At 41.3% G+C, this 71,686-nt stretch overlaps 2 protein-coding genes across 2 annotated transcripts; one reads left to right on the plus strand and one right to left on the minus strand.

Moving 5' to 3' along the window:
• The first annotated feature begins 3,412 nt into the window (after positions 1-3,412).
• GTF2A1L (general transcription factor IIA subunit 1 like) lies at positions 3,413-14,734 on the plus strand. Its single transcript, XM_051614055.1, has 7 exons — positions 3,413-3,594; positions 5,278-5,333; positions 6,528-6,621; positions 7,733-8,325; positions 9,825-10,112; positions 10,842-10,931; positions 12,737-14,734. The coding sequence occupies exons 1-7, from the start codon at positions 3,489-3,491 to the stop codon at positions 12,842-12,844; spliced, it is 1,335 nt and encodes a 444-aa protein (XP_051470015.1). The 5' UTR covers positions 3,413-3,488; the 3' UTR covers positions 12,845-14,734.
• Positions 14,735-20,024: 5,290 nt separating this feature from the next.
• LHCGR (luteinizing hormone/choriogonadotropin receptor) lies at positions 20,025-46,482 on the minus strand. The gene is made up of 11 exons (XM_051614163.1): positions 46,304-46,482; positions 38,806-38,877; positions 35,435-35,509; positions 33,145-33,219; positions 32,584-32,658; positions 32,407-32,484; positions 29,699-29,767; positions 28,987-29,061; positions 27,630-27,815; positions 24,756-24,836; positions 20,025-21,379 (listed from the first exon to the last, which is right to left on the minus strand). The coding sequence occupies exons 1-11, from the start codon at positions 46,456-46,458 to the stop codon at positions 20,134-20,136; spliced, it is 2,187 nt and encodes a 728-aa protein (XP_051470123.1). The 5' UTR covers positions 46,459-46,482; the 3' UTR covers positions 20,025-20,133.
• Positions 46,483-71,686: the final 25,204 nt, after the last annotated feature.

Here is a 71,686-nt window from a genome sequence, read left to right on the forward strand (position 1 = left end):
ATCTTCCTTGCTTTCACTGCTACCACGACAGGACCAACCAGACAGGAGAAAAATAATGATGCTTGCTGTATGCACTCTCTCAGGGAGTTTCAAATGACCGCTGTGCTTTAAAAAATGTTTTATTACTTAAATTATTCTACAAGCAAAGCAACATGGCTTGCCCTTTACTCACAATGATGTGGGGCATATGGAACAGCTCAATATGCAATTGCAGTTTAATTCAAGACCCAGTGTCAGTAACCATATTTTGTTGCAGAGCAATTATTTCAATAGCAAATTGCATTTCTCTCACTTGTGAAAACACAACTTACAATGTTATGATGGGTGTTGCTCTATTATTTTTTTTTTTTAGTCATAGGTGTTATTCTATAATTAAGGGTCTGTCAGTATTTTCATTAAAATTTTCTCATTCTTCAAGATGTGTAACTCAGCCTTAAAAATTAGAGCTTAATGGGCAAGTCTTCCCTTCACAAGTCTAATAGGGCTGTAACTACATAGCTACCTAAAAAATGGAAAAAGGAAGGAAAAAAGAAAGGAAAAAGGCAGTTTCTAGGGTCTCAGAATCATCAAGGTAACACAAGACACATTTACAGATTGAAGGGGTATAAAGACCAAAGTATGTAAACTGCTACCTATGTAAGATGAGATTAACGAACATTTTTTCAGAGGAGTAACTGCTAAATTGGTAAATCTCCGTATTAACACAGGAACAGGTTGCTGCAGAGGCAAGCGATCCTTTCAGCAGCTGCACCAAATTGCTGCTGCCTAACTGGCAGCTTCGGCGATCTCCCCGCTTATGAAGTAATGACGACTCCAGGGTTTACTAGAGCAAAAGAATACGCTTTTCTAGCTACAGCTTGGCACTGCGGAGGAAACGTGGTTCTCGTCCCTCCCCGCACACAGCTGGAGCTCAGGCTCCCAGCTGCGCTGCGGCCCCGCGGCTGCCTGGCGCTCGCTGCAGCGGCCTCGTTTCGCCCTCGGGGGCTGAGAGCGGCAGCAGGGATTTAGGAACCAGCGCCGCGTCACAGCAGCCCAGCAGGGGTGGGTGTTCCAGGGCCGGGGAGCTGCTCCGGGAGCCCCGGCGGCGCCTGAAGGCGGCAGGGCGGGCGGGGCGGGCGGCCGCCATGGCTCACGGCAGCCCCGTGGTGAGAGGCCGTGGTGGCGGCGCGGCTGGGCCTGCTCCCGCTGCCGGGCCGCCCGGCGGGCTCTGGCTGCCTCCCCGGGGGAAGGGGAAAGGGGAAGGGATGGGGCCGGGGCCGGGGCCGGGGCCGGGGAAGTTGCCGTCCTGGGAAGTCCCCGGGAAGGATCCCTGGGATCCGCCGGCCGTTCCCTGGCGCGGGAAGCGCGGGGGTGACTTGGAAAGCCGTTGTTTTGAGGGAAGGGTTGTTTAAAAAGCGTTTGGTGAGCAAAAGGGTCGTGGCAGGGACTGGTACGACCCGGGGTCCGGAGGGACGCGCTGAAGAGCTGGGGGTGCCCGGGAGAGAGGGCGGCCTGCGCTGCCCTCCTGCCTCATGCCCGGGGCTGCATCTGGTCCTCCAGAGGACACAGCAGTCCCGGGGAGGCCTTGGAGACGTCCCTTGAAGGCCTGGTTTCGGCTTCGCTGGCATGGAGTGCTGATAATTCTCTCCCTGCTGCCCCGCCGTATGCAAAGAAAAGTGGTGTTTGTTCTGGTTCTCAGCGTGGGTGGCCTGGTTCTGGCACTGGAGTGCCTGGGTGTAAAGGAATAAAGTGGGGTACAGCAATACCTGCTGCACTGCAACCATTTCTCCCGAATTTGGAAGCATGGAGTGGTTTAATTTTACAGTTGCTATGTGTAGTTGTGATACAGTATAATGAATATACTTAACTGTAGCTTGGCAGTCTTGGGGAGAGGAATAGGCCTGTTGAAAGACTGAAATTCACTTTCTTTTCTGGATTAACAGTGAAGGTAAAGCATTTGACGTACGGGCTAGACAACATCTTTTAGTGTAGGTGCACAAGAGGTTTGGTTTGGGGTTTTTTTCCTTCCCCCTAGTTGTCTTCATACTATCCTGAAATGTGCTGGGAGAATTCTTGGAGATAGGTAACCTCCCCTAATAAGTCATAAAAAATCATACACAAGTATGGTTATTGTAAAATAGTGTCATGTTGTGCTGATAGTTTTTTGCAAGTGTAACTTGTTAATAACTTGTAGGTTTTTAAAAAATAAATTGTTTATAGTGTATAACAACTTTAGAGCAGTAAAATATTGATTTGGTGTTAAGTTAGCAAATGTAAATTAATATCCCAGAATCTTAACTTATACGTTTTTCTAAAAATCTCAGCATCATCTCTCATTTTGTGGAGGCTATTCTGCTGATAATGATTTGTATCTGAATGGATGAATCCTGAAGCTCATGTGTGTCTGTTGTCCAGGTCGGACTGGAGGTTAGGATTTAATCGCTGCCATGGGCAAAAGAAGGAATAAAGTGTTGTGTCGGAGTACTACTGTATGAAGAATGATATTAATTGGTAACTGTGGTGTTAATATTTCCATAGTTAAGCCACCATACGTTATCTGACTTACCACAAAGGAAAAAAGAAAAAAAAGATAAAAAAACCTCTTGCAGTTACTTACACTGTGCTTGTGATAGAGTTGGCACATCTCATTTTTAGTAGCTTGTATTGTTGTTTGGCCTTTTAAGTAGGGCTGATGACATTAGAGTTATACTAAGCAGTAAATGTCGGTTTTAAACTGAAACTTTAGGCAGGCTTCTTTGAAAATGCAGCACAGCAATTGTTTTTGTAATGTTTCTAGGATTTTCTTAAGCATTTCTGTAGCCCACAGAAACCAGTAATTTGAGGCTCGAATCAATTTTTTTTCTAGGGATATGTGTTCCCAGGGATGTCAGATTTAGAAGAGTGGACTTGCAGATCTGGTGGACTTGCAGACCTCTGCACCTGACAGAGTATTGAGTTTGTTACACTAGTCTCTTCATGCTGTTCAGTTTGTAACAGTAGTTTGTGCAGCAAGATCAGATTTTGTGCTGTAATTTCAAATGACTTGATATTAATCTTAACATGAAAATACATGTTTTTTTAGCATAAACTGTACAAGTCCATTATTGAAGATGTGATTGAAAGTCTGTGTGAACTCTTTGCAGAAGAGGGTGTAGAGGAAAAGGTTCTGAAAGACTTGAAACAGGTTTGTTGGTTCCCCTGTGTTAATTAAAGTTGTGGGGATTTTTTTTTGGTTTTTTTTTTTTGGATTTTTAAAAGAGATGAGGTACATGTCTGTTTCTTTGCTCTCCAAAACATGTAAACTTTTGCCCAATTGAGAGTTACAAATATCCTGCAAATATTGGCTGCTGGAAATCAAAATTCAGTAGTGGTTGTTATTGACTGGAATCAGTTGAGTTTAATCTTGGAAAAACTAGGAATACCCGATTATCATTTTAGATGTGATTTGGTTTTAAATCTGGTATCTGTTGACCTCAATAATCTTTCTGCAGCTTTGGGAAACCAAGTTGATGCAGTCTAAAGCAACAGAAGGCTTCTTCAGACATAGCCACCATTGTCCACAGTTTACCTTGCAGTTGCCACCTAATTTTCATCGCATTCTGCAGGATTCATCAGGTCAGATGTTGTTGAACACAACGGATGCAATTTAATAATAGCTCAGTGATTCAAGGTTTTTTGAAGACTTGAAGGTGCTGTAGTAATCTTGCTTTGGTGATACTTAAGCATATGCCTAACATGATGGGGAACAGTAATTATTTGAAAGCAGAATTTGACCAACAGAGGACAAATTAAACTTTGATAAACTAATTAAATTATGTCCACATGCTCTTGATCTGCTGCTTATTTCAGTTAGCAAAATCTGAAGAGAATTTTAGCCTTCTCTGCAGTCCAGAAGCATAGGCCTTCAATTGCAAATTTACCATTAGGGTTAAGCTTTCACTTCCCTTTTTAGTGGGTAGCATGATGTGCACTGAGGATATATGACATGTTTTTGCCATGCAGCTCTGCTGTCATGCTAGGGTTTGATCTGGAGTTCTGCACTTGTTAAAATGTAATGCCATGCTCAAACAGAAGAGTGGGAATTTTGGAGGAGGTTTTTTTCATAGTCTTTCAGTTTGTTTTCTTAAAAGCAGTATTTTCATTGCAGAGAAGTACTTGACTTTCACACAGCCTCTGACATCAGGACCTATTCTTCTCAATTATGTCCAGCTGACCACTTGTAGTGTTATGGTAGAGCTTAATGCTCAGCTGAAGCTCGTGCCAATGTGAGAGGCCATTAGGACCTTACCTTACAAAGGGCAAAAAACATACAAGATGATGTAATGATAAATCTATGTTGTAGTGCACGTAAAGGTTGGGCAGGCAATATTCATGTGTTTTTTTTGGTGTGTGGGTTTGTTGTTTGTTTGTGTGGGCTTTTTTTTTGCTTTTTTTTTCCTTTTAGTCTTTTTAGTTGAATGGACTGATTTTGGAGACAAATCTTTTATTTATTCCGGGTGGTTAAAGGGAATATTCTTTTGGGTTTGTTTGTTATTGAAGGCTTTATATTTAATGAGCTGTACCTCATTACTCCTATTTCTTGGAAGGGCAGTAATAAGGCAAAAATCTGTTGAAGCCAGTAATTTTATTTTTTTAAATGGAATTTTAATTGTCCTATGACTAGAGATTTTCATAGTAGTTGGGGCTACCTAAACTGCTTCTTGAAGCCTGTGAAGGTTTTCCCTTTGGCTTATGTTCTCCAAATGAAGTCAGTGTTGAGAGCTTTTGAAAATCTTGCTGTACTGTTCTTACTGCTAGCACCATTGGATTTGCTGTGGTGCAGAAAAATACTTCCACATTTTCTTCAAGTTTGCAAGCCAGTACATTTTACATATATGCCTTTATTCGTGTTAAAGTGGTAGCATTGCATGTTTGTCCTTTATTACACCCTGTTTGATGTAATAAATATAAATGGTATGCTTAATTTTTACAGTGCAACTTTAACAGATCAAGTAGTTAAATAGAAATATTTTTAAAAGAAATAAAAAAATAAATCTCCAAGACCAGCTTTTAGCAAAGTGTAAGCTTTATAAATTCAGGGTATTACCTTTCCCCTGAGTACAGCATATGCTTGAAGTAACTTAAAGGGAAATAAATATATTCAAGAGCCTTACCTAGATGTACTCAGTTGTTCGTTGATCTGATGAGTATGAAATGAAGTTAGATTGCTTTAGTTTCAGCAGTGCTTGTTGTAAATTACTGAAGGATCAACTGTGTCTTAGATACTGTTTGTAAAGTGGCTTTTTTTTTTTTTAATAGCTTCTTTAGTCATCCCAGCTGGCAGAGGTTTACAGCATTTCATGACAGCAGACCTGGTATGTAGGTGCAATGACATTTTATTTCAGTTTTGATCTAAATAATAAACTTTGTCAGTTTTTAATACTCTTAATGGAAGCAAATATTACATACTTTCCGCATACAGATGCTTTAGGACAGCATTTAGCATTTTTCGTGACAGTTTTGTCTGTCCAGTATGATACAGTAGGCAAGGGAGCAGGAGTTCTGCTGAGAGGGAGTCAACAGGTGAAGAAACTCTGTTACTTTTTCTAGACCTTTTTTTTTTTTTAAAAAAAAAAATAAATTGGTGAAAACCATACAAGAGAGTCTGCAGAAGAAGAGCTATAGCTCTGCTGCTTCTGTTTGAGCAGTGAAGAATTTTGTAAGCAGTGCACCCAAAAGCATGTTGGAAGGTACAGCTGCACGTTATTTAGCCCACAGGATGGAAGTGCAGTGGAAATGCACCTCTACAGATCTTTCTTTCTTTTTTTTTTTCTTTTTTTTTCTTCTTATTACTGGATGTTAAAATAATGCATGATTGGGAAATGCTAGCACTAGTGAAGCTGGGAGCAGCATTATTTACATGGCATAGAAATAATCCCCAACAAAGCGTTCTTGGAGTTGACAAGTTCTGAACTCTGGGCATGGCAGAATTTATTTGGCAAGGGGAGGGAGTATGAATTTTCAGGGCTTGATGAACTTACTGAGTGCTTCCTGATCCTCAACCTAACTAGTTTACCAAGTTGAAACATTGGGAAGTTGTGTAATGTGTGAGTTTCGTGATACAAAATTTGGGTTTCCTTGGAGCGGCTTGTTTGAAAGGGAGCCTTGTATCCAACTCTTTGCTTTCCAGGAGAAAAAGAGAATTTGGAATGGGTTCATGGGCCTAGGCATGGGAGTCTGTGCTAGGTCAAGTTACACGTAAACTTAGGTAAATGTAGCTCTGAGTGGAAAAATACCTTTCTGGATGGTGTGTACAATTGAGGGGGTAGAGAAAGTGTTCTGTTAACAAAAACAGGATGTGATAACTGGAAATCTGGAAACATTTAGGGCAAGTCATTATTCTTCAGTACAGAATATTCTTTGTCTAAATCTCAAAAGTCTGAAGCAACTCTTCTTCAGTAAAGAGGATCACAAGAAGGCCCTTGTTTCATGTGGATATGTTATGTGTGACACAGAGCCCTAGGAGATAAAGCATGCATTGTTTCTTAATAAAGGTCTTGTGTACCTAGGGTACTTTGCAAGCGGGTGCAACTCTTGCCCTCCCGTCAAATATTGCTTATCCTGTACATGTACCAGCTGGAGTGACACTGCAGACAGCATCTGGTAAGCGGCAAGAGGAGATGTAAAATGTTACTGCGCATGGACTGATTGTCAATATTGAAAGATATTCCTGGGACCTACTGTCCCAAGAACAGTAGGTAAAATAAATATGAAAGTATAGGTGGGTAGAGCCAGTTAACCCCCTATTCCTTTGTAGTTTGTAATTGCTGCATGGGGGAAGTAATTACATTGATTAGTTAGTGTGTCAGTTGCGTACACTTGCAGTATCAGTTAACATGGGCTGTCAAGTGATGCCATTTTTTTTGTTTAACATCTCATTATAAATATATTCCATTGTCAGTCCAGACATAGGTATCTCCTCCTTTATGAGGGACAGTATTCTGTCTTTTAAAAGGTAAAAGACATTCTGGTGCGTCAGAATCAAATTGATTTTTTGTTAAAATAAGACCTAGCTATCCATTAACCTTTTACTTAGACTCTTTTGCTGATAAAACTGCCTATACCGCTTGTACAAAAATGTGCTTGTACTGCGTAGGGTGTGATGAGTGGAAGGGTTATTTCATAGATAACATCCTTCCTCAAAACAACTGTCATCTTTGATGGGAACTAATGTTGCTAGGTATCTATTTCAGGTATAGTTCCTAAGGTTTTGAGATGTATGGGTTGGTATGGGTTGGTGACTTTGAGGGTGTAAGCATGTGTGTGGAGAAAAGAATTATTAAATGAAATTGGGAACTTAGCTCTAGTATCTTGATTCTAACAGTCATAATAATAGCTATAAGGATTTAGTATTTGGAGTGGTTTTCATACAGTGAGAAGATAAACTAGGAATAGTTTACTGTTTTGATCTTGGCATTCCTTAGTTTTGAAATGAGATGGAAACAGATGTAAAACAGGATTTTCCTTTTTCTAATGCAAACCCAAAATATGTGTTAAACGTGATGGTCTGGATGAAGCTCTGACTCAAAAAGCTTATGAACATTTAATTTGCAAAGGCTGAAATTGTTCTTGGGGAAAGTACTGCTTTGTAAACATCCTGTTTTTTGTAGTTTGCCTCAGTGTTTGCTGTTGTTTTTTTGTGGTAACAGGACAGTGGCCTGGAGGAACCTGTAGTTTAACCTGCTGAAGCAATTTTTAACTCTTCTCTTTCTAGGGCACCTTTGTAAGGTCAATGTTCCTGTTGTGGTTACACAAGCCTCAGGAGATGCAAATGTTCTACATCAACCTGTTCAGCAGATATTTCAGTCTGTTAGGCAACCTTCAGTTCTACAAGCCAGTGTTGCCAGTGTTGCCCAGGTGAATGCATCTTCTGCCCAGGCAGCTGCTGAAGCATGGCAACCCCAGGAGACTGCTCTCCAACAGACTATGGAAAATCAACCAAATGTTATGGAAGAAAAACACCCAGAGAACTCCGCTAATACTGCATTGGTCCAGCAGGCTTCTGTGAGTCAGCAGCAACTTGCAGCTAATCAGCATGCAGATTCAACAGAAAAACCTCAGCAGGGCAATCTTTACACAGCTGTGTTTACTCCAGAATCCTCTGAAGGGTTTTCTTACTTTGAATCCTTGGCAAACAACTCGAGCAGTGTGCTGCTGGATGTGGAGGGTCAGTTAGACATTGAGACTCTTGAGTCAGTGCAACAGCAGCAGGTGTCTGATGATATCATTGACCTGATTATTATGGGCAAAAGTCTGGATGATAACACTGTCCTGAGAGATCAGGACAGTGTTGCCCCCTCTGACAAGGTAAGGCCTTTCATTTCTCAGCTGGCAAAAAAACCTCTGTTGGAGGTGGCTGGTTGAAGTATAAGAGATATGATCAAACACATCTGTAAGTAGCACCTCTAAATTATAATAATAAAAATTATAACAATTTTAAGTTAATTTTTGAGCTTGTTTTGAATAGCAGTAGTTGGCTGCATATTTTTACATTAAGAATTTGTTACAAATATTGCTGAAATACTGGAAGAGAATGTTAATTGAAAAAATGCTCACAGTTTAATGGATAGAATGTATTCTTAGACTGATGGACTATTTTGGGGTATAATAGTTTTCTTTTTTTGCAACTGAGCAGATGTGGATGACCCTTTGAGAACTTCCATGTCATTCTGATGCTGATTCTGCATGTGGGTACCGGCCAGTTGTGAGCAAATGGCTTTTCCAGTGTCTGCTAGGATTAGTTTTAACTTGAAACTTGTGAAGAGCATTTAATTTGTGTTGAGAATGCATATCGAGTATGAAAAGTCAGACCTGATAAGTGAAAATCTGCTAGAAGAAAATGTATTTTCTTGGGAAAAACTCAAATTCAGAGCTGTGTGGAAAACTTGAATGATTTTAATTAACAAGCCACTTTTCTGACCTCATCTAATTTTTGCTCCAGAAATTATTTGCAGATGTCTTAAGTTCAGGCTGACTTGCTGACTTTGAGTTGTAGCGCTTATATGTGATCGAGGCAAATCTATTAAATGCAAATTTAATGACAGTAATGACAAATTACTGTAAATAGAAAGCATGTTATATTGCTTATCTGAACTTTGGTGGCAGGATGGTGAAGACTGTCCGTTATAAGAACGGAAGGTTAAGACAAAGTGTTATTTTCTTGAATTAGAAAGTGCATGTGGATGTGAATTAAATGCTACAATAAAGATTTAATGAGAAACTGAAGGTGACTGAAAGCTTAAAGGTCTTTTATGCTCCTATGAACTCTCAGTTTAGGAATTCTAGAGCTCTTACAAACAGTAAGTACTGGAATATGTAGTGTCTCTCTTTTTTATATCTTATTTAAATAACATAATTTGATTGAATTGAGGAAGAGGGATGAGTTAATCATGACTTAAAAAATGAAAAATGCTATTTTTGGGGCTGGGGGAATAGCTTGTTTCCTTTGTATTGTTTTTGGCTTTGTTTTGTTTCTGGAGTTTTCTTTGCAATATAACTTCTAAAGGCCAACTCAATAATCTTTTTATTGAGAAATTCTTTGAGTACACTAGCGTTTAAAGAAGAGTCTCAGAGAATGTCTTTCTGTATTGCTGAGGAATAGTTGGCATGGATTCCATTTAAGGTTAGGTGTAAGAACAAGATTTGCAAACATACTCAGGGTTTATAAGTAGGTCAGGACTTGAAACTCATTTTAGTGCCCCAGTCTTCTTGTTTTATTAAACAAAAATCTCAGGCATTGTTCTCAACAGTGAAAGTTATGTGGCATTAATTCACAAGCTGTCACAGGTTTCTTTTACTCCTGTCAGATGGAACCTACTGAGCAGATGGAATCTAATTTACAATCAGAGAAGGATATCTGCAGTCATATTGAAGGCATAATTCAGCTAGATGGAACTGGTGATGTTTCTCCAAAGGAGGAAACACCACATGCAGAAGACAGGGAAGAGAATGAATTTATTGGCATTATTGAATCAGAGGATCTAAAACTTCTGGAGGATGAGGAAGATGATGAAGAACGTGACAGTATTTCAAACACGGAGTCTAGCAGCAGTGGTGGTGATAATGAAGAGCCCCAAATAGATCTAGTTGAGGAGGTAATTGACTTTTAAGCTTTGTGAAGCATGTTACAGTAGTTATAATCTGTCTTGACTGTTGAATTGTTGGACCCAGAACAATTCCAGGTAAGTTTAATGCAGAGAATGTGCAGTTAAGTATGCCTTGAGATAGGAGATGCTACTGAGAAGTTACTGAAGCGTGCATTATGAGGAGTGTGGACAAATGAAAGATGTTGAGAAGCCACTTTATTATAGAAAACATTTTATTACCAGAATTAAAGTTCTGTAGTAGAACCCTGGCCTCACTGGAGTTCTGCTTTTTATTTGAGTAAGATTGAGATACAACTCTAGATTCTTTTCCTCTGAAGGACCACAGGGAAAAGAGTCAGAGCAGAGAACCATGTGATACAAGTACTTGACTTCCCTAGGCTTTTCTTAAAGATGTGCAATTTTGTATCTTAGAGATTCAAGACAGAATCAACTTCTAGCACCTGGACTTAAAAAAAATAAATAAAATAGCAGTTGATTAGTATTCCAGCAACTGGGGTCAGCTTTGTCAGTTTGCAGTCTTGTGTTTTTGTTAAGGCTGTTCTTGTTTTTCAGAATGTAAACGTGTAGGGAGGCTTATAAAAGAACTTTGTGCAACATGGTCTTCATAACTTCTAGGTCTTGATTTTTGCACTGATAGCATTTATTCTTCTAGGTGTGTTTAATGTGAAGTATATTCAATGCGATTCTGAAAAAATAAAACACAATTTTTATCTCTAGGACCCCTTAAATTCTGATGATGATGTCAGTGAACAGGACATTCCAGACTTGTTTGACACCGACAATGTGATAGTTTGTCAGTATGACAAGGTACAGTGTATAGTTTTATCTTTGTTCCTTAATAATTCTAAACAATATCTTCAGCAAATCCCTGTCTGGTCTGCTGTCAGTGCCTTTTAAAGAAAATCTAATGCTGTAATAATCCAGTGTTTAAATTACATTTTTAGCTGACAATAGTCTGAAGATGTACCTGCTGCTTTCTAAAATAAGGATAATCAATGGGTTCAGAGTGGCCTATTAAATGAAAAGGAAAGGTGACCAAATCTAAAACTAACATGTGAAAAACTGCTAAAGCCTATGCGTTTCCTTAATTTTTTTTAGTAACGTCAACAACTTCATGGATGTATGTATGCATTTTCAGCCATGAAGTAAGACTTTTGAAATCAGTAACAGAGGATTATGTTGTACTTTCTTTTATATTTGTTGTCTTTGAACTACTTCCAGAATTCTGTTGTGCTTTGAAAGGAAAACCATTGTTAAGGGCCATTTTGTCCTCCTTCAATTTAATGTTTAAGAAACAGCCTGATTTTGAACTCTTAAGAGATCAAATTAGGTACTTCTAACTCTGGTAAGGTATTGGACGCTTGTATGTGAGTAGTTTAAAAGCTGACAAATCAAAATGTGCATCTTGGCTTGAAACAAATAGGGACAAATACGTCTGTAGGTTGCTTAAGAATGTGCCTTGGCTTTTATTCCTTCAAAAGGTGTGTGTGTGGGGTGTGTGCATGTTCAACTGGGCCTGCCTTAATGGTTTCTGTATTTTAGGAAACAGCTGCTAAGAAGATGGTTTTTAGTAAAGTGTAACAGATTGAGTGTTCCTGAAACTAGTCATTTTTGAAAATGTAGTTACAGGGATGCGTGTAGAAAGTGCATCTGAAGTTGAGCCAGGGTGCCTGTATTGCATTGAAAAGGTACACAAAGTTTTGAAGCTTCGTAACAGCTTAATGTTACAGATGACATAGGTAGCATTGTTATGTAGAGCAAGTTTTGTCTGTAATAAGCTGAAAAACTAGTTGAAAAGTTTTTAAAACTGCTGGGAAGTTCAGCATTGGACATGTCTATAGGAAATTTAAGGTCAGATGTTATTAGAAATTACCAGTTACAGAAGTTTGTGGAAGATGTTGGTAACTTCCCTGCTTGGTTTACTAAAACATATATACCTAGTAGAGGGTACATGGAAACAGTTATCTATGAAATTACCCTGTTACCTATAAAAAATGCAATCTGTAAAAAGCCTGTGCAGTTTCTTTTGATCTCTAGCCCCGCCCCCCCCCCCCCCCTCCCTTTTTTTTTTTCTTTTTGGACTTGAAAAGAGACTGCTGCTTAAAATCCAAGAATTTTTAAAGAAATGTTTACAATTTCTTCTTTTAGTATGAAAAAAACAAACAACTTTCTGCAGTGTAGATCGCTTTGCAGGCCTTTAAAAATAAACAGCATACAAATTCTTATTTTGTATGGCAGTATTTGCTTTGAGCAATGTTTTCATGCTTTTAGCCCTGTTCTGATGTCCTCATGCGTGCAATACTGCTTTGCAATGTGTATGAGAGAAGGAAACAGTTGCTTTTCAGTGGTTTGCATACTTGTTTGCAAGGTGCAGGATATTTCGGAACTGATACACTAATGAAATTGCTCTGATACTGTCTTGTTTTCCTGCCAGCACTTTAGCTTTCACACAGTTAAGTTTGTCTACTGCCTCTATTGATTATTTGTGCTTTGTTCATGGAAGTGTTTCACATGTTTTGGGCTATCACCATTTTAAAATAAAAGTTTTGTAAACAAAGTATTTGCTGGTCTAATATGTATGGGTGGGACATTTGATTTCTCTCTTTTATCAGATACATCGAAGTAAGAACAAATGGAAGTTTTACTTAAAAGATGGAGTGATGTCCTTCGAGGGTAAAGACCATGTGTTTGCAAAAGCCTTTGGAGATGCAGAGTGGTGAAACCTCACTAAAGTACGTACTGTAAGACTGTTGTGTTATTCCTTTATGAACTTCCTGTGAAACTACTAGACTTTGTATACCATTACATAAAAAACCACAAACCAAACAAAACCCCCAAAACCCAACAACAAAGCTGTGATAAAAATATGAAAAATGTGTTGTTCATAAATGCAAACTAAAATTGTGTTGTTAGCTTCTCAGCTGTCTTTGCTGTTCTTTGCTGATTATTTCATTACTTTCCTACCCAATAAACATAATTGGGATTAATACCTTTAGAGACTGAAATGTTGAATCTGTTAGTAATTAAGAAAGTCATGGACTCCTAAGTGACTATATTTAAGTAAACTTCAGTTCTGTTGGTTTTCTTTCCAGTTTTTTTAAAGAAGTGCTAAAGTGTGACTTGAAATATAAAATGTATTTTCAAAGGCTGTTGAGTTTAAAAGAAAAAAAAGAGCAACATCTGTGTGATATGTGCAAGTGTGAAACCTATGGCTGTTTCAGCTGTGTGCATCTTTCTCCCTTTCCTCCCTTGCTTTTTTGTTGTTGCTTTGTGGGTTTTTGACTTCAGCTTAAAGGCAGACACTTTAGATATACATCAGAAAATGTGGGTGGAAGACCCTTGAGCTCTAAGTATATAATTATTATTCATTCTATACCCTCTGTGTCTACTGAGATGCAGTGTATAGTGTGATATAACATTAAAATGTGATTTATTTTCACTGTCAATGCTGAGTCCTTCAGCTTTGCTTTTGTACACATCCACTACATTCTAAGACTACAGACCAGTAAGCTGTGAATGATACAAATTGTGCATAATAATAAAATGTCATCTCATACACATTTCTAGCAGAGAGTTGTGTGTTCCCTAAATACAAACTTTGCTTAGAAAAATGTGTACAAATGATGCGTGTGACAGTAGCTCACCCTGCCATGACAACTGCATTGCCAGCATCCTCAACATCAGCTTTTTGTTTTTTTTTTCCCTAGAAATAGGGGTAAAAATGTTCTGCACCCATAGGTCCGGGCCATAGTGCTGCAGAGCTGCAGCTTCCCCCTGGTACCTCCTGTTTCTTGTAGTGCAATATTGGAAACTAAACGGTAAAGCCTGAGTCAGGCTGACTTGGAACAGGATAATCCTGCTAGAAGGGCAGTGCTATGTGCAAGGGTATGGCACCCCACCCTCCTGACCGCTCACGTCTTTCCCTGAAGGAAGACATTTTGAGACATTTTGTCTCCTCCTGGGAGGAGACAAGGCTTGAGAAGGAAAACAAAGGGCAGAGTGGGAGAGAAGGAATTGTGGCGGATGGCATGTGTTAAGCTTGGTCTCGAACAATTTGGGGGACTTGAGAGGATCCTGCCTGGGAGGGTGTGTCTACCAGGTCTGTACAAGTGCTGTAGAGAGAAAGCTTTCCTCTGCCGTGCATATGGGTCAGACTCGAAGAGACTTCTAGGGGGTTCCCCCTGGAAATCCCTGTCTGGACAACAAGCCCACCAAGAAAATGTGGCACTCAACAGAACTATACGATTGGCTAACCAGTGTGGTGCAGTGAGAATGCCCAATGATTGGTCGACAGCTGTGGCACAGCAAGAAATTCACATTATAAAATAAGGAGGGATGCTGGCACAGACAGTCTCTCACAGGATTGGACTATGCTCCTTATTGGACTACCTCCCTTTCAGACTATTGGACTACTTCCATTTCAGTTTATTGGACTACCACATTCTCTGCTCCTGGATGCTGGTCCCTGCCTCCTCCTAGGAATGACCCACCACCCCTCTGATGTCCTCCTAATTGAGGTTAAGGACCCTTCTAAGATTTACCTCAGGCTATACTTTCCTTGCTCACCAAAGTTTAATGCCATGTTTCTTTAATAAAGTTATGTTGTTACACCTGAAGCTTTGTTCTCTGTACTTTGTCCTTTTGGGTTCTGTAAAGAACTGTTATGTTTCCAGCCTTCTGGAATGAGACAGGAATATATAGAAGAAATGGGGGTTAAAAACCCATCCTTTGTTCATAAAGGTACAAACTCTTGTACTGATGGCATAAACAACAGAGATACTTCCCTCAGGAGGTAGGTTTTTAATAACTGTAGAGTTTCTTGCATGCATTTTTTTGACATACGTGCTGCTGTCCAATACCTAAGGCGGGTCACTGAACCAGAAGGCCTGAGCTGAGTGTGACATTTTTTCTTTTATAGTGAAGAATTATGTATTCAGAGACAGTTACAATAGTACAGGGTATGATTTGTTTTTCCTCTTGCAGCTGCACTGATGCTACACTTCAGACCCATCTATGCACAGGCAATGCAGCTCTTGCCACGTAATGGATGCTTATAGATTTCAGTGCTCTGTTGCAGGCTCTGAGGTGTTCACATTCCATAAATGTGTACTTAGAAGCTGTGGGATCATCTTCAACTTGGGTAGCGTAGTATTGCTTCAGGAAAGACTGGAAGCAGTGGTGTGGCAGAGGAATCCATGGGATGTGACTGGCTATGCACCATTCACTAAGCACCACACAGTCCCAGAATGGTGCTTCTGAAAATAGGATCTGTTATCTCTAGTCACTGTAAAATGAAGTGGCTAAGGAGTACCTAGTTTTTAGCTAGTTTTGAAAGTGGGCAGCTTTATCCTATTTGCTGTGTCTTTCTGCTTGTGGTGTTAAAGACTCCCTCTGTATGAAAGTGAGGAGTCAGAGCTCTGAGCATCCTTATGACTATACATCTGCTGTCTCCCTGTTCCTTTCAGACCTTATTTCTCTGTGAATGGGTGCTGTGTGGGATCAAAGTACTAGAGTAGGAATTTGGCCCACCCATCTATTGCAAGCTTTACGAGTTTATCCCTATTAAATGCCTTCTGACTATTTGCCTTACCTACCAGTTTATTCCATTCTTAAAGCAGTTCTAATGCTTTGATATATTGCAAGTTAATTTTCATGACTGCTTGCTGTGACCTGCTGGTTTGGTTCTGGCATGGTTTTCGTAGCAGGGGAGGGGCCCAGGGGTGGCTCCTGTAAGAAGCTACAAAAACCTCCCCCAGCTCGGGTGGCCAAGGCCAGAGCCATTAGAAAGACATGCACGTCTGCAATTAACATAGGAAAGACCTGATACAAGACCTGAAAGAAGAGCTGAGCTGGAGAGCAATGCGGGGGTGGAGATTCGAAGGTTGGTGAATGTGGACCTGCAACCGTGGACTTGGATCTGTAGCCCTGGAGCACCCCAAGCCAGGGCTCTGTTCTTGAAGCAGCCCGTGACTCTGTGGGAAGCCTGTGCTGGAGCAGCTTGCTCCTGAGGGACTGCACACAGTGGGAAAGACTCATGTCGGAGAAGTTCGTGAAGGACTGTCTCCCGTGGGAAGAGGGACCCCGTGGGGAAGCAGGGGAGGACTGTAAGAAACCCTTCTCCCTGACCATAATTGGTGAGTGAAACCTTCCTTGTCCTTGTCTCGACCCATGAGCTTCTAGTTTCTCTTTGTCCTCCACATCCCAGTGCATTTGTGAGGGAATGGGGGGCAGTGTGCGGCCATGTGGCTGGTTCTTTCTTGTCAGGTTAGGCCCAAACACGACACACCTCTGTGCAGTCCCAGTACGCTGTTGATTATCTATGCTGTACATTGGGAATTGGAAGTATTTTTTAACGCTGGCCTCTTATATCTCAAACTTCTTTTAAAGATTTGCAAGTTGGGCCTTAGTGACCCTTTTAGTTGTCTTTGGTTTTCAAAAATCACGTGTACTATCAGCAACTAAAATCTCAAAGGACTGTTTGCCATCTTTCCTCCTGAAGCTTGACTGACAGGATGCATAGCTGGCTATTATTCCTGCTCAAAGCTGACCTGATCAAAAGGGATGCTGAAGGTGGCTTACCTACGCCATCAAGCATCCCCTGGGTTTTCATTTAGTTGCATTTTCTGACCCAGCACCTTTTTGATATGAAGGAACCGTGATACGGGGTCTTCCTAAGCTATCAAACATGGAAGCTTTAGGAATTAGTGTTTTGCTCTTGCTATCTCAGCCCTTCCCATATTTGAGAAAATGGCTACTGATTTCATAACACTGCAGATCTACTGGCTCCTTCCAAGCTACGCTGCAGATATTCCTTGGGAATGTTTGCAGTGGTTCACAGCAACGAACTGGCTATTTGGACTCCTGCGGTAGGACTGACTTTCATTTTCTTTTATCTAAGCTTATAAGAATTGCCCTACATTTTGTTTCCAGTATTCTTGAGTGAACATTGGTAAAGAACTACGGCTTTGTGTAAGACATTTACAACTAAAAATACCTGAAGTCAGATATTTTTGTACTGGAAAAAGTGTTTCTTATTAAAATGCAAGTTCAGTTAGGTGCTTACAGTAGACTGTGACTTGGACAGTAATCAGATAAGCATGTTTATGATCTGAATAGTTTAGCATATTGATGTTTATGATTACCACTACTTGCGTGTTGTAGATGTGATGGGAAGAGGTGTGTAATACCAGTTATGGCCATTGAAGATATTTCAGTAATTGTCTAAAACTTTACACCAGAAAGAAGTTTACCAAAAATAGCGAGATAGAATAAAAAGTGTAACTTGTATGAGAAGCTTTAGCATGAATCTAAGTCTTTATTAAAACTGCTGCTTTTACTTATTTGCTCACTTCTATGTGTAGAAAAATTTCAGGTATATAAATTCTGCTGTTTGTGGATTGCCTTTTTTTTTTTTTCTTGGTGTTGTTTGCTTGTTTGTTTTTAAACAAGCAATTATTTTCTAAATGGTAGATTCACTCAACTTTAAGCTGGTACAAAAAGAAAAATCCCCACAGCTCTTATGCTTTGGTATTACCCAAGCATCACTGTAAGGCAGGTACTATCAGTTGTCACTATTTCTGATCAATTTCTCTTCCAGGTAGTTTCCTGATAATGTTATGGGGTAGATGAACAGGAAGGGAGTGCTTGCAGTCTCTTGTCCTGTTGAAACATACTGTAAGTAAATCAGTTCTTGCCCACTCAAGACATTGTTTTGCCCTGTCTTAAATCATGTGCACGACTCTTCCATGGGCTATCGGAAGAAACTAGTGTCGAGAATCAGTCTTGAGATACGTGACTTGAGAGAGGCCTTAGGGCAGATAGGTGGGTTTTGTTTTGGTTTGTTTTTTTCTTCCCAGCAATGCTTTTGTTTCCATTATAGTTAAATATCTTATAGTAGTCCTGTTTGCTTATCTGCTCAGCTCAGGAGCTGGTGTGTAAAAAGAGGTACACCGTATGGAATTTTACTGCTTGCTAAACTGTATATGTCTCTATTCTCAGTCCTGCTTTGTTCCCTACATGAATACAGCTGTGCTTTTATACTGATTAAAATAATGGTATTAAGCTGAAGGTAAAAGCAGGTCAGCGATGTTATTTCTAATTAAAACAATGTTAAGGTAATGATAAATCAGTTACTAGCACAAAAAGAATCCCTTTAATTAATGTGAAACAAATTTAATTTGCAGTGCAGTGTTTTGGCAACAAGAGGTGTGCTTTGGAACTCAGACTTTTACTCTTGCTGCCACAGACTTGAAAGCAAAGGACCCAGTTGAGAAGGAAGATGTAAGAGGTTTAAAGTGACGGAAATAATAGTTTTTTTAGGTAACAGAGTCTGTGCTTTCAGTCACCATCATGAACAGTTAGGCTGTGACTGTTCCAGAAAAAGTACAGATTTTGCACATCTGCACTGCTCTACTGACTGCAGGAGAGGCTCTTATTATACCAGCTAAGGATCTGTTTTCAGATACCATATGATCTACAGAATCTTATCTAAGATGCTAAAACTTCAACTAAAAGCCCAAATAAAATGCATTTGCTTTACCTTCTGTGAACCATAAACTGCCACGTGTAGGTCTCACACTACCATATTGCTTACATTAAGTGTAAGCACTCAAGTTTCTCCCATCAGAGGCAATGTAACTAACCTGTCAAGAATAAGTCACCCAAGAAGAGGATCGATCTGCAGTCCACAGCTTTTGCATCTGCTTTTGCCCACAGGACTGAACTTTCTAATAACTAAGCTCCTCATTTTCAAAAAACCAGGCAATGCAGTGGTCTCCTTAGGATGTGCCTGGGGCAGACTCCTGCAGGGATTCTGCCTGGCATTCAATATAATCACTCATCACTCAATACAGATAATTTGGCCCATACAATACAGGTAAGAGCTTGCACATATCAATTTCCTACTTCAGTAGAGTGTGGTGTTGGCTCACGGCAAGTGAACTGTGGCTAGTTTGCTGCAGACAGGGTAAATATGCTGCAATAACAAAGGAATGCTCAATTGTTAAATTAGGAATGTAGCCACAAATCTGCATCTCCTTAGTATAAAGCAATGTGTGGTGGAAAAAGAGATAGATTTAAATGGGAAAATACAGTCACTAAAATGTAACTACTCTGCTTCATCAGCTGGGAAAGGATTTGGACTGGGAGTGCTGAGGAGTCCGCAGTGTGTCCCAAATGCCTCTGGCATTGCTGATGCTGGAGAGTGCGCAGATAAAAATAACTTGTGAGACTGTCCTCGTGGAGAAAACCAGGCAGCACTTACTGGCCTACACAGGCAGCAGCTGTCCTGCTGCTGAGAGGGAGCCTTTACAGCTTACGTGATTTGTGTGTGTGCATGTATGATACATGAAATACAGTTCTGTGGGCAGCAGGTGGGGTTTTACAGCTATTGCATCTCTTGCATTTTCCAGATTATACATGGTCAAGTATGGGTTAATTTTTTTTAAAGTAAATTACTTACCAACTCAGACTGAGATCTAATGTAAACTGGGAAAGTGCTAGTGATAAAGATTCTTTACAACTTACCGCTTGAACACTTCTTCAGCTGGGTGTAGGTGGCTGTATACTTGGAAGTTTCCATTGATGAAATAACGGGAGACATCTAGTTTTAGTGCCCCTTATTTTTTTAACCCAACGATGTCAGCACAGCTGATAGAGGTGGAAAAAGAAGGCATAAAATGTAGCAGACAGGCTTTAAATATTCCATGGAAGTAGATCTGGAGAGAAATTAGTCAAGACTTCAATTACCCCTTAGTTTCTAGAGCACCCTGACTACTCCTGGGCTCCCCTAGTTCCCCCTAGAGAAGGGTTTTGCCTAATAATCACCTTCCATGCCTATTGTTACAAAAGAAGGAAAGAGAAAATACAATTTTGAATGTCAGAACAGTTATGTTGCATAAGAATCATTAACTGGGATTTTTATTTATTGTGAAATGTTCAAGATGCTATAAAACAATCCCTAGTCACTAGAATTATTACAGCAAAGTGTTGCCTCTATTTGCACTCTGGTTTAATTTCTGTTGTAAGATGTCTTGTCTCGTACTACAGGAAATGGCTTCTCTAACGCCGACAGGAGCAGCAGTGCTTGTGAGGCTTTGTTGGGGGCTCTGGCTGAGCTGCCATTCTTGCAGTTGGAGGTATAAGCAGAGAAATAGCTCATCCTGTAAAGCTCTGCTCGGCTCTTACAGCAACCAAGCTTGCTCATCAGCAGAAAGAAATCCCTTCGAAAGGCTTTGGTGAAAATTGCGTACAGAAATGGGTTTGCACAGGAGTTGACGGGGTAAAATAAAACCAGCAAAATTTTGGAGTTTGTCACAGTGATGAGAGGTACTTTAAAGGCAGCAGATATGGCAAAAAAGGAGATGGGGGCCATACAGGTAAAATCCGTGAAGATCAGTATTGCCATTCTCTTGGCAACCTTGGTATCTTTGTTGGCAGCTACCAGCTCTGGATTCTGAACAGCTACGTAAATCTTAATGTAGCAAGCACAAATGACAATGAAGGCAACGACATTGAGCACTAAAATCAGCAGTATGTAGGCTTGGGAAAGTCCCGTTTCGATATCCATGGGTAAACAAATGCTGACCTTCATGTAACTGCTGACCCCTAGCAGAGGCAGCACTGCTATTAAAATGGAGAATATCCAGCCTCCGAGCATGATGGGCACGGCATGTCTCAGCCGTAGCTTCCGATCCAGCTGCATGGCATAAGTGATGGTATGCCACCTTTCCAGGGTGATCACTGTGAGGGTGTACACGGAGAGCTCGCTCGCAAACACGGTGAAGAACCCGGCGGTGCTGCAGCCGCTGCCGGTTTGCCAGTCAATGGCGTGGTTGTAGTACTGACCACTTGTCTGGGCATCGACGGAGGCAATGAGCAGCAGATAAAGTCCCATGCAGAAGTCAGCAAAGGAGAGGTTGCACATGAGGAAGCGAGGAACGGTGAGCTTGTAATGGCTCGTTATGAGAACGAGGAGCACAGTGAAATTGCCAGCAATGGCAAGGATATTTATAAACCAGATCAGGACTCTGAGAAAGCTGTATCCCAGGATGTCTTCACAGGGATTGAATGCGTCTGGTTCTGGAGTGCACGTGAGTATCTTGGGCTGACAGAAGTCATACTCAAAGTCAAAGCTGCTCATTTCACTGTCATAGACAATGGCTGAGTAGCTGTAAGAAGTTTCTTCATCTGTTGCAAGATGGTACATGTTCTTTTCTGCTGACCACAGCGATGTGTTGTAAGAGTAATCTCTGTAACTATTAAAAAAACAACCCCCCCACAAATAGAAGTGAACTACTTGCTGCTTGTGGTCTTTTGTAAAATACAACAGATAACAGTTGTTTAAAAACAGCCACTTCCTAGATGTGTTTCTACAGGGTGTTTACAGATAATGAAACCTTGTAAAGGATGCCTTTTGTTTGGGTAGCAGCCTTGGAGAGCAGCAGAGGTCACAGTCACATCCACAGGAATGCTTTCTTATAAAAATTATTTATTTCTAAGTACCTTATCTTGATTGCTTTGTCAGCAACCCATCTTTGTCATGCTGTTAGTAGACTGCATTTCAAAGTACAGTAGCCCTTGAATTGATGGACTGTAGATTTTTATTTATATAGACTTAATAGATTGTTATAGAAGCCAAACCAAAACAACCTAAGGATTTTAACTGTGCGCCCTTACCTCCCTTAGGAAACACACTAAAGTCCTGAAACTATGTATGACTTGGGAAGTGCTAAAGAATTGGAAGTTTGCTGTACTATATAGTGAGGGGTGCCAGTGTATGGTTAACTAGATAATGTCAATGGCTAGAAATATACTAAGTCTAGCCTTGGACTGGTTGCCTAATTATAAATGTTTTCAGATGTTTAAAGTAGCTCTCTTTAATCTCCCAGTTATCAAAAGCATGGGGATAAGCATAGCAAAGAATACTTTAAAAACAAGCAGCACTGTCCCTTCTGTTTTCCAGCCAGAACAGATACCTATTTCCCAACTGTCCAGTCATCCCAACTGTCAGTGTTTGGTGGGCAAACAATCTGTAGTGATGTGCTGGTTTGGTGGGTTTTTTTGGTAGTGGGGGAGGGGCCCCAGGGACGGTTTCGGTGAGAAACTGAGAAGCTCCCCCTCCTCCAAACCCAGCCAGGGAGCCCTTAGAGGGACAAAAGATGCACCTCTGTGATTAACATATGAAAGAACTGATATAATGCCTGAGCAGGGCAAACAGTAAGGAAGAGCTGAGCTGGACAGGAAGAGTGGTGCCAGTGGGTGGTGAGGAAGAAGGGGAAAAAGGTGCCCAAGCAGAAATTTCCGTGCAGCCCATGGTGAGATGGCAGCTGTCCCCCCTGCATCCATGAGCAATGTGGTGGAACATTCCCTGAAGACACCAGGATGGATGAACTTGGCCAGTGGACTCAGCTTTGGAAGACCCTGGCACCAGGGGAGGTGACTGTTCTCAAAGCAGCCCATGACTCTGCGGAAGGCCCAGGCTGGAGCAGCTCTGGACCTCGTGGGAAGGACTCATGAAGGAGAGGTTCGTGGAGGACTCTCTCCCATGGGAGGGACCCCCTGGGGAAGCAGGGAAGGACTGTAAGGAATCCTTCTTCCTGAGGAGGAAGGAGCAGCAGGAACCACCAGCCTGTGACCTGACTCTAAACCCCATCCCCTGTCCCACTGTGCCGCAGGGGGGAAGGAGGGAGAGAAACTGGGAACAAAGGGATTTGGGCCCAGGAAGAAGAGAGGGATGAGGTAACATATGCAAGCCCTGCTCTGTGTGTTGTCTGTGTCCTGTGTGTGTTTGATTAGTGTGAAATTATTATTTTTTTCCCAAGTTCAGTCTTTTTTGCCCTCGACCTTAATCAGTGAAGAACCCTCCTTGTCCTTTGTCTCGACCCAGGAGCTTCTAGTTGGCCTTTGTCCTCCCCATCCCAGAGTGTGTGTGTGTGTGAAGTTGAGTGAGCAGCCATGTGGCTGTTTCTTTGTTGTTGTCTTAGGCCCAAACCACACAAGTGAAAAACTTGGAAATATCTCTGTTAAGGACAACTCTTCAGAAATGTGGTAGCTTTGGGCCAACTTAAATACATGCTTAAACTTCCATGTCTACTGAAGTATGTACATTAAACTATTTTACTGGAGCAGGGTCCTTCTGGCAAATGAACCCGAGCTGCTTTTCAGCTATTCCTGTTGGTGGGCAAAGAACTTTACAATCTTATTATCCTAACTTTTCTTTCCTGTCCTGGTTTTGGCTGGAATGAAGTTAATTTTCTTCCTAGTAGCTGGTATAGTGCTGTGTTTTGGATGTAGGATGATAATGATGTTGATAGCACACTGCTGTTTTAGTTATTATGAAGCAGTGTTAGTATATAGTAAGTCGAGGTCTTACCAGCTTCTCATAGTGCCCTGCCAGCAGAGGCTGGGAGTGTACCAGAAACTGGGAGGGGACACAGCAAGGACAGCCGACTCAAAACAGGCCAAAGGGGTATACCATACCATCTGATGTATGGCCAGTATATAAAATGGACAGAGTTGGCCAGGGAACAGCGTGGATTTGGGATGGGCTGGGTGTTGGTCAGCAGGTGGTGAGCATCTGTATTATGCATCATATGTTTTATATATTGTTATTACTGTATTCCCTTTCTGTCTTATTAAACTGCCTTTATCTCAACCCACTAGTTTTCCTTTTTTTTAATTCTCTTCTCCATGGTACTGGGAGGGGGGAGTGAGGGAGTGGCTGTGTGGTGCTTAATTGCCCCCTGGGGTTAAACCACAACACCTCCTTACATGAAAAACTACCCAATGTCTTGCTGTTACTTGCCTGGCTAAAACTGGAAGAGCAGGGGATGTGTTTGACTCTTTATTAATAAAAAATGACTGTGATTTTCTGTGAGGCCATGTAAACATGCTGCCATGTTCAAGCTGATTTTTTTCTAATAAGAGCCTGGGACTTTCAGCTGATTTCTGCTGTGGTTCCAACCTTTTTGACTTGCAGCCTTTCCACCGATGAATCATGACCTTACTTCCATTTGCTTAATTGCAAATCCCTGAACTTCTCCATTAAATACTTGTTTAGAGCCTCTGTTATCCAGCATGGCCAACACCAGTTTTGATGTTAGCCTTTTGCAGTGTCCCACTGGACGCTGTTGAACAGAACTGTGATGATACGGAAAGACACATTTAGCAGAAGTAAACTAATTGCATGGGGTCATTACATTTCTCACTCAGGGACTCTTTATTTTTACTGTGGAAAGCTACTGACATCAGACTTTGAATTATCCTTTCTATAGGCAGAAAGTATTAACTAGCTGCTCTTTGAATCACAAACAACTGAATTATCTCAGGGCATGACAAGTCTTCATATAGCTCATTAACTTTCTTAAATATTTAATCCCTGTTTTGAAAGCCTTTCAGAAATTCAGAAGAGAAGCTGGAGTAATGAGTAAAGCTCACAAAATTACATTTTTTTCTTTTGAACATCAAAATCATGAATCTTGGTTTTATGATAGTAAAATTACCACTGTGCAACTTGTAAGGGTGACTGAACTGGCAGCAAAAGACATGCCGTTCTAGGAAAAGCACAAGAACAGCAGGAGAGGGAGGTCCATATTTGCTACTTCCAGCATCTGTATGCAGAGAGGTACTTACAGTACTTCATTAGTTGGTTTCCTCATGGTGCTTTCACACTCTTTGGAGAAGTTGTAAAAAATGGAAAGCAAGGAATTTTGTCTGAAAGAAGGATGTAAAAAAAAAGCTGAGTTTCACTCTGGATTTTGGTCAAATTCTCACCTTGTTGTCAAGTGATCTTCACAGACATGTAAAGTAAGGTAGAGTTAGCTGCATGACAGTGTGAATATTCATGGAAGTAGGGAGGAGAAGGCTTCAAATACTGGGACAGTAGGGAGTACCTTATGGTGAGTATGAGGATGGTCTTTCAGCTTGGTTGTGGTTTATAATGAATTTTTTTATAGTGAAATAACTTGGAGCTAGAATTAAAAGGTATGTTTTGCCTTATTAAATGCTGTGTCCAAGTGGGCCAGATTCTCCACCAGTATGAATTATAGTGATTATGCTGGCTTTTAGAGAAGTGCATGTTAACAAATGCTGAGAAGCTGGCCTTATACTCTCTTAAAAACTGTTTGGGATCTGGAGGTAGACTTCACATGCTGAAGTGAATCACGGAATTGTCAGAGTTGGAAGGGAACTCCAGAGATCATCTAGTCCAACTCCCCTGCTAAAGCAGGACTGCATCCAGGCATCTCCTGAATATCTCCAGAGAAGGAGACTCCACAGCCTCTCTGGGCAGCCTGTTCCAGTGCTTTATCATGAAGTTTTTCCTCATATTTAAATGGAACTTCCCATGCTCCAGCTTGTGCCTGTTGCCCCTCATACTGTCACTGGGAACTACTGAAAAGAGTCTGGCTCCATCCTTCTTGCACCCACCCTTCAGATACTAAAAGGCATTAATAAGGTCTCCCCTCAGATTTCTTTTCTCCAGGCTGAAGCACCACAGCTCTCTCAGCCTTTCCTCATAAAGGAGATGCTCTAATCCTCTAATCATCTTTGTTGCCCTCCGCTGGACTCTGTAAGTTCCCTGTCTCTCGTGAACTGGGGAGCCCAGAACTGGACGCAGTATTCCAGATGGGGCCTCAGCAGGGCAGAGTAGAGGGGGACAATGACCTCTCTCGACCTACCAGCCACACTCTTCCTTATGCACCCCAGGATTCCATTGGCCTTCTTGGCAGCAAGGGCGAATTGCTGGCTCATGGGTAATTTCCTATCTACTAGGACTCCCAGATCCTTCTCCTCAGAACTGCTTTCCCGCAGGTCCATCCCTAACCAATATTGGTGCACGGGGTTCTTCCTCCCCAGGCGCAGGACTCTACACTTGCCCTCGTTGAACCTCATTAAGTTCTCATCCGCCCAGCTCTCCAGCCTGTCCAGGTCATGCTGGATGGCAGCACAGCCCTCTGGAGTGTCAGCCACCCCTCCCAGTTTGGTATCATCAGTGAACTTGCTGAGGATACACTCTGTCCCCTTGTCCAGGTCATTGATTAACATGTTGAATAAGACCAGACCAAGTATTGACCCCTGGGGGACACCGCTGGCTACAGGCCTCCAACTCAACCCTGCTCCATTGATTACAACCCTCTGAGTTCTGTCACACAGCCAGCTCTCAATCCACCTCACTGTCCACTCATCCAGCCCACACTCCCTCAGTTTCCTAATGAGGATGCTATGGGAGACAGTGTCAAAAGCCTTGCTGAAGTCAAGGTAGATGAAATCTGCTGCTCTCCCCTCATCCAGCCAACCAGTTATGACATCATAGAAGGCTAGCAGATTGATCAAGCATGATTTACCCTTGGTAAATCCATGTTGACCACTCCCAATAATTTCCTGTTCTTCAATGTGTTTAGAGATGACATTCAGAACAAGTTGCTCCATCACCTTCCCAGGGAAAGAGGTGAGATTAACTGGCCTGTAGTTCCCTGGGTCCTCCCTCTTGCCCTTTTTGAAGACAGGAGTGATACTGGCCTTTCTTCAGTCCTCAGGCACCTCTCCTGTTCTCCATGACCTTTCAGAGATGATGGAGAGTGGCCCAACAATAATATGAGTAAAATACACTCACAGACTTCATCTGGGACTTAGTCAGAGTTTGGTAGCAATAGAAACCCTTAACTGGAGGCTCTTTGCTCTACTCTTGCAGAAGCAGGAACCACTTAATAAAATGAGATAGGCAGAGAAAGCAAACCATGACCCCTAATTTTACCCTAAAGAACTCGGATTAGACTCCTGCCTTTGCAACACAGTCCTCATGTGATGGCATCCAAGCCGCACAGATCAGGCCTCCCACAGATGACTGCTCAGTATGTCTTTTCTGTAGCCTTCATTTGAGACAGACAAGAAGTGTGGCATCCTCATAGCTTCAGCTAAACTCATTTGGAGTTGCTTTGGCTGCCTAAAGCCAAATGAGAGTTGATTTCTTTGAAAGAAAATCACTGAAAAATTAGCTCCTGTTGTCTGAGACTGCCACAAATTACTGGATGCAAACCAGTCTCTGCACCACAGTTTCCAATTCTAGGGAGAATAAGACTTGACTGTTATTATCTGATAACACTGGAACTAAACTGCGTAACCTCTTTCTGTAGGCTTGTGTCAGGTTCTTATTTTGCTGGGTAACTGAAAGCCTGCCTTTTCTACTAGGTCATCACATCACCTGGACAACGTGCTGTTAAGGGAGATCTATCTTCCACGTGCCAGTTGGCTTTTTTTTTAATTGATATACCAAGGAAAAGATAAGCTTTAAGCACAGAGTAACATTCCTGCTGGCAGGTCCTGGGCACAGGATGAGATCCGTTTCTGTTCTGAAATAAATGGAAGTAATTTTCCTGGTTTTAGCCTTGTTACATATCACAGCTTCCTTGTAACTGGAATAAGATACCTTGTGAGCTGAATAAAGCAGAATTGCCATTTTGGAGCTTCTGAAGTACTACAATACAATAATGTGCTACTCAGACTTACTTTTCTGTCCTTAGATTTCGAAAGGCACAGCAGTGGCTGGGATATGTCAGAACAGCTTCCAGAAGACTGCTGAATTTATCCAGTGATGGCAGTCTCTTTAATGAGTAAGATGACGTTGCATTTAAGACTTGAATGGCCTCAAGCCCGTAACTAGGCAGGGACTCCAGTGCTGTTGAAGAAATATCCCTGCAAAATAAAAAGAGCATGATTTTTTCATACATATAAAAATACCACCAAAGCATGACAGTGACTCAGTTTTTCACAAAGGTCTAAATGGGCATAGCCACTTCAGCACCTGATACCCAGTTCAGAAACACTGTCTGTGAAACTAGAGAGCAGTGGGTGGGAGAGAGCATCCCCAGAGCCCAGAAGATCCAGTGAAGCATTGAGCTCATTTTATCCCGGGGAAACCAAAATCCACCACTGCAGGGACTGTGCCCTGACCCTTCTGTTTGAAAGCCACAACGCAGAGAGTGAGGAATGGTTCCTTAGACCAGAGAAAGGCAGAAGTGGGTGAATGTGACTGTCCAGCCAGGTAGTAGATAGGACACCCTCCTGGCACTCTGCTTGCCTCTGAAGGGCTGTTCTAATAAAATAGTTATTAACTAAAACAAAAGAATTGTTCTTGCCAAAACAAACTAAAGCAGTTTGGCTTAGAGTAACTTCAGATGAGCTGCTTGTGTGAGGAAAGGCCGTCGACATGACTAGGGACTTTTAGAGTCAGACGATTAAACATGGGGAAAAAAGGCTACAGTTACCCAAGTGATTATTAGTAATGTACTGTAAAGCACCAATAAAATAAAGAAAATGGCATGTGCAGCACAGAGTGCTATTTACAGAACTATCCACTGTGTTGTATTGCATGGAGTTACAGCGAACTGCAGCCCTGCAGTAAGGACTTGACTAACAATGCATGAGGAGGCTAATAATGTTTATTCAGCACAGTTTTATTCTGTAATCAACTAGTTCACTTTTATAATCAAATAGAATACAATGTATTGTAAAAACCTACTCTTCCTACCAGAAGACAAGTTACTTGGCAATGTCAGAATACAAGGCACAGGGATAGGATAAGGAGGTTCTGACACAAGTAAAGCAAAGGCCAAAATATCTAAGGGGCAGAAGTACATGCCAATGCTAGAACTGGCTGTTAGGGATTTGTCATGGTACAAACTGAGCCTTCCACCCCCTCATTTCATGGCATCTTGACATGTTTCCACTTTCGAAGTAGAGGGTTAAGGGGTGAAGTCTCCTGCCAGACTTAGAGGCTGCGTTTGCCAAGATCAGGCTGCCCGTGCAGTGCAGTTCCTGTGGGACACCCGTACCATCAAGGTATAATAGAGTTGGGGGCACTTACAGGACGTCCGGCCCTGTGGCCCCTCTCAGGGCATCGTTGTGGATCCGCCTGAGATTCTTATTGTCCTTCAGGATTCTGTGGAATCAAACAATTAACTCCTTATGTCTCTATTTTAAAAGAACCTTTCTGGTTTCTTCTTCCCATCTGTTTCTTCTTGATCCTCTCCCCCACCACAGAATTTCTGTTGAAATATATGTCCTGGGAATGCTTGTATTTCTTATGCAACCTGTCCCTCTGCTGAGGCCATCAGACCATTATAAACCACACTTTACTTTGATAATTTCCAATTTATTTTGATTTAAGCCAGTCTGGTTCCCTTGCTGCAGTAGCAGTGTACAAAAATGAAGCAGAAGTTTTGCCCAAACTGAGAAGCTAGTCCCAGAGCATGTGAGAGTGATAAAACTAAAATCTAGGTACCTGAATTTGAGCTACGGTTTCAAGCTTTCCACTATTGCTGCTAAGCTTAGAAGTGTATTGAGTTTTATTTCAAATGATGAGTTTTTCTCTTAAGAACTGCAGCACTCTAAGGTGTTTCAGGAAAAGTAGTAAGTGCTGCAGGATTAACAACTGAATCACAACAACATTGAAAGATGCAGTTTTCTAATGGGTATCAAAACATTCAAGACACGGCCAGTTGAAGGAAGAGGCTTTGACTGTATTAGAACTACTATTTACTGTTCAAAAATACACAGAAGAGGGGAAATATACTCACAATTGATTCAGCTTTGTCCCATTGAAGGCATGGCTGTGGATATCTTCAAATCCATTTTTGTATAATTTGCTGAGGATTAAAAAAAATATAAGGGAAAAAGATTTGGAAAAGACAAGATAGTATTATCTACTGCAGATTTAAAATCTTAATGTTGCATTCATTTCAATGATTAGAGGGTCTGACTTATAAAGGACATAGGTAACTACTGCATGACTTATGTTAACTCTCAAAGTAGATAAAACTGCAGCTTAAATTTGCTAAGCACCTCCCTGTTGAACTGTTGAAGAGAATTTCTGCTTATGTATAGATCCTTCCTCCTCTGAGGGGCTCACCTGTGCCTACCTAAGGCTGAGGTCCAGAAACAAGTCCAGGTAACCTCCTGGCATGCAGACAACAGCCTGGAGGTAGAAGGTCTGGATTTTGTCGTGTAAATAGAAGACTGCAAGGGCTAGAGAAATTTCAGATGGAAAGCAGCTCTAAAGCCAAGAGAGTGCTGCTGCATGGCAGAGCTCTGTGGAAAGACAAACCTTCCAGCAGACCAAGATACAGCTTTGCAGAGAGGAAGGGGTGAGTCGTGTATCATCCAGCAGCCAGTGAGCTACCAGCTCCTCCAATGCACTGCTGCCAGGCTTGAATTGTACTGTGGAAAATTCTGTCCCCTGAGCTGCACGGGGGTGCTTGGTGCCACCCTGAGTTCTCGATTCCCCACCCTGGGGCTAGACATCTCAAGGCTGACCTTTGCTGTACCTGACATCCAGCTCTTGTCCTTCATTAGGAGATCTAATCTATGGGTTTGACTTCACTGAGAAAAATCTGTGTGTGATACTAAGTTAATGTTTCAAATATAATTTCAATCTAATAATTTGTATATAGTATTTTTTCTTTAACATTAAGCCTAATAGAAAATTTGGTTCAGTTTATAAATGAAAATAAATTTCTGTTGTTTGCCACTTGTTTTTAGGAGAGCAGAAACTGCAGCTATGGATACTGCCCCCAAGAAAAGCTGGAAATGAGTCACTTTCTTAAAAGCCATACTGATATGTAGGATCAATTTCCCCATCCACAGGACTGTTGGAAAGACTGAATTAGCTACTTGTAGTGCAAAGCATTCCTGCAGGCTGACTTTTCACCTTCACAGATGACTTGTGTTTCACCAGGCTCCAACAACTAGAATTACTTCAGCTAATTACAGTTAATGGCATGAGGTGGAGTTAACGTGTAGCTCTACAATTAGGAAGCTGCTGATAAGGTAATTCTTTTCTTCTTGTGGCAAGCTCCCTATCAGAAAAGGATGGGAGAAAAATGATCGTTGGCTGTTTCCTGGCTGAGTTGGAATAATTCCCATTTAATACACATTGGGGTTACAGTAAAAAATATAAGCACCTTTCTCCACCTCTGCTATGTTCATTTTCTTGCACCATTCACAGAATCATAATTTTGCTGAAGTTATTTTGCAAACTTGCTCGTAGGGAAGAGGCTCAGAAGATGAAATTATGCCCTAACCTAAGCAATTGCTCCAGTTTAACATTGTGTAGGAGCAGTATTCAGTCAAATTTATGTTCAGTTCCTCTAACGGTTTCAGAACGTATTGGTCAATACATAAAATTTGTGTCAAAATTACTGTCATGCCAGCAGATCACCCTGATGAAGGACCCAATGCAGTCAGCTGCAGCACCTGCCCATTGATGAAGGACCCAATGCAGTCAGCTGCAGCACCTGCCCATATGCACAGCTCATTTGTGGGTGCAAATATGCATGGAGTTTTGGGGAGGGGGGAGGTTGGTACCCACTTGTCTCATGACAAGGCTTCTCATTTGGATGCATACTGCTTTTTAAGTATCAATCTGGTTCCGAAAGGCTGGCTTTACTGGCATCCAAACTGGTGTTGGTGGCTACAACAAAAAGTAGCTGGCTGGCTGATGCTGGTCCTTCCTTGGGAGACCTCCATTTCAGCCACCTCTCACAGAGAGGCTCACTCCTTAATTTTTTTCCTATTTCAGCACTTCCTTGTGGAATTTTTTGTGAGCCAAGGGTGCTGCAAAATCCATATATGGTTTTTGCTATGCTGGCAGCTGACCCCTTCCCTTGGCTTTCTGCTGCCTTTTGGGTTCCTCAGGTGGGGCATCTCGCTTAGCATCAAACCAACATTAGTCTCAGAGGTGGCTGTAGCAATGAATCCATGGTTTGTTAAAGGGAAAGTCTTGGTGTGGAGGCTTATGGGAAACCATGTAAGCTGAGTCAAGAGAAATCAAGGTAAGAAAAAGCATTGGCACTTTGTACCAATTTCTTCTCTCCCTTCCTCCAGAGGGATTCTGTGTAGCTGGAGGTGAGAAGTGTCAGATCAGTAGAACCAGCCTGGTTGGTCTCTGAAGGCACTGGTTCAAGAAACCTCAACCCTGAGTAAAAGAGTTGGCCTCTAGCCCAGCTTTTGGAGTTTATGACCTGTTGATTTTTAAAACAATGTTGCATGGAAAATGAGTATTTGTATTCCTCCTCCTGTTTTCTTTCCTAATTGAAGTTAGCCTTTGGATAAAACTCTGCTCTTCAGCTTGAATAATCCCCCTCTAATTGTGTTTCAAATTTAACTCACAATATAGATATATATTGTATGGAGCTTAATTTCAAGATTTTTATAAAGTCAACCTGCATTTCTCACGCAGAAGTGTTATCCTCACAGAAGGAACTGGAGCTGGGATCATCTTACTCACAGTGTCAGCGATTCATTGTTCATCCCCTGGAAAGCATTCTGTGGTATAGTTGTCATATGCAAGTTATCACAGAGCTCCCTTTCGGAGGGAAAGAAAAGAAAAAAGGCTATTTTTGTTAGTGATACAGGAACAAGTTGAAAGGGACTCACAGCTGGGTTAGGCTGGGTCTCTACTCACAGAATAAAATGAGCTTCTAATGAGAAGATCTGAGTCAGATCTGGAAACAGTCTTATTCCAGTGTTACAAATGCTCCTAGAGAAAAGCACAATTCCTATTTACAGGAGAAAAGACTACCACAGTGGATGCAACAAGGAGCCAACTTGGTAGGTATAGAGTTAACAATGTATTAGAAGGTGAGTGACAAATAGAACATTTTTAAATTAGGCCCCACTTGTTTGTAAAACTTATATAAATTAATTTTTGTAGCATTCTCAAGCGGTTTCCCAGAGAAGCAGCAAATGTTCTCTCTAGATTAAGCATAAGGAAGACATTTTTAGTTACTTTGGCATAGTACTTTTTATATCTCAAAGCTTTATTCTAGAAATAAGCACTTAGCCGAACTAATTTGCAGACTTTACTACTATTTTGTCCATTACCGCCCTGAGTTACCGTGTGTGCTTTCACTATGCTGTAATGCATGAAAAACTTTTTTTTCTTTATACTTCTTTCTGTTACTTGTCCACTTCTTAAGAGGAAAACAAAAAAGGCAAACAGAAAGGAAATGGAACTCTTTCTTACAAGTATTTTAGCCTTGGAAGGTTTCTGAATGCTCCGTCCTCAATGTGCAACAGATTTTTCGTGTTCAGGATTAATCTGTAATGAGGGAACAGTATCTCAGTATGATAATCGTTATACGTTTGGAGGGTCCTGAATTTTGCTAGCAATTGGCTTTGTCAGAAAACAGCCAAGTGCAGAATATGACAGAAGGCTCTCCTGCTGTGAGCAAACTTTCTAAAAATATGCCATGATTGCATTTTGAAGCATTATCAGTAATAAAAATGGCCTGTAATTGTTATGTAGCTGACAAATGACAGCAGCTCTGGAATTCTTACAGTTCACTGAGCTGAGATGATCTGGTTTGGATATCCTGGTCCCTGGTGGGAGTCAGCATTTTGCTGTCTGCCAGTTCTTTACGGTATGTGTTTATGAGCTCGTGGCATGCCTAGCACACTGAGCTTCTGCTCCACTGCAGGGGCTCAGAGGCACGAGTGTGCCACCATGGCAATGGCTGTGCCTCCAAGAGGTCATCTTGGAGGTGGGGCTGAGCAAGGACCTGAGCTCTGTGCCTGGTCCTTGTGTCACAGTCAGATCCCTTGGCATCATCCCTTGTTTCCATCAGATTACTGATGCTCTGCCTAGCCAGGAAAGGCAGTTCCACAGATAGTCTAGCTCAAAAGGTTTTGGCATATGAAATTGCACCAAAAGTTGAAATCCAAGAACTACACTGAACCCACCTACCCATATCATCCATTGAAAGTGCCTTGTCAGTTCAGCTTGGGACACCATGCAATGTGAAACATGTAGAAGATTCAAGATTCAAAAAGGTTTTCTTCCTAGCCTCCTGTACCTCTTGCTTAGCTTTTTGGTTTGGGCAAATGACAAGCTATCCATAATCAAATGGAAACATTTGTTCCACAGACAGCTGAACATAAGCCAGCAGTGTGGCCTCCTGTCCAGGAAGGCCAACAGCATCTTGGTTTGTATCAGAAATAGTGAGCAGGAGGACTAGGATGAGGACTAGGATTAGGACTAGGACAGGACCGTTCCCCTGTACTTGGCCCTGGTGAGGCTGCACCTTGACCACTGTGTTCAGATCTAGGCCTCTCACTACAAGAACACTGAGGTAGTGGAGTGTGTCCACAGTAGGGTGATTAAGTTGATGAAGGGTCTGGAGAACAAGTCTTACAAGAAGCATCTGAGGGAACTGGTGTTGTTTAGTCTGGAGAAGAGGAGGCTGAGGGGAGACCTTATTGCTCTCTACAACTACCTGACATGAGGCTGTAACGAGGTGGGTGTTGGTCTCTTCGCCCAGGTAGCAAGTGATAGAACAAGAGGAAATAGGCTCAGGTTGTGCCAGGGGAGGTTTAGATTGGATTAGGAAAAATGTATTTACTGAAAGGGCTGTCAACTGGAACAGGCTGCCCTGAGCAGTGGTGGAGTCTCCATCCCTGCAGGTATTTAAAAGCCACATAGATGTGGTGCTCAGGGACACGGTTTAGTGGAGGACTTGGCAGTGCTGTGTTAACGGCTGGACTTGATCTTAAAAGCCTTTTCCAGCTAAAACAATTCTAAATCCTTTATTCCATCCCAATTGGAAGAATTGGGCCCAATCAGAGGTAGGTAACTCTGTACCTCTGCTTGTGTGAGCAAGTAACTGGCTTCATATATAATAAAGAAAAGAAAAATACTTATTTATCCTCACTCACTTGCACCACTTGCTGCTCATGCTGTTGGAATAAAAAAAGCAGTAATGAGATATTGAATCAGATTTATAGTTTCCAGTTTCACAAAATATTTCAGAGCATTCTCCTTGTCATTGCTTTAACTCACTATCTCAGATGCCTGTGCTATGCAGGTCAAGTTTAAAATCAGTACATGTTCTATTTGAGTAATATTTAAGCACTCAAAAGAAGAGCTATGCATACTAAGCAGCTGTATTTAAACACTGAAGGGCTTTGAAAAAACCGCATCTTCAAAAAGGAAGGTTTTTCTCATCTGTTGTCATCTTGAATGATTTCTCGGCTTAGAAAGCCTGACAGTGCCAGCAGAAGCAGACACAGAGCTTGCTGCTGTCACTGAGCACACTGCAAGCAGTCTTTGCATGATTTACATCTCCAAGGCTGGACCTTACAGGGCACTTGCTATTTTATATGGTATTTCAGAGAGAAATGTTTCTCATCATAAATCTAAACTAAAGCCAGCTGAAGTAAAAGAGGAAGATTTGGTCCCATAATACTTCTCTGCTGACTGTTTACTCCTTGATGATCCAAAATCACAATGTGGATGCCTTTTTTTAACTGATGCTTACATTTCAGACAGAGTGGGAAGGCTGTCAAATGCACTTGCTTCTATTCTCTCCAGGGAGTCACTCTGAGAAATTTCACTGTAATGAAAAAGGCAGGCACAAGGCAATACATTAACAGGAAACATACCAGAAATCAGCTTTCCACTTAGTCTTTCCTTCTTTTCTACATAATTGTTCAACCCCCCCCCCAAACTAATTCTTGTTTGGCAGCAGTGCCTATGCCTCACCTTCGACATCTCAAGAGCGAGTGCCAGTAGGATTTGAAAAAGACCAGCCTTTTGCTGTCATGAAGGGTATGACAACCCTTTGGAGTAAGTATCTCTGTAACAGCCAATCTCCATTTTCTCAGTAAATTGTAGGTCAGATAGTGACTTAGGGCCAGGACTAATGTCAACAGAGTGAGCCCAAGCCTGTGAGTCTCCTATCATCGGTCCTGATTAGTGAATTTATTTGAATCACAGAATCACAGAATGTATGGGGTTGGAAAGGCCCTTTAAAGGTCATCTAGTCTAGCCCCCCCCCGCAGTGTACAGGAGCATCTACAACTGGATTATGTTGCTTAGAGCCTCATTAAGCCTGACCCTGAATGGGATGGGGCCTCCACCACGTCTCTGTGTAACCTGTTCCAGTGATCCACCACCCTAATTGTAAAGCACTTCTTCCTAATATCCAATGTAAATCTACCCTGCCCTAGTTTAAGACCACTGTTCCTTGTCCTGTTGCTACACATCCTTGTAAACAGTCCTTCCACAGCTTTCCTGTAGGCCCCTTCATGTACCGGAAGGCTGCTATGAAGTCCTTCCAGAGCCTTCTCCTCTCCAGGCTGAACAATCCCAGCTTTCTCAGCCTGTCTTCATAGGCACCGGCAAGGATGTAGATGTGTTAAACCGTGCTTCACACACTGTTATTAAGTCAGGATGATGGTCATCTCATCCAAAGATGTAGAAAAACATGAATATGCATTCAGTGCACTTTATGAATCATTTTTTGATTTGATTGCCATTGTCATTATATGCATGCAAACTGAAAGGAAATGGCTCTTTTCCATCATTACACTGACTAACATGACTGTTTCCATAGGCACTGCGGAATTTCAATGTACTGCTGCTCCTATTCCATGCAGGTAGTTAATAATAACCAATGCTGAATATACAGAAAAAAAATCCACCTATTTGATGCTTGTTAAATGCCTGGTAGATTAAGATCTATGAGACTACACAAAATTGCCTCCTGAAAGTAAATCATATATATTGATGCATACATAGGGGAAAGGCCTTCAAAACAGTGTTTTCTCTGAGCAGAATTGACTGGAAGGGCACACAAACTAAATCTAAGATTATATGGTGTCAAGAAAAATATATTTTCTAAACAACGGGAATGCATCTGCAAAATCGGAGTCAGTATTGCCACAGTCCTGAGAGCTACCTTCTTTCAATTATAATTACAAGAAAACAATTCCTACTGGTGTTGATATAAAACCCCCTAGGCCAGAATGAATTATTCTTTTCATTTGTAGTGCCAAAGGGAGATGCACACCAGAAATCCTATATTAAACATGTATGTATTTCTTACAGAAATATTAGGGATTTTTTCCATAACCAGAATTCACTGAGATCGTTATTTTTGCTATTGCATAAATGAAAGATGGATGTAGAAAAAGTAGCCTGCTGGTCCTCAGAGACTCGTAGGCTGGAGGGATTAGTGCCTGCTCGAAGGACTAACTTAAGGACTCTTTAACGTCTGGGGTCTGAAACATGGTCCCTCCAAGGGGTCTGCCACTGGCTTACCATTTACATATGTTAGAATGACTTACAGCAGTAAGAATAATTTATCATCTGATTTGCAGATGGTGATGGGTTGTCAGATTTTTAGAGATTTATAATTTTAAATCATGCATTTTTCAAAGTAACACTAGATCTCAATAAAATTATGAAGTGTTTTATAGATTTACTTCAAACAAATCTATCGATCTCTATGCCGTTAATTTGGAGAGATAAATTAAAAGGACACAATGAAATAAATTAAATTCTCTTTATGGAAGGGAAAATGTCAATGAGCAAAACATTCTGTGTGAAGAATAGGATATGCATACAGTTTGGGAAAGTTTAGCTTCAAGTCATACAGGTAGGAGAAACTTTATAGATTTAATTAGTCTCCCATCTGAAAATGTTAAGTTCTCATAAATGATTCAGATGCAAGTAAATGCAAGAATACAGTGCCACTGGATTGAGCTAGAATACTTTCTTGCAGTGGAATACATGCACCAGAGTTTAGCTTATTTTTTATTTGCTAGAGACAGAGGAATATAGAAATTCATAATTTGGCCAAACCTGTTTAACGAATGAGCACTAAAAGCTAAGCTAGTCTATCTGAGTCTATTCTGACATTTGCATTACCCTCATCCTACAAGGCTTTGCCTTCAATATTGCACCACAAAAGGGTTTCCCACTTCCTCTTTTTGTTTCCTTGAAAATAAATTACACAACATCTAATATATATTTTAATATCTGATGCACTACATGCATATCATAGGTGAAGAGCAGTATAAAAACTGCACCTTGAAAAGCAAGTGGCATCACTTGTGCTGCAGCTTAGGTTCTGGGGGAGCTCATTCCCCAGTTCTGCACTGCACTGGTGTGTCATCAACTTTGTGCTCTAGAGACCCCTCAATGCAGATAAAATAAAACGTAGTAAGTAATGGAGACTCAAGCCTGCCATCTTTCAGCTGGAATAATAACAGAAATAAAGGCAAGAACAGCAGATGAGCTTTATGTCTGAGTCCTTGATATAAAATAGGTACAAAGCCAAGGGAGAAGCAACACATACCCAGTGTGCAAAATTACAGCAAATTGTAAACCAAAAGATCCCAGAAAGAGATCACAAAATCGTCACAACTGGAAAAGATCTCTAAGATCAGAGTTCAGTCCCACTGATCCCCTGCTACGTTTGCCTCTTGGTGCAAAACACCAAAGAAATATCTTAATTGGATACTACATAAATGTAGAATCATGGAATGCCATAGCTGTCATGGGAGTGATAATGTTTTATGATAGAAACCTATCTCCTCTGCCAATCAAAAGCACCTTTCATCAGTTATTAAGCTGTATCTAGTTCTCTCCAATATGCTTAATATTTCATTATGTGATCTGTGAAACAAGTGTTGAAAATCATACCTTTTCAAATAATCTTTTATATATGGCTTATAAGAAAATAAATGCTGTATTTATCCTTCCCCAGTGGGTGTTTTTTCACCAATAGTAGGTTTTAGCAACACATTTTCACATTATTGTAAAAATACCTGATTTGAGATGGAGGTTTACAATAGATATACTAGCAAGAAATTAAAGAAAAGGCTATGGAAAATGTTAACTTACATGATGAAGGCATCTCTAAGTCCTTCAAATGCGTGTGATGGGATGACTTTTACAGGCAGGTGAGTAAATGATCTGAAAAAAGAAGAGAGGCAGGAAAGGACTGTAAGTGGGGCTCCTTGTCTACCAACTGCACCATTACAGTGGGCAGAAAAAACAACAAAGCATAAAGCCACTTTATTTTGCCTGCAGTTCCCTGTACCTCTGAGGCCAGATCTGTTTACCATTGATCACAGCGAAAAGGATTTAAAAGGATATTGGGTCAGCTCCCCAACAGCATAAATTTGAGACTAAACATGGTGAAATCAATAATAATCATAACCTATTAAGAAAATGAATAGCCCTATGGAAATGGTCTGCTACATTCACAGTCAAGGGAAGCTATTGGCTATTTAAAGTTAGTTCCTCAGAAAAACTGGCTTTTGTATAAAGCTTTTTCTCTGTGAAACAGTAGCTTTGTATTCTCTGGACCCTCTTCTTCTCTCAGCAGTAGCCCTCTAATGTTGCAGCATGGCACCCTGAATTCTCTGTAGAAGAGATCTAAATCAGGCTTGATGTGGTAGATTTTTAGATTTTGTGTGTCTTTTTTTTTTTTTTAAATAAATTGCATCAACGTGGTTACTTGATTAAAAACAAGTGCATATTTTCCTTTTTAAATTTTTAATTACTCTGACTGAGAAGTTAATTATGTGGGAGGCAGATCTGCATCTCACGATTTCACTGCACATCTGAATCACAGTACTTTCACCAGCCAATTTATCTAGCCATGACCACACTCTCCCTGATAATAGCATAGGAAAATATTTAACATATTTCAAGATGTTATCTCTGTGCAAACAGATAATTGCTCCATTTTCCTTTATAATGAAAAATACCTAGTCAGATATATTTGTTTCCCATCCTTAAAATCCCTCTTCAAGGTTTTTGAGTGAAATCCTTCTGTGCTATTCATATCACCTGCTTTTTTCCCCCTTTGTTCTCATAATACTTTATATGGAGATTAAAAATGTTTATGATTTTTTTATATGTATAGATATATCTTTTCTATATATAGACTTATGCCCACACAATATAATGGCAGCCTGTCACAGATACGTGTATCTTGAGGTTACACGTCTAGATGTACTAAAAAGCCTGGCAGCCAATTCCTAGCTCGGTTACAAATAGTCTGTATGACTTGGGGCAAATAATTTAGTTTCCTTGCACCTTGATTCCTTGTCAGTAAACTGGGAATAACAATGCTTCCCTACCTAATAGACATGTTGTAAGGATATTTATGTCATTGGGTCATGCCTGTCTCTGCTGGATGCTGGCGTGTTGTGTTGTGTGTGAGGTTTGTTTAAATAAAAAATGAAACTTAGTCATGCATCTTGAAAAATGTATTTGCCCCTGAGGGGTCACAGACAGGTAGAGATAATCCTGCAGAGTAGGGCCTGATACTCTGATCCAAAGGGAAAACAACTTCAGGAAGAAGTAAAAAGTAGAAGCCAAGAAATGACTGCTCTATAGCCCTGGCAGCAGGAACCCCTTCATAACCGCACCATGAGCTGGCGCTGCTTGCAAAATAAGACATACTTTCGTGAAACTGTTTGCTAAAAAATGTTGCCATTTCCAAAGGAAACAGAAAGGTGACTGGAAGTGCAAAAAATAAAACCAGGTCTTGGCTCTTAATTACATCAAAATCGTCAGCCCAGGAGCCTCCAGTGATGTGCCAGTGTGCAGTGTGGTTGTAAATTCCCACCATGTGAGATTCTCAAGCCTTTGGCAATGGTGCTCCGAGCTCAGCCACCTCAGCTATGCAATTAAATTTAAGTGGGATGACTCAGCACTTTTAATATGTACTGTAGTTAAATTGTATCACGGCACTTAAGCCATTCTATATTTCAACTTCATTGGTTTTTGGTTTTTAATTCTCATGAGTTCACCTTGATAGCTGGAACTGTGAACTCATCTGCATTGACATTACCTTGTCCCATTAAGCATCTTGCAAAACACCAAGAACAAAGGAGAAAGGCAATTCATAATCAGCCTTCTCTCTTCATCCCCAAAATACTGGTGTAGCAGGCACACACTCTTTCACATCAATAAAGATACCTTAAATTCACCATAAAGGTGAAATTTCCCAGCCCTGTTGTCCACTTTACTGCTGTGGTTTGTATCCCAAAACCTGCCTGTGCTGAAGGGAAGCACCTTCATTTAGATGTCTCTTTCTCTACCCACAGCATTTTGAAGAAGATTCTTTAACTTTCTGAGCACAATCCAGCCTGTGTATTTGTATAAGCATTTAGGTTAATAGAGTTTTGAACTGCTTGTTGCAGGCTTAATTCTTTCCAATGTGCAGAGTAAAGTGAGGCCTTATCTCATGTGTTCAAGTCTCTACTATTGAACATGACTGATGTCTTTGATAGCACACAATGAAACTCAAGCAGGGACTGGCAGGAATTAAATATTGATTTCTTTCTGATAGCACTCAGATTGTGACACTCAGATGTACCCATTTATTAATTTCCCAGAGCTGCAGAAGCTTTTGGCAAAAAAAGAAGAAGAAACTGGGTTTTACAAAGCTACAAAGCTTTTACACATCTAACTTGCTCATGCTACTAGACCGACATCTGTAGTGCATGAAAGGAGGGACAAATCCATCTTTAATACAAGTTACCAACACTGGTTTGAAAGTGTTAGTTACAAGGTGAACTTTTGCACTTCTAAGAAAAACTATTGTTTCTTTCATAGTTAATATTTCACAACTTGTGTGCTTGTACTCAGTCCTGCCATTTGGCAGCTGACAATGCTGCAGCACCAGCCAGCTGTGGGACTTTTCATCCTTGGAGAAAGGATGGACAGAAAGGAGTGGGGAGCCGGGGAGCCAGCCAGCCTTCTTGGCATTCACCAGCCCTTAGTGGCTGTATAAATCAAGCTGGGTTTTCAAGGTACATCATTCCAGGCAGTAAGGTTTGAAATGGCCAAGCTAAATACATGTAAGACTATTCTAGATTAACTGTCCTGTCCTTGCCTGGTAGCTAAAATACTGTCCTCTCTTCAGCTAGCATTTGTTTCCTGTATTCTTGGTTTTGAAATAACAAATTTAGAGTGGATTTTTCACAGCAATGGTTATTTTCCTGCCACTGGCCAGTCACCAAGGCCAGCAGGTACAATGAGAACAAATCCTCTTCTGGTGCCCCTATTGTGAATGTATAGATAGAGCAGAGTATAGAAGAGCTCTTCAGAAAATGTTCATGGGGCAGTCTGTCCCAAGGATAAAGTGGCATAAACCCACCATTGTCCTTTTCGGTTTTGTTGCTTCTGGGATATAGCAGAGGCAACTTGAATCAACTAGATAATTTTTATCTGCTAAAAGATAAGCTCTGCTTCTGTGCTACCACATAAGACTCAAGCTCCAAGAATCTTTTGAGATGTCTAGATGCCCAAAGACCTCAGGACCACTTGCTGTCCTTTTGATGAGGAATCAAAGCCCAAGTCCCCTCACACCACTGCAGAAAATCAGATAATAAATTCTAAAAAAATAACACAGGCCCTATAGCAATAGATATGAATATGTCACTGAGGCTGGGTTGGCTGTTATATTTTAGTGTCGCTGCTTTATAGGATTACTCATATTTCTAATGCCCAAAATGTGAATGCATGAGGGAGACTGTTGCTGGGAATGGCAAACATTTTATTCTGTGGTGTCCTTGGACTTTTAACTGAGAAAGATTAGGAATATTGATTGAAACTAAAACAGAACCTCCACCATTTTCCTAGGATTTTTATCACCTTCTGGGGGCAATGTAAAGTTTTGGCATTGATTTTTACAGCCCTGCATATCGTGTGTTATCTGCCTGAAATCTGAATTATGATGCTGGATATATCAGACAAAAAGCTGGACTAATTTCTGCTAGGTGATGATGGGTGATACATTATCTCCTATGAAAGACACTTTGGCCCTGAAATGGAATTCCTCTGTCAATCTGAAAGAGCCATATCGGCTCTCAGTGAAGACATGGTAGCACTGCCTACTTGTTCAGGCTGTTGCCACAAAGTTTTGGATTTGGTGCCTCATTATGTGTCACCCACTCTACTGCAGAAGTCCTGTGTGCAGGAGCACACACTCAGGCCCAACAGAGTGAATCTCACTATGAAATGAGGTTTCTGAAGGGGTAGAAAGATACTAGGTGTCCCGTGCCCATTACTGTACAGCTGAAGTTGGGTGCCTATCCATTTAGACTTTGCTAAAAAAACCCAAAGTACATAAGAGACTTCAAATAATGTTTTGTTTTAAAATATAATGATGTATTAAAGATTATTTTTCTTTTAAGACTAAGAAGAATCATAGATGCTATTGCCAAAATGGCATACAAAGGTGTCTGGATAATGGAGTTCTATAGTGTTTGTGTAATGTCCAAATCAAAAACAGGAGCCTGAGAAAAATATGGCCAAATCAGGACTGTATAAAACACAGTTATACAACTTGTCAGAAGTCTAATAATATTTAAAACTGCTCCAGCAATAATATGGCATGGCAAGAATAGCTCGGATAAAGAAAAATGGCTGAATTTCCCCTACAGGATATATCCTTGGTATATAACAAATTATCAAAAGCACATTTGGAAGCACAACTTATTACAGCATCAGGGCTTGAACTACCCAGGTATAGCTGGTGTTTATTTTCTTGACTGACCATACTAGCAAGAAGGACTTTTCTGAGGTCTGCTTTCTGTGTCATAGTGGCAACAATGGAAGGACCCCAGGGCACCCCAGGAATTGCGTTGGAACAACCCAGAGCAGCAATTTTTTCCCAAAGTATTAGTGCACTTGCAAACACTACACTGCCATTCCCCTGATGCACACAGGTACAGAAGTGATGATGAAGGGACAACAGTAACTTTCTCTGGCTTTGTCCCTCATACACAGAGCTGTGCAGGAGGAGTAGAGAGCTAAAAAGACTGGGAAAGTATGGAAAGAGAGGGATTCAGTACAAAGCTGGAAAATCCATATGAGTAAGAGAGAAAGAGTGGGGGGAAGATAACAGCTAAGCAGAAAAGAAGACACTATTATGAAAATCAATGAAAAGGTGAAAGTAAGAGGCTGAATAAGAATTAAAAAGAACAAGAAAATATGTACACCAGTACTTCAGCAACCACATTAATTGTTACAGCTCTGTAGTTGTACGATGAGTTTAAGGTTTCTATTAAAAGAACAAAAAATACAAAGAAATGGAAATTTAAGTTTGTTCCAGCTTCAATATAAATCAGTCTGGACGTGGCCTGGAAGGAGAAGGAATTACAGAATCATTCTGTTTGGAAAAGACCTTTCAGATCACAGAGTCCAACCATTCACCTAACTCTACTGGTTCTAGTGCTAAACCATGTCCCTCAGCACCACATCTACACATCTACTAATTATCTCCAGGGGTGGTCATTCAACCACCTCTCTGGGCAGCCTATTCCAGTGTTTAACAACCCTTTCAGTGAAGAAGTTTTTTCTAATATCTAATCTAAACCTCCTCTGGCACAACTTGAGACATGCCCAGGAGCTGGGTACACTTGCAAGTGAAGACTGGAAGACAAGAATGTTTTTTTTTACATGTAAGTGTAAATATTTTCTCTGTTGGAGTATTGAGCAGAATCATTGTTGAACTAATTTCTGACTGTAAAGATGGTTTCTACAGCCAACCTAATTGATAGACTTTGTGTACATTCATAAAGATAAAATGTTATATAAAAGGTCAAAGGGAAAAATTATTCCCTTTTTTTGCCAATCGGCTAGCCCTGTTGATTTGAGTGAAGGATAACTGGCAGCAGCCATAAGCCCATTTTCTGTCTTAACCTGATCACTGAGATGGATGTAGTTTTTTCTCAGGGTGATAGATGGAAAAAACAAAAGAGTAAACCAAAAACAAGAAAGAAAAAAATCACAGAAGTTTAGAACTTTTGATAACCTCTCTGGGCTGTGATGTGTATCTTCCCAATAAACAGGCTAGATCCCTGTGAAAACTAACCTCCCCATTTCTTTTTGCTGCTGCAGGGATCCTCGCTGTCACCATCCACTGCCTGCTCTGTGTGTGGTAGGAACACTGAGGAAAAAACATGCTTATTGCAGTAGCTGGGGAGAGTCTCTCCAGCATCCACAGGCTCCACTTTCCCTCACACTAAGGTAACACAGGGAAATGGGGAGGACACAAATTAATTGCAGAGATTTTTCTAAAAATTGGCTTCAGAGAAATGATTCACATGGCTTTAGATCAACACAAATTAGTATTTCTTGCTCCTATGAATTCTTGAGCTAAGAAGAAAGGGAAGAGGAGACATGGGATAGTATAATCCCTGGGGAATTTCAAGAGCATCTTAAATTTACAAACAAATCAGAAGAAAATGGAAAACAACAAGCTATGTTACCAAAAGGGGCATAATAAGAAAACCACAGCTCAATTCAAGCAGAGATAACCAGTGGATCTTAGAAATGGCAACTATGCTATCTGTTGGTTGTCTAATCCCATATTTTGACGCCAAGATTGTTTAGATCAGTGATGTAACTGAACCTGTAAACAACACAACAACACTTGAACACATATGTATATCAAATATTTGGTCTCGTTTACTAGATCATGTGCTTGGAGTGTGGTGTGGGAGTGGGGAAAGGGGAATGCCTGTTATTCCTTGCTGTTATAATTTAGCCCAAATTCCCGGAGGAGCATGAGGCAGAAAGATATGACGGACCACCCCACAGAGATCCAAACAGCTGTCAAAACTCCCTGCAGCTTTTTTACAACCAGAGGGGGAAAAATACTAGCCACTAACTTGACAATGAGTTGGACCTCAAAAAGAAACGATGACCACTGCTGGGAGGATTTTGATGCTTTAATATTTGGGACATTAAATTGCACAAGCTTTGGGAGAAGAGGTTCTGAGAGTCAGATTTGTGAAAGAAACGACAAACGAACCCCAGAACTGACAGAAGATTTAAAATATCAACCTTTTACTTATGTTTCTTTAAAGTTAACTGTCCCCCCACAAAGTGCTGGTTTTGGAACAGGAAAGGCAGGTTTTGCCTCCTGCACAGTGAGAGAAGACAGAAGGCTCACCGACTGTACCGCACCTCGCTGTCCCTGGGGCGGGTGGCATGCGGCACGTGCTATTCAGAGTGTGACATTTTTCTGCCCATGGAGAGAACGTCCCGAAAGAATGTGCCTCCTTCTCCTCGGGAGAAAACTCTGCCTCCCGCCTCCCGCCAGGAGTCCCGATTCTCAGGCAGGCTTCAAAAACCCCGAGTAAAACTCCAGCCCCGAGCACACCACCAAATCTCACCTCCGCGGGAGGAGCGATGCTCAAAAACCCGCCGCCGAGCCGGGAGGGCGCGGAGCGGCGGGCACGGCAGCGCCGCTCCCGGGGCGCGGGCTTCCCGACCCGCCTGGCAGGCGCTCAGCGCCCTCCGCGGGGGAGCCCCGCCCGGCCCGCCTAACCTGTAACAGCACCCCCCGAGTAACGCGCCCCGCGGTACTTACGCGCGGGCGGGCGCAGGCAGCGCCCCCGGCGGCTGCGGAGGGCAGCGCAGAGCGCCCTGGCTGCAGGCGCAGCGCGGCGGGCAGCGGCTGCCGGGCCCGGCGGGGAGCGGCGGCGGCGGCAGCAGCAGCAGGAGGGGCAGCAGCGCGGGCACCATGGCCGCCCTGCCGCGCCTCCCGCCTCTCGCCTCTGCCCGCCCGCAGCCCCCGGGACGCTGCCGGCGGCCCCGGCTCCTCCCGCCCCCGCCCCGAGGCGGGCTCGTTGCCCTCCGCCCGCCGCCGCGGGGGATCCGCGCCCCAGCCCACTGGGCTGTCAGGGATAAAGTTTGGCTGCAGAGCCTACAGGTGGCGAGTGGAAACTTGCCTTTGATTTTTCACGGGCTCTGCAACCAGCTCAGTCCCGACGGTCCCCTCCCAGGAGGGCTGGGGCAGAAGTGATGCTCTGCGCGCCCAGGGGTGTTACTTGGCCAGTGGCGTCGGTGCAAAGCACGAACCCAGCTTTGCATCAGCCTGCGCTCCGTCCGGGCTCACGAGTGACTGAGATGGTGGAGCTGTGGGCCCTGGAAACTTCGGGTGTCGGGCTAGTAACTGCTTTGAGAGTTTGTGTCTGGGGGAAAATACGTCGCGGTTCCCTTCACGGAGTAAATGCTTATGGAGCAGGTACAGCAGCCTCGGTAGTGGACGGGAATGGGCGGGATACAAATGGATCTGTCAAATGCTCTTTATGGCTCCCCCCACAGCTACTGGATCACTGATTATAATTTGCCCACTGGGTGACCAAACAGGCATTTCAGGGTGTGTGACTTGTTACTTTAAGATCAATAAAACTGTTTGTGTGGAAGAAGTAATCATATTCTCAGGACTACTTAACAAAAGTTTGTTCATTTTGTAAGACACTGTTTTCCGGTAACCATCGTTATTGCTGCTGTTACTTATTAAATACAACTGTAACTTCTGCAAGCTGTAGTTAGAAACAGGACCCTACTTATGGCAAGTGATGGAGCAAACCACCGAAAAAGATAATTGCTCCCCAGAGTAGGGTTTGCAAACTTAAGTAGAAGGGTATAATTTTGTCATCAAAAGCTACTTCTGTCTTTTCTACAGTTGTCACGGTGGAGCTGGCTGTCTTGGAGCTCCAAGCATCAAGGTTTCGTTATGAGCTACACTTGTATCTTTGGCAGTAAGGCAAATATACCACAGGCAGTAGGGACAATTATCTTTCCTAACCTTCAATATTTTGTCCTCAAAAGTGCCAGTGGCCATGAGGTGTTTAATGACTTAAGGCTCACCGTGGGCTAGATTTGTGCCGGTAACAAGACATGCCAGATCTCTGAGCCTTCTCTTCCTGCTTTCAGCAAGCTTGTCAGAGGACAGTAGAGCATCACACTTAGCTATGTAATTATAAAGCAGTTTGCTATTTCTGCATTTTTATGCCCATGTGTGTATAGAATATATATCTTGCAATTGACTGCAAAAAAACATTTAATAATCAGTTACAATCATACATCTTTAATTGCATTTAGTCTACTGATCTGCATTCAGCCCACTAATTCACCCAAAGTGTCACAGGGAATCTTGTACATGTTCTTGGGAAAAGCAAATTTACACCCCCAAGTGTACCTATCTCTGCAACCCCCTCTCCAGAAATTATCATCAAGAAATGTAAGCCATATATATACAGAAGTTTTGATACCCTATTATTTTTAACATACCTAAATTAGAATTGTAAGGAAAAAACCCTTTATTTCTGATTGAAAGATACAGTCATTAGGGAGCCTTGCACATTGGCTCTTGAGTTAAAATCTATCCCAAATGAAGTAGTAATTATGCATAAATATAGGCATATATGCACATGATGTTCATCTGACTTCATGTATGCAGAAGTAACAGCAGTTCACATATGAAGAAGCCATATGTAAATAAGCATACAAATAGTTTTACACCTATATTCATACATGTCTATATAAGAATGCTGAGTGGCTCTACATGTACTTTACAATTCAGGGGACCATCTTTATTCTGGCAGTACTTAAGCGGAAGCTTAACTTCGATGTGTTGATGTTTGAATGAATTCACCAGGAATTAAATAAATGCCTGATGTTATTCTTCTGCTCAAGCGCTGGCATACACAGGGATTGCTTTACAGATGTTGGAGTGCTTTCCTGAATCCTTGCCTCAAGGCCGCTGTGCAGAAGTGGACGTGAGGCCTTTCTGCACGCAGAAATTGCAGGAGTGATAACGGCCGGGAGGGCTGCAGCTGTAGGTTTTAAGTTTGTTCTGCAAGGGCAAAAAATGTAAACAGGAAAATCCCTCAGTCCTTACTCCATCAGATCTCTCACTGATCTGAAATGTGGGGTAGATGGAGCAAGGACTGGGAGATTTGGCTCAGAGGAACTGGAACATGGTTTCTTACTTTGACATTTAAGAGCAGGGCTGGAACCTGCCAGCACACTGTGCTGGGGAGCAACCCATAACTTGCACTCATGGTAGACCCAGTTTAGGCAAATTATTCTAATTTACTATCCTTCCATCTCTTTTTCCATTTGTTAACCTTAACATGCCTTTTTACAGTTCCTCAGAGAAGTAGTGCCAGTGGAATACTCATGTGTAGAAAAAATTGCATCTGAGATACAGAACACAGCTAATTACAGTGTTACAATTAGATGAATGCCCTTAACAGAGTCCGAGGGGGGGGGGGGAAATCATGGTGCAGCATCTGCTACACCATATGCTTTTCTAGTTTCCAGAAGATAACAGTGGGCACGTATGCTGCCATGAATTGTGCTTTCTGCCTGAAGAGCAGAGCAGCCTGCAGATGCTCCAGGATTTCTTTCACCCTAGCTCTGTTAGGAATGTCTGATGCTGTGTACATCTGTCATGAGGAATTATGCTTTCTTGGCTTCAGACTCCTTCATGCAGACAGACTTCTACTCATAGAATCATAGAATCCTAGGGGTTGGAAGGGACCTCAAAAGATCATCTAGTCCAACCCCCCTGCCAGAGCAGGATCACCCAGAGTACATCACACAGGAACGCATCCAGGTGGGTTTTGAATGTCTCCAGAGAAGGAGACTCCACAACCTCTCTGGGCAGCCTGTTCCAGTGCTCTGTCACTCTCACAGTAAAAAATTTTTTTCGAATATTCACCTTGAACCTCCTATGTTCCAATTTGATCCCATTACCTCTTGTCCTATCACTGGTCAACACTGAGAAAAGCCTAACTCCATCTCCCTGACACTCACCCCTTACATATTTGTAAACATTGATGAGGTCACCCCTCAGTCTCCTTTTCTCCAAGCTAAAGAGACCCAGCTCCCTCAGCCTTTCCTCATAAGGGAGATGTTCCACTCCCTTCATCATCTTTGTGGCTCTGCGCTGGACTCTTTCAAGCAGTTCCCTGTGCTTCTTGAACTGAGGGGCCCAGAACTGGACACAATACTCCAGATGCGGCCTCACCAATGCAGAATAAAGAGGTAGGAGAACCTCTCTTGACCGACTAACCACACCCTTTCTAATGCACCCCAGGATGCCATTGGCCTTCTTAGCCACAAGGGCACATTGCTGGCACAATGGTACCTCATATCCCGCCCTTATACTTCATCCTAAGAGTAGGTGTTGTACCAGGAATGGTGTAGAGGTATGTAGAGGCAGTATGGCATGGCATGAGTCTGTGCTCAGCTCTGAGTTGCTTCTCACTGTTCACTGAATTACTGTGTAAAACAGATGAACTGCTGCTTTCTGCATGTTTGTTTGTGGTTTTGTTTTTTTTTTTCCCCACTGTACTACTGGGAAGCTGAAGTGCTCTATGTACTGTTTAGTGAACCAAACCTAAAATGGCTCATTATTTTTTATCCTATAGACTAACTTTGCCTTGTCCAAAACATTCCAGAAGAGTAGTTTTAGGCCTGCCAATATTCTGCTCAGTGTGCTGAACTATGGTAATTACAGTTGAATTAGAGCTGAGAATGATTGTGCCAGTTTAGTCAAATACTGCTTTAAATTTAACACAAACATTCTGCTCCTTTCTATTATTTTATATTTTTATCAGATTTTTTACTTTTCACTGTCTTTTGCCTTAACCAAGCTAAGAACTCCAAATAGAAATGCAAAAGACATTATTAAAAAATATGTCACTGTAGTCTCAAGGCAGCAAGTCATAACTAACTTTGAACCACAGCCATCCTCCTGAGTACTCATTAATAGGAGAGTTTTTTTATAGAAAGCAGGTCTTTATTTAGCCACTTAATTAATTATTTATTCACTCTTCCCAGGTTGTTTGGCAGCCTTGTGCTATGGTCTGTGGCAACTCCTGACAAAAAAAGTATTCCATTTTTGGTCAGGGCTTTGACCAGGGCATATAAACCTGTGATTTACCTCAAGTAAAGCCTGGAGGAAGGATGCTGAGAGAGAAACTAGCCTGTGCTGTGGCCTCTCTGTAAGCAGTTGGAAAAGATTCTGGCTCTGGTCAGGTGTTTGTACGAGTGTAGCTCTGCCCCAGGGCTTTACTGGACATGCTTTCAACGTAGTACTAGAGCTGTTGGTCTGTGATGAATATGATGTCATATGGTTAGTGTATGTGTCTTCATGAATTAGAGGTTTGTGACCACCTTGTGAGCATTATGCATTGTTATGTTGAGGCTGTGAGTGCAATGGGGAGTTAACCCTGGGGTCTCAGTGGTGGGACCAGAGCTGCCAGGGAGGGGAAAAAGTAAATTAGAGGAGTCTAGGAAACGGGGATTTTTTTCACTTGGGCCATGGTATTATTTCTCTGACTGATGCATCAGTTAAGTCTTACTTATTTATAACTGTACGTGAGCAGACACATGCAGGTGTTAAATGAGGCTGGCAGGGCGCCTTGTCTGCAAGAACGTCAGGGTGCCTGGAAGGGGCACTGAGCTGAAAAGGCAGCCTGTGAATTTATACGTGTACATGTTATACAGCTAAAGCCTAACAGCCAGATAAGGCTTGAAGTAGGATGACTTGTAAGATTTACTCGCTGGATGGCAAAACCTGTGGTCTTTGATCCAGTAATCCCTAAGTCAGTTGGATCATAAATCCAATAATTAAGTACTGAGTAGTTTTCCAGTCCCTATCCTGAAGACTTTCTTTCACATTCTTATTTATCTTTTGTCTGTTGTCTCAAAATGTCGAAAGAGGATGACAGCCATTCACAATCAGGTCTGAGCCTGATGCCTCTCACTTTTAGCATGCACGATGCACTGATTTTGAAACTATTTTAAGATACATTAAAGCCATCATGAGAAATTAAGGAAGCCCTGCACTTCTCAGAGCATGTTTGATGCTTACCTCATCAAATTCAGGAAGAAGGAATTATTAAAGACATAAAAGCTGTCTCTTTATCAGGAGCTTAAAAACAGTCCAAGGGAAACAAAATCTGTTGTGCTTAGCTGCTCTAAGTTAAGAGCCAAATTCTGCTCTCGTTTATAACAGCATAAATTTGAATTTGATTGAACTCTGGATTAACATTGCTGCAAATGATATCAAAGTGTAACTTCAGAGGTTCATAAGGTAAGAAGCAGTTTTACACCCAAGCTTACTCGTTTTACCTGTGTGTATGCTCTTACTGAATCTGGGCTTTGGCACATCACCCTGGAAAAAAATAATAATCTGTGGCACATTTGGTATCTTGTTAATGATCCTAGTCAGAATGGGTATTTTGAATTGTAGCGCAAGATGTGGACACACTGGTCCCCATATTGGTAAAATTGCACTGAGGGTTGTAGACTCTATCATTCCCATGATATTTGAATACTGCATGAGAAATAATGGCATGCTGCCTAGACCCTGAGGTTTTGGTTCAAGTATTTAATGGACTTTAAAGTTCAAAAGGGCTGCAATGACAACTAGTTTCACTTGCTGCATAATGCAGACGAGCTTGTGTGAATCGGACAATGCAAAGATGGGTAGGGAGAGAGTCTAAAAAGACTACAGTAATTTCAGTAATTAAATACTGGTTTACTAGCTATTCCAAGTTCATTATATAAAAATGATAGCTCATAATCTGTGATAAAAAATCAAAACTGTCCATACTGTATTGATTAAAAACATACTATTTTTTGATAAACATTATGAAGTGGGTTAGAAGTTAATACATTCTTTTTCCCTAGGAGTTCATTAAAGTAAAAGTTGTTGAGAAATACAAATACATGTAGACTTATAAGGGAAAAAGAATTTCAAATCTTAGTGTTCACTTCGGGAAGTAGTTTTAGCCATCTGCAGATCGTTCACTCTCTTACCTCTTCCACTGACATCTAGTAGGGTTACATTATTTCAAGGTCAGTATTTCAAGGGATGATTCTCTCCAAGGGTGCTGGATGTTGTGTAATTGGCCGTCAGTCAGAAAATGCTTTAATACTGATAACGCATGTAGGAATATTTTCTGCTTGTCCTTACATGACTTACAAAGTGTACAGCTTTTTTATTTCTTTTCTTTTTTCCAAGTTAATGGAGTTTGTCAGCTGTTTAGGTAATGAGCTAGAGCAGATATTATGTTTTTGGAGGAGATGCATGTGTGTTGCACTGTGAGGCCAAAATCAGAAAGATGAATGTTTTCAACCATCTTGACAACCAGACTATCTCCCTGGATATATGGGGCCTAGTAACCTTAAAGAAAGATTATTTTGTAAAACTTTTTAATGATTACTGGCATAAATACAGGAAAAATGAAAGACATTTTGATTTGCACTTACATGAAGTGAGATCCGAATCAAGTTCTAGATGACAGGCACTGTCAGTTTGTGATTAGCCTCATACTCCTCTTTTTCTTTGTTCAGCAGTGCTTCACTTGTGTGGACAAGGAGTTAGTGTCATGATTGAGAACAGGCCCAGGAGGTGACTGACCCCAATTTTCCCATGTCTTACCTGGATTCAGCTGTGACATATTTTTACAAAAGCTGATAGTATCATGTGGGGTTGTAGAGCTGGAGCCAATAGCAAAATCCTTTGCCTAGCTTTTACCTATTCAACCAGGGTAGCAGCACCTATCTCCAAAGTTTGGTCTTTAAGCTTCTTGTAAAAGTCTTGGAAGGAATTAGACACCTCCAAAAAAATGATCTCAAATTATGCAAACTATATAAAGAGCCATCCAGAGCAAGCTAGGGAGCTTTGGGCAGAGGCATCAATATGAAGCGCATCTTACACTGGAGCAGGATTGCTGGGGGCAAACAGCTGCATCCATTAAGGATTTAGAGTTGTGAATTCCCACATCTATCATTTGGGAGGACAAAACCCTCGCAAGCTCACTCTTGGTTTTTCAAAGAGTTTCCATAGGGAGAAGAAGTGTTGTTGCCTATAAGGGGAAAGGGGTTTGGCCCCTTTCCTGCTCTAAAGGGATTTGGATTTGTGTCTCCCACCTTCCAGATGAGTGGTGCAGCTCCTGGTTGGGGCTTGAGCTACTTGTAAGCTGTTGTCTTGCAGAAAGGAAGGTAAGAGGTACATTTTCTTCTGTGGTTTAGGTTGCTATAACTTTTGACTGCTCTTATATTTCTCTATAATTTCTCACTTAGATTAGCTGAGGAGTCTTTGCTGATGTGGCGTTATTGCCATTCCCTGTATTTATTACTGCTAATGTCTTTCTAAGATGTTAATAACTTCACCTAGTTAGGTCTGGAACACTTCTTTCTGTGTGTTTTTTGTGTGCCTGAAATGAAAATTCCAGATATTTGTTGATTTAAGGATGAAAAAATCTTCCACTTGAATCCTTGCACTGTCTTCTCCAACTGACTTCGCTGTTTCCTTTACTTCCTCAGGGTTTGCTTGCTTGGAAATCTGGACTCATGACAGGGACCTTCTTTCCTACCTCTTGGTTAGCACCAAATGAGAGTCTGAGCACTTGCTCCAGGGCTATGTTACGTGATTGGCCCTTACATAATTGTCACCCCCTATTAGTAGGGAGATGGTGTGCTGGGTAGGTGCTGCGGTGCTGCGTGTACATCCAAAGGGTTTCAATTCTCAACCCTGTGGAAGGCAAAGGCAAAACTTTCCTGGTACAAGCTTGCTATAGCCATAGAGTACTATGGTTACAGCTTCTTAATTAACATAGGTGCTTTTCCCAATATATTTGTGTTTACTAGATATCTGTTAAAAAAGCAAACTTCTTGATGTCTCAAGCATTGCAGATGCTACACTGTCAAAAGGCACTTAACTGCTTACTTTCTCATCAGGCTATGCTCCTACTTGTTCTTCCACTATGTTTAGCCTACCACAGTTGAAAGGAAGTTTTTTTCAGGCTCATCAGGGCAAGGGTATTCTTTGAATACCAGCCAAGAGAGGACAGAAGTGAGTCCTTGGGTAATGGCTCATGTTACCAAAGCCCAGTGAAGTGGGGAAAGGCCACAGATGACATCTTGGTGCAGCATTTCTGATTACTCATTTATTTGTTTGGGTTGTCTACTTTTATATGCTAAGTTGGGGTATCCCACAGCCTTTCTTGATCTCTCTTCTCCTGTGTACAACCTCTCAGGTGTACTTTCTCTGATGTGCCCCTTATCCTGTCCCTTGACCCCCTCTGAGTGTAAGAAGTTACTGTTCCCCCCTCCAAAGGCAATCCTTGAGTTTGTGCCAGCAGAGCTTGTCTTGGCATTCTTCAGCTATGTCCAATCTTGTTGCTCCTCCTCTAGCCCTGCCACCCAAGATGCCCAGAAGAGCGTGTCTCTGAGGCCAGAGGGGCTCCCCCAGTTCACTCACTGCCTCGCTGACTGCAGACTGTCCCTAGCATCCTTAGCAGCACCAGCTGTAGGTCTGATGCCATAACACCCTTGCATGGAGAAGTGTGTGTGGGTGTGAAGGGGAGCTGGGAAGAGCTCTGGCTCAGCCAGCCAACAGTTGCTGCATGCCCAGATCACACAGCAAGTGCCCTTTGGCTCAACTCTCCTGTCTCCACTTTGTTCCTTTTGGCTCAAAGTAAGTGTTAAACTGTACATGTGCCTGCCAGAGAGAAGAAAGTGTTTTCCAGATAAAAAATGAAGGAGAATATGAATGAGAGAAATATCAGAAAGACATTTCATGGAGCTTCCTCTATTTTCCTTTTTCTCCTCACTTCCTCATGTGTGTTATGCCCCTTCCCAAGGGCAGGCTGGCCACAAGGTTATAATGCTGTCATCAGGGGACTTCTTGGTATCGTTGCTGGGTTTAGGACCAAGTGACAGCAGTGTGGGGTGCTGGTTGCTTTAAGCCTGTACTTTGGCTGCTTTGGGTTAAAGATAAAAGAACAGGGTGCACTGCTTATAGGTTCATACTTAATTGCTGCAGCTCTGCAGATGAAATTCATTCAACACATCCCTTGTTTGTGAAAAGTGTAGGGGTCAAGATAGTCCCTTTCCACACCTTTCCTCATTATTTTTGAGTTGCGTGTTGTTTAGATGAGTAACTGAGAAACTAGAGGGAAAAAAAGTGAGTAGTGTCTTAAAAAACAAGCAAACAAAAAGCTTTAGTACTTTGATTTTTATTTAATAAATAAATACATAAATAATTTATTGATGACTCCTAAAAGAAGGAGAAAACATTCAACACTCTGTGTATTCATGAGCCCTTTGTACAGGTTTGTATTCTACTAAAGTGAGGAAGGGGCGCAAAATGAAAAGAAATGTGAATATTTTAATTTTTGCTGTATAGAAACTAAAGGAGTGTTTTCAATTCTGAACTATTTAAATTTATGAGTATCTTCTAAGAGAGGAGCAATATCATCAATGAGAGCAACCTCAGGAAAAGCAAGTTGAATGTGCTCATAGGACTGAAGTTAGTTGTGTGTATTAATCTCACCGAGTTTGAAGAGACAAATGGTAGAAGTACAGCTAATTGTGTGTCTATGGATCTATAGAATAATAGCTCCTGTCTTGCAGAGATCTGCTAAAGAAGTAAATACTTGCTGAAGCTTCTACATGAGAAGAATGCTGAGCTTCTGCATATCATCTTCCATTCCTTGCTTCTCCACAGACAAAGCAGCCAAACCCAACTCTTAAGTTCAGTTACTCTCAGTTCGCATAGTGGTGGCAGGGTGAAATTTATCCCAGGGGGTAGTCATATATCCCTCTTCAGATGTGATCTTTCTTCTATATTATAACTGATGTGATTTAGATGTGCAGAAGAAACCTGTTTGAATTATGAGTGGTCAAGGAAACTTCCTTTTGAGCAGGTATTTTTTCAAATAGTACTGGTTTAGTCAACAGGCTTGGTGCCAACCCATATCTAACCAGATTGTCCTCATGCCAAAGACGTGCCAAAGTCAAGGCAGATGGCTTGTGAGAAACGGCTTGCAGGCTTGAGAACTGAAAATAACAGCAGGACATTTTCACTGGTTTGGAAAGGTGCAGTCTTGCTTCAGAAGTTGTTTTTCAGAACAGAAGCACAAGCTGCTTTGGGAGAATAAGATAGGTCTTGGGCTCTTCGGACTACTCTGCCTAATGCCTTGGGATGTCATGGGAGAGCTGCACCCCAGCACAGGGGACCCAAAAATGTTATTATTTTGCTTGTTCCACGTACCAAGGGTGCAAGGGAGAGACCTCTTCTTCATCTCTCAAATTCAGGTAATGTGAAACTAACCTGATCCATTTGACAAAGGACCATTTCATGTCAGAGCATCGTTAGTGATCACACATGGTCAAAACCGTCAAATCTGTGGGCCAGCTGGAGGCTGTAACTTCTCATATGTCCAGTCATGGTCTGACTGGGATTAGTGCTGAGAGGCACCTGAAAAGTAGCAAGCATAGTTCATTCTCACTGAAATCAGCAGCACTTGATAGCACAAGATGCAGGTTTATCTGAAATGGAATAACAAGTCCCATGACAGTTACAGTACATCCAAATGAAAATTTAGTCTAAATTCAATACCTAATTTCCTCTCTTCTTTCTCTGCTCATCAACACTGGTACAGTAAAGTACAAACCCTGTGGCATGGGGCCAGGCTTTAGATAAGTTTGGCTTTTCAAGTGTGAGGTATGAGCAGGACAGAAATGTGAAGGCATTGCATAATATACAAATAACTAACTCCTAATAACTCACACCATTCAGTGTCTCTGAATTAGATTTACAATCCTGTTGCAATTCAAGTTGGTAGTCACAGGACTGTTTCCATAGCTAGAACAGCAAGGTATTCCTGGAAACAGACCTTCCAAATGTGGATCTGCTGTTTCCACAATGCTATAGGGATAAATTCAACATCATCAATACATAATAATGGAAAAACAGTACCAAACTTTTACATAGTGCTTTTACATTTAGTAATTTTAGTACTTTCCAGTCCTTAAAGCATCCCTCTTTGTACAACTGTGTTACTGAAAATGAAGAGCTGAGGCATCTAGAAGCCAAGGTGCTTGTTGAAGGCACACAGGGAATTCAGGCTGTGATAATACAGTCACTAGTCCCTGCATCTTTTGCAGGGAGAAACAGAGATTTCTGGGTGAGCTTGTACTTTGAGTGCTCAGCTCTGCACCTGTGGACCCAGATATGATGTGACAAGGAGCACATCAACTCCTGAAACTGCTGCACTCCCACACAAGTCTTCAGAGTAGCCCAGTGACTCATTTGGTTCTCATGTTCTTAACTTCCCAGTTTGGTTTTTGGATTAAGAACCCAGTGTTTAGATAATCTCTAATAATTTCCTGCTCAGCAGACCAGATTCTTAAATCCCTACTATTTGTGGTTTTGCACAGGCAAAACATCCCATGATAGAAAGGAAACCTGCGCAAAGAAGTATAAAGGACTGGCCAACTCTGAATTTGTCTGCAGTAATAAATTCTTGCAAGCTATCTTCTGTTTGTACAAGTGCATATTTCATAGTAGCAAAATGTGTAACTGTAAGAAATAATTCTGCACTTTAGCATCCTCAGTTCTCTTAAGTGAGTCTCTTTCATGCTTTCAACCGAAATACTTCAGAGTTAAGGCACAAGTGAGATCACAGTTACATGCCATGCTGTAGTGTTGCTCCTCTTGCAGCAAGTAAAACTCAACACCCTGATATTGTAAGGCAACATTTATGATGCATCTACATTTCAATAGACTAAATCCATTTTAAATTTCACTAAGAGGGAAGGTATGATTTCTTATGTGCCTTTGACTTTTTTTTTCTTTCACTTTTAGATCTTATCATAATACAAAATTTGAAAATTAAGGCAAGAGTTTAACAGTTTTGTCTTTTTAGGTTATTGGTTTGTTGTTTTTTTTAGCATACAGACCCCACAGTGTAACATGCCTTAATTAAGGGAAAGCAAGAATAGATTGCATAAACTCCCAATGAGTATTGTCTTAGCAAATTAAATCTGATTTAATGCTTTAAGCCAAAGAAATATTTGCATAGCTAATGAAACTGATTAACTTAGAATTAATTTGCAATGTTTAGTCATACGGCTTAAAACTAAAGTGGTGTTAGTAATGTGTTGATTATTAGTACTCAAGATAATCAGGCTTGCTAGATGATTAAATGTAAATACATAGTAAAAATTGGTTCAGATTAATAAACAATTTCAAATAGGAAAATGCCCCATGATGATAACGTGAAATCAAGGAGTGTTAATTGTACAAGTAGAGGTTAAGAACTGTTGGGAAAGCACAATTTCCCTCTTGTCTGCTGCAAGCAGGTGAGAAGCTCCTTCTTTTTGACTTCCCTTTGATTTGCTAATGATTTATTTGTGGTTTGTGTTACACTTGTGCCTGGGAACAGTTGGTGTGGGCCAAGGACCCTGCGTACTGACTGCTGTACAAACAGATCTGGGTGACCTCACTGAAGTGTGGATGGGAACTGTTGGGTTGAGGCATCATTGGGCAGGGAAGAGGAGATGTTTTTTGAGCCAGTGCATGGTGCATGGATCATGATTCATCAGCAGCTCAACTACAACCTAACTGCAACTAATTTTTAAATTTTTTTTAGCTCTGCAAGTGTTGAATCAAAGTTTTGGGGGGGGGGGTTGCATGGAGGACCATGTAGTGGCTTATGGAGATGTACAAGAAAACTCCCTTTTAAGACAGAGACTATATCAGAGAAAGCATGAACGTGCATGCTTAAAAATGAAGTAGTCATAGTGCTAAGAGCTGGTATAACTCACTTGACCGGATGCGGTGCTTGCTGATCAGCAACCTGACAGAGGTAATAGATAAATAATCTTGGTGTAGGAAACAAAGGGCCTGGAAAGCAAAGACAGGTAGTTGTCATTTGTTGGGATAAAGAGGTACCTAATAAAGAACCTTTTCATCCCATTGTCTGAAGGCTCAACCAGCGGCTAACTGAGAACAGCCAAGGGATCATCTGTGTTCTACAATATTTTTGGGGTTTTATGGGATGTATCTGAAGTGTGGTGTTTCTGTAGCTCTATAGCAGCATTCAGGGCTCATCTAGAGCATTGTGCTGGATGGCACTGGGGATGGAGGGGCACAGCTACCTGTCCCACAACAAGTGGGGGACCCTGGACCTTCCTGCCCCACTGTGACAGACTGGCCCTGTCTGTGGGCATGGGGCTAGGGGGATAAAGCTGGGTAATAGAATCCAGCCCTTCGGCTTCTAGGTGTCTGAGTTTTACCTCAACATATAAATTTGATGTTTATCTCCAAGTAAATAGGTTTCATGGCATGTAAAAACGGTAGAATTCTGATTGTAAATCTGATCTTTATAGTGCTGAAAGGTCTTACTTTATAGTGCTGTTTATTGCTTTAAATTGCCTATTTAAACAGGGTTCTTTGGTGCTTTGAATTTTCATAGTGTGGGAGTCACATCAGAGTTGACTTGACAATTTCTTTACTTGATTGCACTAATGTAAATACCAATTAAATTAATGTACAAGTTTGTTTTCATAGAACTGTGAGCAGAATTTGACCCAGAGAATCATCAGTTGACTCCACATTTGCATAATCTTATGTTTTGTCTATGAATTAGGAAAAGAAGCATAAATCAACTTTTTATCTGTCAAGAAAAAGCCTGGGATTGTGTGGTCTGAAGCCTTGTAAGTAGGAGTTGCTTTTGTATGTGAGTTTTCACAGACTGTATCTCTAGGATGAAGGGTCCACAGAGCTTATGGTCAAGAAAGACAATGTTGTGTGAAAGCAGATGCCCTCTTCTGGGTCATGCTAGTTTTGTCAGCTGACCATTATGGCCAATGCACCAGAGTCTACAGCTCATGCTGGTCAGAGGATGTAAAAGACGTTCACTGTGAAGTCTGTAGTAAGCTTTACCTAAGTGGTCAAATAAAAACAAATGGTTGTATGATCTTTTTTCTTTAGGTGCTGAGGTGGAAACCTGCAGCAGAAGGTTAACAACAAGCATATGGTGATGCAGACACAGTAGTTGTTTGCTCTCTCTGTGTGTTTCTCTGCTACTAAGCTACTTGCTTTATATACCATTTAATCTCCTCATTGTGTTTTATTAATGCTTCAGTGGCTGGGTCTCATTCCTCTATGACTCTTCTTTAAAGATGTATGTGGTGTGGATGATTCTTTTTTATTTTCATCTCCTCCCTTCATACTACTAGATTTTGGTTCAGATGACTTTCACCTAATTATCTCTTTTGACTTCTTAACATGAAGTTTTGCAATGCCTGTGGGTTATAATCCTGCCTCTGTTACTGCTGGTGAAGTCTGTTGATAGCCACAAGAAAAAAGCTTAATTTAACCAAACTCTGAGCAATCATTCTTGCACAATGCTGCAGTGTGCTGCCACTCACTCCAATATCTCAGGAGCCCTTCCTTATAGGATAGCATTCCTATTTCCCCATAATTCACTGGGATCCATGGCTATCAGTAGGTAAACAGCATAAACATGTTTTTTCTAGACTCAACAGTAATGCTATGCAGCTCTGTCATCTCTGTAACTTAGCAGGCACTCTGGTCCCTTCCATATCGTGTAGATGTTTCTTGTTCTGTATATCATCCTTTAGAGGTGACAGCACTATCTTCCCAGATAATGTGAAAGCATTCATGGGGTGTTCCAGGACCTGATGTTTTTATTTGCTGCCATTTTTTATGTAAGTAAAGAGTGACTTGTAGCTGAATAAGAAGAAGGTTGCATATCCTGGTGTGAAGGCAGATGACCCAAATTGTGTGGCTGTGTCTCGAAGCTCTGCCAGACACTTTGATGTGGTCATCTTTGAATCTGTCATCTGAATTCTTCCTCTTTGTCAAATGAGGGTAATACCTCTTCCTTCGTGCCATCCATTTTGGGATTTTTATGTTATGTTTTTTAAAGTGCCTGCCATGATGATGCCCTGACCTCTGCTTGGATATTCTTGATGCTGCTGTAATGAAAGTAACATGGTCTTCATACATCATGTCACAAGTCCCGCCAGCTTCTCTATGTCCAGGGGCTTTGCTGAGGGCTGTGGGGAGGGTGTGAGGTGAGAGGGGTGCCAGCAGGCACCTGTGAGTCCGGAAGGGGTACCACATGGGGTAACCCTACTCTGTGGAAGTTTATTGTATTCATAATATTGTCTGAATGCCATTACAGTATATAAGCCACATGTACACACATGTATTTAGCTCCCAAGGTGTATTTAGGTTTACTTGTTCCAGTGAAAATCAAGAAGAACCATAATTCAGGGCAGAATCAGTCCCACTGCCAGGTTCAAGATATTGTCATGTTCATCATAAGTCTGTATACTGATAATGTTATTAGAAAGAACCTCCTCTGTTACTGCATAAAGATCTAACCTTATACTGTGATTAGTTCAAGGGAACAATGTTTATAACATGAGAATTTCCTGCTTACAATGTAATAGTGTTCTTGGTCAGCATCTCTTGATGTTTTACAACCAAATTTTAAGTCCATTTAAGTGATATATTACCCTACAGCCTGGATAGTAAGCACAAGTAAACAGATTCTCTGGGAAGATTTAAACTGGGAGGACAGTTGCTATAAAGTATAAAAGAAATTCATTGCACTTCACAGATGGAAAGATAAAAAAAAAAAGTCCATAACTACACACAGCAGGGAAAGAAAATCTTAAATTACCCACATGCAATGAAATCCTGTTGCAGGGTGCCATACAAACATATTGGGGGAAAAAAGAGAGTTGATTCTTTGAAAGAGAGATGAAAACTGGACTTGGTGACCAGCTATTTTAAAAAGCTTCCCAGTCTACCTGTCCCCAGCGGAAAGCTGATGTGGTCGTGTTTTGGGTGGACAGTAAATGGGGACTGAGTGTAAAGGTGGTTTGTGTTGTCAAAACCTGACACACATCTGCAGACTAAGGAGCAGTTAAAAATCCCATTAAGCTTTCCTGCAAATCGGCCCACCATGAAAAGGAGTAAATGCCAGGATTTAAAGATTTGTTTTCTATTCTTTAGCTTTCAGGGTTTGCTTTCTTCCTGCTCTCCCCATTCCTCTCCATGAATAAAAGCTTAGCTTGTAAATGGCAAGTTGAAAAACACATCAGCTATTTGGGAGATTTGCCATTCAGTCAATTGAGATCACAACACTATATTGAAAAGGAAAAACAACAAAAGTTGCTGGCAATGGGCATAGACCACGAAATTTAGAGCAAGTGGTAGTTTTCAGAGCTCTGATGTGCCAATAGGGTACAGAAAAGCAGGGCAGAGCCAGCAGAGGTGCTCAGACCCAGAGGAAAGGAAATGGCTGTCAAATCCACAAGTTTTTTTAAAGAAATTTTTTGAGTTTTGGAGAGAGTTACAGTCAATAAAGCCTTGTCACTTAATGCTGGCACAAGATTTTCCTTGTACTCCTTAGTTAGGAGTCCCTTTGCTTAATGAGGAGCTGTCCTTACAGACTGGCTAATTTGCAGCAATGAACTTGATCTTGGTGCAAGTTTACTGTGGTAGCCATGAGTGACTCACCCAAGTCATTGAAGCTGGTGTCTAAAATCAGTGCCATTATCTGACTCAGCGCTGTTGGCTTCATCTTCTGTTTTTGTTACAAGCCAGATTTTGAGGTCCAGGGAAACAGAACAAGCTTAACACAAAAAGGTAAAAAACCCCACCACAACAAACAAATAAACCCCCCACCCCCAAAACAAACAAAAAACCAACCCCTCTGTGTCTTTAATCCTGAATAATTTGTCTTTTACTATTTTGCCTATTAAGTATTGAAGCAGCCCCAATAGTGCTGTTCCAGAAGGGACTTGCAAAAGCTTGCCTGGATGTGTTATGTTTAGAAGAGAAACTTTGCTTCACAGGCAGAATTTAACAGTTACCTTCCAGCTTTGATTTTGCTCTGGGAATATAGGAACTGAAGTACCACCTGCTATCACTTTTCTCTCAGCCTTTATACAAGCCACATCAAGCCCTTTCTTTGTAAAGGCTTATCTTTAACTTAGTAACTGCTTAGGCAGGGAGGAAATAAGAGGCTGAAATCTTTTCTTGCTTCATGACCCCATCACTAGCCTAAATAGAAAGAAACATTATTTGGTGTCTCTTTTTCAACCTTCTTCTTGCAATACCCAGACAATAGATGGGTGCATTTTGCTGAGTTCTGGACAGAATTTACCTACCGTGAAAATGTATATAATGCTCAAAGAGATCATGTAAATGACTGTACTGGCAGCTGTGTGAAGTGATGCCTGTATTCTGGTTGGGTATTGACTTTGTGTAAATAAACAGAAGGCTCTTTCCAAAACCTGCCTGTCAGTTGCCTGTGGAGCACAGTTCCCTCTGCTGCAGGGGTCATTACATGGACATCCATTGCACATGGTGTGTAGTAAGTCAAGCTAGATATTTGTTTTCCTTATTTATATGAGGGTATAGAACTGATTCTGTGTTTTCTTACATGTTTACCTTAGATGCTGTAAGTAGGGCCTGTCCTCATCCGTCTATGCACCAGAACAGATCAAAGGTGGCTTTAATTAGCTGGCAGCATATCTGTGCTCAGTAAGCAAGCAAAAAAATAGCATGGCAACCATGTGTAAGTAGAAATGTTAGTAGCTATAATTTTAATCCCTGGTTTGCTTTTGGCTATTTGGCAGATCTGAAGCTTTCTTGCCAGTCAAGTGCATTACTGTCAAAATGGGGACAGGCAGAGGTTTACCTTAAAACTTCTTATACCTGAGTCATAAAATGCCTCTTAAGAAGTATAGCTGTGGTTCACAGTAAAATATAATATTGCCACAGGTAAAGAAATCTTTGACATGATTGTGTTTTTATGATGTGTGCAAAAAAGTCTTTGAGCACAGAAGAGGTAACAATAAATAATTAAAAATTGCAATCTATAGAACATTTGCAATTTTCAGTTGAAATAAATTGGATTTTCATTTTGGATGTTTATTATCCATGATGTAAAGGATAGATTTATGCCCTCAATAAAGATCCATATACCCATCACGAACCCTCTGCTAATACCCACTACCTGAAACCCATAGTATGTCAAAACACCATTTCAAAGTGCATAATTTTGAAGTCTGCAGTAGGCACACGTTTTTGCTTGGCAGTGCTTGCTTCCAAGGGAATGTGCTTCAGGGACAGATGAGAAAGTTCTGGGTTTAGTGCTGCAGGCACATACAATTTGCAAAGGGCACAAAAATTACCTGGCAAACCAGACTGAGACACTATTTCTGTACTGAATCGGGGACTGTAAAATTTAATCCTTGTCTTTGTATGCTTTGTGGATGTGGAGGTTTTGTTTGCTAAAATTTAAGACAAGACACTAGTTGACAGCTGATGTGGTTAGATCTTGCTTCTATGAAGTTGTTGCTTTTCTTAGTGCTGTAAAAGTTAGGTTATCAATCCACAGTAGGTTGGTTTTGGTAGCCCAGACCTTTGGCATTGTGGAGGTTAGATGGTTTTCAGCATGGGAAGATGGCTAATGACTGCAGTGAGAGGTTGATAAAATTTTTCTTGCCTGCCAGGTGAGAAGGGTGCTTGTCTGTGCTGATTTCATAGTGCCTGCAGCTCCTGCCCAGAGACTTGGTGGGATGGAGGGTGGCAGGCCAATTTTCTTCCTGGATGGTTGGTTTTGGTAAAGACATGGAGATCGTCTTTTTCCAAGCTGCTTTCTACCTTACTTTCACCATTTCCTTCCCATTCAGTGCCACCCTTTTCTTCTAAGGTAGCATATGTGGAGCTGAGCTTCGCAAAAATGGTCTCGCATGTACAGAACTTAAGTATTTTGTCCTCTTTGGGCAGCAAAATCATGCAGGGGTGAGGTTTACTTACCGCTTACTGTACAGAAAACCTGTAGAATTCACTGCTGCAGGAATTGCTTGAAGTCAGATTAAAGGAAAAGAATAAATCCTGAATATTTAATGTGATGTTCATTTTCATGTGCTGGAATTGGATTGGAAGAGTAACAGTTCATTTTTCAACCTGTGAAGTGATATGCTTTGGCAGCAAAGCGAGGTGAGTGGAATACTCGCTTGATGTAGTACATCAGGTTTATGCTGTTTTCATGCCAGTGTCCCTTTGTGGTTACCCAGAGCACAGTTTTTGCTCAGTAATAAAGGGAGTAGCAAGAGAACTTGGTCCCTCACAAGTGGTATTCACTTTGCTTTTGAGCATTTTACCACTTCTGCTGCTAAGGATAGAGGATGGAAGAGTTCAGCAAACCCTGTTTGTCACTGATGTATTTTCTAAATAATCATAGCATTTCACTTTGATTTACAGTATTTTTTTTTCCTGAAATGATTATAAACTAGAGAGCCTATTGACTGGAATAAAATAGCTGCTAATCTTCTGAAACAAATGTTTAATCAGCGATGGAAAGAAAGCAACTAAATAAAAAGCTTCATCTAGCTAATTAAATAAAGCTGGCTATTCTGCTGGAAACAGTTAATGAACCTGAAGTAATAGAATTATTTTCAGAATATTAAAGCAGGAAAAAAGTGATTACTTATTTAAGACTAAATAATTACAGTGTATTCTTCACTATAAAAGGTTATACATGCTGAAGACTAAATAACCACTATGCTGCTGATTCTTCATAAAAGGGTATTTTTCATGAGTTACTACATTTGATATCTAGCTCATCCTGAATTCTCTTTAAGATAACCTTCAATGGTCTCTAGGGGAATTTGCCTCCCTTGATGCCTCTTATTATTCTCATTTTGAGGGACTTGCAGTATTTGATTGCCTTTAAAATCAGCTGTGATTGTATTAACTGTGCAGAAGGGCTGAAGCGCAATGATTCTGATCACGGTGGTAACGACTGTGCTGAGTCCCGCGGTCTGTTCCGGTGCTGAAATGCTGCTGGGGCAAAGGAGGTTGGGCTTCAGGGCAGAAATACTTTCTCTCTGCTGGAGTTCAGCTTGTGTCTGAAATGTTTCCCATCTTTTCTATTTCGAGGTTACCAACGGGGATTTTCTGTAAGAATGGCAGTCTGTAGCCTAATTACCCTGGCAAGTGCTGGGCAGCTTCTGTTTTGGGAGCAGAGCTGGCTTAATGCCAGGCATTTTAGAAAATCCCACCTAGCTCTATTCTAATAATCACTGTAATTATTTTCCCTCTTAGCATCTGAAAAGCTAGCACACGAGGTGGTTAACAAAACTAAAACACCAAAACCGCTGAGCTGGGGGAGAAGCTCATGCAGAGCTGCTATTCCAGCCAGCTCCAGATAAATGACTTTTATTTGCGAGGCACATCCCGGAGGGAGGGGCAGTGCAGGACAGCCTGTCCTAGGAGCCACCCCTGAAGGAAAGCCTTAGTGTGCCTGCTCCCGCTCCCCTGCCAGCGCTGGCACTGTCACGCCCATTACTGTCCTCCTTGTCGATTTAAGAGCCACTTCCCTCCCTGCAGTCCCTGCATCACCCTAGGGATGGGTTTTAATGGCTTGTAAAGGCTCTTTGTTGAGCTGGGAAGGCTCCCTGCTCCTCCAGCTCCACACAGTCGAACTCTGCAGGGGTCAGGCTCAGTTTGGGGTGGGAAAAAACCCCAAACCCTGTACCTATTGGGAGGGAAAGGAACTGGTTTTCCACCTGCCTCTCTGAGCCTGACTCAGCTCTCTTTCCCTTCCAAGGACACCAGATGAGGACCGCAAAAGGCAAAACAAATCCTCTTGTTTTTCACTTTAACTTATCTGAGTTATATTCAGTGCCCTGTACCACACACGTTCTTGCCGAAGAGTCCTTTAACTTTGCCAAGAGCAACCATCCTAAATGTGGATCCAACTTGGATGATCATTCAAATAAACATCTCAACCATTTAAAATTATATCTTCCACTTGAGAGAGACATACTGAGGATACAGAGAAACAATAGATTTAATTAGGCTTTTAAAATGTGGCACATCTAATATATGTTCCATCATTGCTTAAAAAAAATCTCTGTTTCTGTATAATAAATCTTGCTATAGTACTGACATTTAATTAAACGGGTGTCGGCACTGGGAACAATTAAAATAAGTTTATGCACTTCTAGGGAAACCCCATAGCAAGATGTGCAAAATAGCATACAATAAAACAAAACATTAAAACCTTAGTGGGTTTGAGCTGCTACATGTAAAAAATTTGATAAAAAGCATTTCCAGAAAGTAGGCAATTTTACAGTGTAACAAGTAGTTTGTTCTGCCTCTAAGGTACAAGCTCATGTCCCCTGGATTTTTGCCATCAGCAAAAGACCCCAGATAGGTGTATGCTTTTATGGTAATAAGTGAAATTCATGCCTTAAAAAAAAAAAAAGAAGAAAAAAAAGAGCCTTCTTTAAAACCTCAAATAGAAGTGAATCTCACCCACCAGAAAGTATGCATAAATAGGGGGAAAAATTCTCTCTCTATTCAGAATAGTCTCTGAGCAGTCTCAATTAAGAGTCTCTCTGCTTGCAGTACTTAGTGTCTGATATATAAAGTCCAATTTGATTTTAGGATATAGTTTGTATAGTAGTGTATAAGCAAACAGTGATGCTTTCTAACTAGAACAAAATATATACCTTTTATTGCATATTAAAAGCCATTTCAACATTGCATTCAATGCAGAGTTTTTACTGTGTTTCTGCCACTGTCTCAGTATAAATACACAGCCTTGAAACGAACATCAAAACTAAATGGCATTGAATATAATGAAACAACATTGAGTCTAATGAAGCAGAATTGCTATGTAAACAGGGTTGCTTTTATCTCGCTGGAATTTTTATGTCCTTGCATGTCTCTCAGCCACATTTTTGCAACCTGATTCTTAGGAAATGTCTGATATCTCTATGATTGTTAGTAGAGACCAAGAAATAGTGGAGTAACATTTGGTTTGATGTTTTAGAAGCAAAATATTTGTTGTCCTCATCTTATTACCAGGCGTTGCCTGGAAAACTTGGTAACCTCATAGTGCCAGTAGGTCTCCTAAAAAGGAGGGGTTACACAGAGCCAAGGGTCAGGTGAAAGTGTTGCTTGTAAGTTCCCTCCCTGTGAACGTGCAGGCCCTTTCATTAGGTCTTTAATGTCTTTGTCCAGATACCAGCAGCAATAACACAAGCAATAACAGCAAACCTCATGAAGCTTTCTTTGGGTTGAGAACCTTGCCAAAAGAAGAATTTTACTTTCCTGTTACAGCGTAAGTTGTGCCAGGACTCTAGCTGCCCTTTCTCTGCTGGGGAAGGGTGCAACACCCAGCCACTGCCCATGCACCTGCCCCTCGTCACCTCAGGCTGCTGCAGGGGCTCTCAGAAAATTCACGGTTCTTCTCTGAAGAAAAATGACCAGTAAAGATCTTTTTATTACCACCTTCTTTTGACTCTTTGTTCGTAAGTTGAACACCAAAAGTATTTGACCCGCACCTGAACATCTTCACCCCCTTCCTCACTGGTATGTGCTTTTGAGCTCAAAATTTAGCCTTTCACATTAGTGTGCAGCAGCTCCTCGCGTAGGAATGGGGTGGCATAGAAGCACATAAATAAATGCTGCTCTTTGGTTCTGTTGAATATAAAGGTGTTTCTGATGATACAGTGATACATGAGGCTCTTTCAAATTCTCCACAGCTCACTTGAATTTAAAACCAAGTAAATTAATGTTTTGCTTTTTTTTTGGTCTGAAACATAATCATTAGAAGAAATGGAAGGAAACAGCTGTGATATCAATTGCCCTAACCTAACCTGTTCTCCTGATAGCTTCTTAATTTAAAATACTGCAAATACAGCACTGCCAAAACTTGCAGTCGTGGTGCAGTTCTTTAACCTTATTTTTTTTTTTTAACCAAGAATTTCTGTTTCACTAAAAATTCTCCCTAGGCCCTCTGACCCCTTGCTTCTCTCATTGCCCTGCCTTTTAATGGGAATGTGTCACAGAAGAGCTACAGTATGAGATTTTACATATCAATGCATTTGTAAAGGCTGAGAACTCAGGCTTGTGTCTAAAAATACATTACTCAGCAGCCAGGTATTCAATCAGCTCTGCTTAAGAAATATGCATCAATAAGCTGGGCTTTCTATTCCTCACCCATGGGTTGTTGAGTCAGTAATCAGAAATTTAGGGGACTGGCTAGCTGGCCCAACTTCCAAATTAAAAAACCTCAAAGTAATCGTTCTGATTTCAGTAGCACATAACTGAAGTCACATAAAGTTTGGGTATGAGAAAAGAAGCCTCTGACATCTCCTTTTCATTACAAAGATGGTAATAAGAATGGAAAATGTCACAAGAATAATTCATTTATGTTCAGTCTTTTGGTCTGTAATTACCTAGTCCTTCTCACTTTGGGCTCCCCTTTTCCTAGATAACTTTTGGGACAAGGTGGGTTTGGCTTTTAATGGTCTAATAAATACAAGTAATAGCTTGTGATTTGTTTAATAATTTGAACTGAAAGTTCAAGGGTAGGAAGATTAAAAAAGTCATTGGGGGAAATGCTCTCAGTAAAAGCCATCTCTTGCTGGAAGTAACACAGTTTCTTAAGTAAGCATAAAATCAGTTTAAGAAGGCTTCAAGCCCAAATTAAAGCAGAAAGAAGAATAATGTTAGTGCCTAGATGCCACCAGCTGCAGAAGGGCAAGTGAAATGAAAAACCAGGCAGGGAAGTCATGCCCAGGATTTCCCATAGGATCTCTGCAACATTCATTATGATTTTTTGGGAGGGTTTTATTTTTTTTAGAACATGTGGAAAATCTGTCTGAAAGTCAGTGGGACTGAAGTAATGATTGAAGTTTTCTTGAGTCTACTCTTTGCAGTTTGACTTTTGCTAATTAAATTGGAGCTTTTCATGACTTTTACGGGTAAATGATTGCCTATGCAGTAACTGTTACCTTTTTCTTTTGTTTTTGGGGGACCTTGAGACAGGGCATTTGGCAGTGAGGACAATGCAGTAATGTGTTTAAAGGCAGATGTCATTGCATGCAATGAGTTGTGTGTGCGCTGAAGGTCTGTCATCAAGCATTGCTATCTTCTCATTCCTACTGCATGTGTCATAGCATAGCAAAATGGGCTGAAATTTGCATGGCCAACTCAAAAGATGTGTTGCTGAGATAATCTAGCCCAACTTTAAAAGAAAATATGATATGATACTGACTTTTCATGTACGGGGATGCCTGTGCACACATTGCATTTCCTCAGTTTGCACTTTGACCTGTTAATGCTTCTCTCCCTCTCCTCAGTGCCTGCACCATGTGCAGGGAAATTATCATATCAGCAGCTCATCACCATCTGGAGCTCTGCTCGCAAAGCCTCAGATGAGATTGAATCATGTAGTATTTTATGAAAAGCTGCTTGCTGCCAAACTATAGTCTTTAATTCCAGCATCTGCCCCCATCCCAGCTTCTCTGCTCCCACAGGTCTGGGGACCCCATCCCCCCTCCCTTTTGCTTTCCTTTGAAATAGTTTTTTACATCACAAAAAAATATTGCAAGGGCAGGTAGTGATTGGATGAGGGGGAACAGTTTTAAGCTGAAAGAAGATAGATTCAGATTAGGTATTAGGAGAAAATTGTTTACTGTGAAGACGGTGAGACACCAGAACAGGTTGCTCAGGGAGGTTGTGGATGCCTCATCCCTTGAAGTGTTCAAGGGCAGGTTGGGTGAGACTTGGTGCAACCTGATCTAGTGGGAGGTGTCCCTGCCCATGCAGTGGGATTGGAACTAGATGATGTTTAGTCTCCCTTCCAACCCAAACCATTCTATGATTCTATGACTGTGTCTGCAAAGATAATGAAATATGCTGTTAATGTTGCATATTTCTTCTGAGTGACAATATGGGAGCCATTCCTCTGAAATGTCTTCTCTCTGTTAAAGCAGACAGGCTGAGCAGAGTTACAATGAGGGTTTTTAGTTGTGTGTATGGTAAATAGAAGGTAGGCTTTTTATCATTTTGGTGGAAGGATGCAAGTGTGAGTACAGTCTGGAATGTAGTTAACAGTTTATTGTACATTTGGGACATACATTTTTACAAAATAAATCTTTTGTAGCTCTGGTGAACCTGGAAGGACCATCCAGCTGCAGAGGGCTGAGAGCTTCAGGCAAAGAGCTGTCTTCACCACTGCCGTGGGGCAGGTGGAGACACTGGTCACATGGGCAGCAGAAGGGCACCAATACCTATGTGTAC

Source organism: Apus apus, chromosome 3 (genome assembly GCF_020740795.1).
Source record: "Apus apus isolate bApuApu2 chromosome 3, bApuApu2.pri.cur, whole genome shotgun sequence".
NCBI classification, from domain to species: Eukaryota; Metazoa; Chordata; class Aves; order Apodiformes; family Apodidae; genus Apus; species Apus apus.

Excerpts from the sequence above, each read along its gene's own strand:
- LHCGR (XM_051614163.1), bottom strand. The coding sequence starts at position 46,458 with ATGGTGCCCGCGCTGCTGCCCCTCCTGCTGCTGCTGCCGCCGCCGCCG. Across the intron at positions 32,659-33,144 it reads CTTCCAAGGCTAAAATACTT|GAGCATTTGTAACACTGGAA; the intron begins GTAAGAAAGAGT and ends GCTTTTCTCTAG. Across the intron at positions 24,837-27,629 it reads CGAAATCTAAGGACAGAAAA|ACAAAATTCCTTGCTTTCCA; the intron begins GTAAGTCTGAGT and ends TCCTTCTTTCAG.
- GTF2A1L (XM_051614055.1), top strand. The coding sequence starts at position 3,489 with ATGCAGTCTAAAGCAACAGAAGGCTTCTTCAGACATAGCCACCATTGT. Across the intron at positions 5,334-6,527 it reads ATTTCATGACAGCAGACCTG|GGTACTTTGCAAGCGGGTGC; the intron begins GTATGTAGGTGC and ends TTGTGTACCTAG. Across the intron at positions 10,113-10,841 it reads AAATAGATCTAGTTGAGGAG|GACCCCTTAAATTCTGATGA; the intron begins GTAATTGACTTT and ends TTTTATCTCTAG.